The sequence below is a fragment of the Acomys russatus genome, chromosome 31, assembly GCF_903995435.1.
Source record: "Acomys russatus chromosome 31, mAcoRus1.1, whole genome shotgun sequence".
Classification (NCBI taxonomy): domain Eukaryota; kingdom Metazoa; phylum Chordata; class Mammalia; order Rodentia; family Muridae; genus Acomys; species Acomys russatus.
The window spans coordinates 8,261,657-8,333,334 of record NC_067167.1 but is presented as its reverse complement, the minus strand read 5'-3'; the positions used below and the strand labels follow the sequence as shown (position 1 = coordinate 8,333,334).

General features: G+C 47.8%; 1 protein-coding gene across 1 annotated transcript; it reads right to left on the bottom strand.

The window, feature by feature from the left end:
* Nucleotides 1-22,294: 22,294 nt before the first annotated feature.
* Ckap4 (cytoskeleton associated protein 4) lies at nt 22,295-29,777 on the bottom strand. The gene is made up of 2 exons (XM_051139683.1): nt 29,348-29,777; nt 22,295-23,758 (listed from the first exon to the last, which is right to left on the bottom strand). Exons 1-2 carry the CDS (start codon nt 29,762-29,764, stop codon nt 22,463-22,465), a joined length of 1,713 nt encoding a protein of 570 aa, XP_050995640.1. The 5' UTR covers nt 29,765-29,777; the 3' UTR covers nt 22,295-22,462.
* Between the last annotated feature and the right edge of the window lie 41,901 nt (nt 29,778-71,678).

Sequence of the window (71,678 nt, the reverse complement as noted above, 5' to 3'; positions counted from 1 at the left end):
GAGTCTCCTCGCCATCTTTCTCTACCTAGTCAATGCTGGTTAACTCAGCACACACTTACTCAGGTCATGCTGTGCCTCAGGCACCGGGAGGGATAGTTGCCCATAGTCAGACCAGGCGCTTCTGCACTCGGGGAAGATTACTGGAATCTTAGGGTTAGGAACTAAAAGTAAATTGCGAATGCAAAGAGACGCAAACCACGGTGTTCTTGGAGAGAGTAGCTATTATCACTGAGGAGCGGTATGGTGATTTTGGGTGGCCAGGGAGGCCTCCTGAGATGGTGGGGGGGGATGTCTGGGGTGAAGGACAAGAGATTGTCAGCAAGAAGCAGACAGCACATTCCTAGGCAAGGGTATAATGTATTCAACAGTCGCAGGAGAGGAAGAAAGGCCAGAACAGACCTAGCTAAAGGAAAGGAGATATGTTGTGAAGGCAGGTGCCATGTCAGCATGAGGACCTTGGGCCATAGGCAGGATGCTGGACTTTACCCTACTGTCCATCTGTTCATTTGACACCTCTATCCTCTGTATAAGAAAAGAGGTGGTCCTTCTAGCATCTTTTTCATGTACCAGCTTAATGACCAAGACTCCTGCTGGGGTCCCAACAGTTGGCTTTGCCTCGGGAACCTATCATTGCCCTTGATGCCCTTTGCCCTGTCCAACTGACTCTGCGGCATTAGTAAGGTGTTCAACTTCTCTATGGCCAGGATATCTCCATACATTTCTAATCTATCCTCAGAGTACTATTAGCTCAACCTTGCAGTTAAGTTAAGCAGCACAGCAAAATTTCCTCCTAGCAGAGTATGCAGAGCATGTACTCTGAATTTTCCTCTTGTGCCACAATCATTAAGAACATGGGCTTGCCAGGCGGTGGTGGCGCACGCCTTTAATCCCAGCACTTGGGAGTCAGAAGGCAAGTGGATCACTGTGAGTTCGAGGCCAGCCTGGTCTACAAAGTGAGTCCAGGATAGCCAAAGCTACACAGAGAAACCCTGTCTCAAAAAACCAAAAAAAAAAAAAAAAAAAAAAAAAGAACATGGGCTTTACATCCGGGTGTGCCTTTAATCTCAGTACTCGGGAGGCAGAGGCAGGCAGATCGCTTTGAGTTCGAGGTCAGCCTGGTCTACAAAAAGAGTCCAGGACAGCCAGAACCAAAAAAAAAAAAAAAAAAAAAAAAAAAAAAAAAGAACGTGGATTTTGAAATCAGACCAATTGTGCAACCTGTAGACTACTGTCATGGATAAACTATTTCCTCTCCCTTATCCTAGCTCTGCGTTGTTTTTACTACACAGTGTTCTGGGAACTGTTTTTGCAAAGCAAAGCCTTTGATTTTTTTTTTTTTTTCACCAGAAAGTAGATCTGAATGTATAGCTTCTGCAACACTTGAGTCAGTCCTTCCGACACCCTGCGGGCACAAGCCCGTCTCATCACTTCCACTGTACAAGCCTATGGTTTAAGTGGCGAGGATCCCAGCCACTCACCAAAGCTCACCCTCAAATCCCAGCACAGCAAAAGGGCAGAGGGTTCTAAGCCAGAGTTGAGATCCCATCTCAGCTGTGACTGTCTTTTCTGTTTAAAGCAAGTCTCTCCACTCCTCCTTCCTCTTGGCCTATGGCTTCTGGAGCTGTTAAGGGAATAAATTCATATCATCATGTGGCATTGAGTGTGTGTTGATTAGTAACAACAGCCAAAGAACTTGATTGTTAAACTTTAAATATCAGGTCTTGGCCGGGCGTGGTGGTGCACACTTTCATCCCAGCACTCAGGAGGCAGAGGCAGGTGAATCTTTAGGAGTTCGAAGCCATGCTGGTCTACAAAAGTGAGTTCAGGACATCCAAAACTACACAGAGAAACCCTGTCTTGAAAAACCAAAGGGGGGAAAAAAGAGAGAAAAAAAAATCAGGTCTGGTCCAGGCACAGCAGCACATGAGGCTCTTTATTATAACATTTGGGAGGCCAGAGGAAGGTTCTCTGTGAGTTCAAGGCCAACACAGTCTACATACTGAGTTCCAGGACAGCTATGGCTACATAGATCTTGTCTCAAACATACACACACACACACACACACACACACACACACATATATATGTATATATGTGTATATATGAGTGTGTGTATGTGTGTATATATATATATATATATATGAATGAGGGGCATAAGAGAAAGTTATCTATTATCTATAGCTCTTTTCTCCTTCTCTGGGACGGGCCCAATGTTGAACAGCACCATGGGGCTATTAGGAGCATTGCCTGTGGGCCAAGTAACATGAACACATTCAGGGGCAGGAAATGGGCACAGGCAGACCCTACTGGTGGGGTGAGGACCTGGAAAGCCAATCTGGGCCCAAGTGTGGTACACAAGTATTGTTCCTCCTGCTGCCGCTGAGCATGCTGCAAGCGGTATCATGTGGGGTTCTCCAGCCGAGTCTGAACATGTGAAATAAAAGACAAGGAGAGAAAGCATAAAAGAGCTCAGAGGAGTGGCTCGGGGCCCAGACTGACCTTGAAGACCTAGCTCAGTTGACACAGTCCTTACCTAGCATGGAGGAAGCTGAGGTTGGGTCCCCGGCACCACATAAGCCATGCACGGGGTGGTACATGCCTGTAACCCAAGTACAGAGGAGGGGGATTCAAAAGAATAAGAAGTTCAAGGCTATCCTCAGCTACATAGCTGCTTTGAGGCCAGCCTGGGCTACTACATGAGACCCTGTCTCAACAATAACAAAAATGTTGATTTCAAGCCCCTCTGGCCTATACACAGAGAGAGGGGGAGAGGGAGAGGGAGGGAGAGAGAGACAGACAGACAGACAGACAGACAGACAGACAGAGAGCGACAGAGAGACAGAGAGAGACAGACAGATAGACAGAGAGTGACAGAGAGACAGAGAGAGACAGACAGACAGACAGAGACACAGAGACAGACACACACACACACACACACACACAGAGAGAGAGACAGACAGACAGACAGAAACAGACAGACAGAGACACAGAGACAGACACACACACACACACACACACACACACACAGAAAGAGAGAGAGAGAGAGAGAGAGAGAGAGAGAGAGAGAGAGAGAGAGAGAGAGAGAGAGCGAGCCTTGTGAGCACTGCTAGTATTTAAGGTGATTGAGTGGGTCAGCAGAAAGTCCATGCTCTAGCTGAGGTGAGAAGGGTACACACAGGGCTTCAGGGCTGCATTACCCTGGGGTCAAGAGGTCCTGAACCTTCATTAGTCTAGAGCCATCTGTCACAGAAGCTGGAAGTCACAGTTTGCCCCTGGGAGACCCAGAACCTAAAGATGGCCAAGGAATGTATTATCCTCCCAACAAGCAAAAGATTTTGTTTCAACCTGGCACAAAATGGTCTCATTCTCTGGAATGTAGCTCCCTTGTGGCTATCTTGCCTCTGGCATGAAGAATACTAAGGGGAAAAAAAATACCCCCTCCCATTCATGCCTGGCAGCATCTCTCCCCTCCCTATGTGCTTGCTGGTTCCTTGGGTTTTGCATCCATGCCACCCCCATCCCCCCTCCACAGTACCATTCTTGCCTTTGCATTTATGAAAGTCTCTTGAAGCAAGTACAAAAGAAATAGCTTTACAGAATCCATGCCCACGGTGTCCAGCCCCTGGTGTCCCCCTTTCCACAGAAAACGTTCCCTGAACATTGTATCGTGATGGGGGCTCTCCCCTGGCACCAGGAACAGTATTCCTGGCAGCCATGAGGGTGGGCAGAAGCATACCTGCTAAAGGCGGCCTCTTGTGCCCACCCACGCTGGTGCTGGGTAAAGGGCTGGGTATAGCAAGCATGAGGCCAGGAAGGAGGGCCAGGAGGTTTTAATGAGGCCCATCTGTGGGGAACACTCTAAATGGCTGGATTCTTCATAAGACCATGACCTACTGTTGACTCACAGACCTAAACACTAGTGATGATGAAGAAGGGCAGGGTCTTGTGTGACGAGAAGAGAGAAGGAGGGTAGGTTCTGAAAGAACAAGAAAAAGGAACCCAGAGGAAGGAGGGGACCAAGGTGGAATAGGAGCCATTTGAGTGGAGGGAAGAGAGGCTTTAGGGGAAAGGGCCTCCTTTGACCCAGGAGCTTGCTATATAACCCGGTATGGACCTGACTCAAGATCCTTCTGCCTCAGCCTCCCAGGGGCCAGGGTTACAGGTGTGTGCCACCAAACCCAGCTCGTATGACTTTTTGTAAAAATCATATTGATTGATTGATTGATTTGTGGGGGACTCAAGCATCACAACTTGTATAAATCAGTGGATAGTTTACTGGCATTCAGTTCTCTCTTCTACCACATAGGTCCCAGGGTCCAACATACATTATCAGGCATGTCAGCAAGCATTCTGTGAGCCATATCATTGGGCCTAATACTGCTTTTTAAATGTGTGGCTAAAAGAAAGCTAGACACACACACACACAAACACACATGCACACGCATGCATGCACACATGCAACACACATGCACATACACAAGGACACATGCATATGCACATGCCCACACACATGTCTGCATGGAGTCTTGGCATATCTCAAGAGGCCAGTATTCTATGTGTTCACCACAGTTCAAGGTCATCTTTCTTCTGAGACCCTAGAGACATCAGATGGGAGAAAAAGAAAACAGCCCCCCAGTTTGATGGGAGACTTGGTGGAAAGCAAGTTGCTTGGCCTTATGCCTTTATTCTCCAGGGCCTGAAGTGGGCAGGGCTCGGGAGGCAGAGAACAGAGACACAAAGAGAGGAAGCTAAAGGATCCTAAGTGACTCCAAGGACTGTTTGTACCTCCTGGAACAGGCTCAGCAGACCACACACAGGAAGAGCAGCTCTGTTATCCACCCAGGAAAAGACGTCAGGCCTCAGCTACACTTTAGGTGATAGGAAGCCAGGAAGGGATTCAGGGGAAGGCAGTTGTTAGGACAGGTGATGCTGTTCAGTTGAGAGAGAGAGAGAGAGAGAGAGAGAGAGAGAGAGAGAGAGAGAGAGAGAGAGAGAGAAAGGGAAGAGTGCAAATAATGCAAATTTCATCATTTTCTCTAAAGGATATGCCCTAGTTAGGGTTTGCATTGCTGTCTAAAACAGCATAATCAAGAAGAAGAACAAGAAGAAGAAGAAGAAGAAGAAGAAGAAGAAGAAGAAGAAGAAGAAGAAGAAGAAGAAGAAGAAGAAGAAGAGAAAAGAAGAGAAAAACAGACAAGAAAATGATGTGATAAGGGTTTATTTTAGCTCACAGCTGTCCATCATGAAGAGAAGTCATGTCAGGAACATAGAAACAGGAACTCGGAGGCAGGAGCTGATGCAGAGGTCATGGAGGAACGCTGCTTGCTCGCTTACTCCCCATGGCTGGCTCAGACTCTTCCTTATACAACACAGGACCACCTGCCCAAGGGTAACACCACTCACAACGGGCTGGACCCTCCCACGTCATTTATTAATCAAGAAAATGCTCCCACAGGCTACTCTGGGAGGGGCATTTTCTCATTTTGAGAGCCCCTTTTCCCAAATGACCCCAGCTGTGTCCAGGTGACAGAAAGCAAGCGACACAAGAGGAAAGAGTTACAGAGGGAGCCGCCAGATGCTGCAGGGCACATATTGAAATGGGAGCAACTGACATTCTCTCTCTTAATTATTCTGGAAATAACACGGAAAAGGATAATGGTGACAAGGAAAGTGACCTCAAACCCCACCATCAAGAAGCTTCTTAGCGGGCTGGATGAAGTAGAAGGAGCCATGTCCTATGGTCACAGTACACGGTACAGTTGGTTTTGACCTATGGATACGCCCATGAGCCATGGCCCCAACAACATAATGGTCACACCCATCACTCCCTCCCCAAGTGCTCTTTAATCTTTTAGGCTTTTTTTTTTTTTTTAACAGTACTAGGGATTGAAGCTATAGTTTAAGGCATACAAGGAAAGCACCCTACCACTGAGCCACAGATATGACCCTTGGAGTCCTCTCCACCCTACATAAATGCCTTTAGCTTATTGTTTTTGTGGCTTTAGTGGACACTTAGGACTGCTAAGGGCCTTTTAAACTTTCTTTTTCTTTCTTTCTTTCTTTCTTTCTTTCTTTCTTTCTTTCTTCCTTCCTTCCTTTCTTTCTTAAGACAGAGCTTTACCATGTAGCCCTGGGATAGCCTAGAACTCACTATGTAGACCAGGCTAGCCTCAGACTCACAGAGGTCCACCTGCCACTGCCTCCTGAGTACTGAGATTAAAGGTGTGTGCCGTCACGCCCACACACTCAGAAACTCACAGGCTACTTTCAAGCATATGATATCACTTTTCACATTAGGACCTCATGTATAAGGTCATTTCACATTAGGGCCTCACAGCAAAATCCTCCCATACCCCGCTTCTTCCCCTCAATAAACACCACGATCCACTGTGGCTTTAAGCCAGGGCATAATAGAATTAGATTTGCCTTGTTAAAACCCACTGTGGCTCTGGGTGCACTATAGGCTAGGGCAAGGAAGACCATTGTTTCGGAGGCAAAAGCCCAAGCAAGAAAGTTGCTCATGGTCCAGGAGACCAGGGGTGGCTCTCAGGAAGCACTTGCCCATGGGATTTGGTCCCTGGGTGTGGACAGTGAAGGAGAGAAAAGTTTCTGGCATAAGATGCTGGCAGATGAGAAATATCTTTGCTCCCATCTGGTTCACTGGAGAAGGTTTTGGGGAGGAAATATTGAGCTCACACGGAATGTGGTGAATTTCATAAGCTTGCCCCATGTGTCAGTCTTAAGGTTCAGCCAGAGTCAAACCCTCTGAGGGAAGAAGACCGCATAGATTTCCAAGGGGGTGTGGCCTAGGAAGTAAGCCAAGCAGGAGCAGAGGAGACAGAGGGTGCAGGCACCTGGAGTAAGAGGATAAGAGGTTAAGAGAGATGAGGATGGCATGATGCTAAGTCTTTGGAAATTCTGGTGACCTGGAGGAACCATCTTGGTAGCGGAGAAGGGAGCTGAGGTGAGGCCTCACCTTTAAGATGGGCACTGGAGGTTATTTTCAACACCCCTACCTGCTCCAGCAAGGGAAGAGAGATGTGCATGTTTAAGATAGGTTGGGGTAGAGCCATGAGGAAAAACAACAACAACAAAAGAATAAACAAATTAATAAAAGAACACAAGAGACGGCAGGATATGCCACTTCTAACATATCAAGACTCCATCTCAACAAACAACAAAATATAAACAGAAAAAAAAAAAATGATGTCCAGATCTTTACCTCTAACTAGCTAAGTGACCTTGCCAAGTTACATAAGCCTCCCCAAACCTTGTCTTCCTTGTCCGTAAATGGGATTAATAATTAAAGTCCTGTTTCTATTTTGTTCCCATCAGAATAGTTAAGATCGAAAACTCAAGTGACAGCTCGTGTAGGAGCAAGGGGAACACTCCTCCATTGCTGGTGGGAGTGCAAAGTTGTACAACCACTTTGGAAATCAAGCTGGCAGTTTCTCAGAAAAGTGGAAACAGTTCTACCTCAAACCCCAGGTATCCCACTCCTAGGCATACCCCAAAGGATGCTACACCACACCACTAGAACCCTTGCAGAATTACGCTCACGGAAGCTTTATTTATAATAGCCAGAAACTGGAAACAACCTAGATCTCCTTGAACCGAAGAATGGATAAAGAAAATGTGCTATATTTACACAATGGAGTATTATTCAGCTATTAATGACATCATGGTACTTACAGGCAAATAGATAGAACTAGAAAATATCATCCTAAATGAGGTAACCTAGTGCCAGAAAGACACACATCATATGCACTCACTTAATTTTTTAAATTTTATTAATTTATTCAGATTACAACTCAATTGCCATCCCATCACTTGTATCCTCCCATTCCTCCCTTATGTACTCGCTTGTATGTTGGGGATTAGCCATAAAGTAAAGGCTAACCATGCTACACTCCACAGACCCAAAAAGATGCCAAAGTAACAAGGAGGCCTTAAGGTAGAGGAGGACTTATGAATCTGACCGAGAAGAGAGAATAGAATAGACATTGTGAGTGGACAAGGGGTGGGCAGGAAGGGACTGGGCAGGTTTGGGGGTGGGAATGGGGACAAGAGACATCAGCCTGGGGAGGACAGAGGGAGAGAGTACTAGGAGACAGAACTGGAATGGAGGGGGTAGCCCTGGGACAAGGTAGAAACTTAGGGCAATGGAAACTCCCAGGAATTTATGAGGGTGACCCTAGCAAAGACGCCTAGCAATGGGGGATACAGAGCCTGAACCAGCCATCTCCTGTAACCAGGCAAGACTTCCAACGGAGGGATTGGAACACCAAACCAGCCACAAAACCCTCAACCTACAATTTGTCCTGCCTACAAGATGTGCAGAGGTAGTTAATGATATTTTTTGCTATACCTGCAGACAGGCAGACGCCTAGCATAACTGTCATCAGAGAGGCTTCACCCAAAAGCTGATGGAAACAGATACAGAGACCCACAGCCAAGCATTAGGCGGAGCCTGGGGAATCCTGTGAAAGAGGTGCCAGAGGGATCAGAGACATCACAAGAAAACCTATAGAGTCAACTGATCTGGAACCATAGGAAGGTTACAGAGACCAAACCGCCAACCAGGGAGAATGCGTGGGATGAACCTAGGCCCCCTGCATATATGTAACAGCTGAGTTGCTTGGTCTTCATGTGGGGACTCCTAACAGCTGGAACAGGGGCTGTCTCTGACTCTGTTGCCTGCCTTTGGGACCTTTTCCTCCTACGGTGCTGCCTCTTCTAGCCTCAATAGAAGAGGTTCCTGCCTTGCTGCAACTTGACATGCCAAGGCTGGTTGATACCCATGGGGGCAGGCGGGCCAGCAGCTCTCCTTTTCTGAAAAGAAAGGGAGGAGGAATGAAAGGAGGGAAGGTGGGGTGAGAGAGGACTGGGAGGAGAGGAGGGAGGGGAAACTACAGTCTGGATGTAAAGTAAATAAATCTTAAAATATAATAATAACAGTGACAATAACAACAACAATAATAGTTGTTGTTGTTGTTATTATTATTATTATTATTATTATTATTATTATTATTATTATTATTATTATTATTGAACTCGGTTCTTGCTGTCTCCATACCCACAGACATCAGCCAGTGGCCTGGTCACTGAGCCTGAAGGAGGTGGACAAGTGGCCCCAGCATGAGTTGCCTACGCCTGGATGAAGGTGGATGAGCTGAGCAAACCACCCAGGTTAAGAGTAGGCCAAGCAGCATTTCATGGGATGGCCTTAGTTCAAGGAAACGTTCCACCCTGGTCCTCACAGACCCAGATGCTCCTAGCAGGAAGGACCCAAATTTAGGGAGCGGCACCAACTTCTGGTGGTCAACACAAAGGGCAGTGACATCAGCAGTTGTTGCAGACCGTGTTAGTCAGGTATAGGTTTTGGGGAACCGGGGTTTTTGAACTGTCGATGGGCAAAATATACAAACTTCCCCTGAATTGGTCTGTTTGTCACTTCGCCTATCTTCTGCCCACCGACGCTTCGAGAACTCCTGACCCCAAGAATCTATACCTGACTGAGACAGTCCACGACAAGCAGTGGCACAGTCCCCTCAGCGACACAGGCTTCCACTGCTACTTCTGGCTGGTGTACAAGCAGGACAAGCCACTGGACTGTGACTAGCGGATCCTTGGCAACAGGTCTGGACACCGCCATGGCAAGGTGGCTGCCTTCTGCAAGAAGTATCTCGTGGGAGCCCCGAAGGTGGGCACATGTTACCAAGGCAGAGTGGGGTGACTATGTGCCCAAGCTGTACGAGCAACTGTCCCTGAAATAGGGGTGCTGCAGAGGCCAGCAGTCCTGGGGCCGCCCCACACCCAACAGTATTGTCAGGTTGTACAAAGCATGCTGTTTCTCCCCCTTCCTAGCCCTCACAGGGAGTCCAGAGCTGTGCTAGGATAGCAGTTCAGGGAGCGTTTTCCTGCTGCGCATCCTTATTCTAGATTCTCACACCCCAGTTTATGTTTGAGTAGGCTCCATTTGGGGCGGGGGCGTTTGGTCTTCTGATGGAGTCCTTACAGTGCTGACTTAAGAAGAGCAACTCTGAAGCCACGCGTGGTGGCGCATGCATTTAATCCCAGCCCTTGCGAAGCAGAGTCAAGTGGATCACCGTGAGTTCAAGGCCAGCCTGGTCTACAAAGTGAGTCTAGGATAGCCAAGGCTACACAGAGAAACCCTGTCTCGGAAAAAAAAAAAAAAAAAAGAGCAACTCTGAAAAAGAAGACATTCTATCAAGACCAGGGCCACAGGAAGAGAGCCAGTCAAAACAATCTTAGGACCAGGTGCGGTGGCGCACGCTTTTAATCCCACTCGGGAGGCAGAAACAGGCAGATCTCTGAGCTCAAGGCTAGCCTGGTCTAGAAAGAGAGTTCCAGGCTAGCCAGGGATGTTACACAGAGAAACCCTGTCTCAAAACAACAACAACAGAAACAAACACATGAAAAACAATCTTAGTGTCTTAGGCCCTAGGGGCCTACTGCTATTCCTTAACTAAATTAATGACACCCAGCTGCCACCTAAATATTCTGTTTCTACCCATTGACAGATGCTGCTCTCAACCTTGAGGAGAGAAGAGTCTCTTTACAATGAACAGCAGTGAATTCAGAGAGCCATAGATGCACAAGGCCCTAAGAAGAATGTGAGAGGCGAGCATGGTGGCTTATGGCTTTAACTCCGACACTCAGGAGGCAGAGGCAGGCTAATTAATTAGTTAGTTCATTAATGTGATGGTTAAATGCTCAGCCTTAAGCAGGGCGTTTATCTCACCCACTCCAGGGCGCAGAGGGTATTAAGGAAGAGATGGAGGGAAAAAATATAAGGGTCAAAAAGCGGGAGTGTGGACTGGGAGATAATTCTCTTCTGCGCAGGACTTGGCCAATCAGCATCTCAGAGCAGTTTCAGCTGGGCCTCCTGCACTGGGCTGCACAAGACTGGGCCTGTTAACAGTCAATCATGAAGTGAGGAAGGGGAGACTCATAGGCCCCTGCTCCTTGCTGCTTAGTGAACTCCTCCTGGATATTAGACAGTTCTGGGGGGGTAGGGAAGGGTAGGGTGGTGGTTTGCATAATAATGCCCCCCCCATAGGATCATAGATTTGAATGCTTGGTCACCAGGGAGTGGCACTGTTAGGAGTGTGGCCTTAAACTGGGTGTGGTGGCCCATGCTTGTAATCCCAGCACTCAGGAGACAGAAGTAGGAAGATCATTGTGAGTTTGAGGCCGACCTGATCTACAAGTGAGTTCAGGACAGCCAAGGCTACACAGAGAAACCTTGTCTTGAAAGACGGGGAAAAAAAAAAAAAAAAAAAGGAGTTATGTCTTTGTTATCACGAGGGGTGGGTTTTGAGGTTTCAAATGCTCAAACCAGGCCTAGTCTCTTTCTGTGTTTCTTCTTTCTCTCTCTATCTCTGCCTCTGTCTCTCCCTGCTGCCTGCTGACCCAGATGTAGAACTCTCAGCTGCCTCTCCAGCATGTCTGCCTATGTACCACCATGATGATAATAGACTAAACCCCCAAACCTGTAAAGGCAGCCCCAAATGAGATGTTTTCCTTTATAGGCGTTGCTATGGTGTCTCTTCACGGCAATAGAAACCCTAACTAAGACGGGTGCTCATTGTCTCCAGTTGTGTACCCACTGATGACTATAGCCACAGATCACGCTGGATAAGCTCAGCAGGTCACAAAATAAGACAAAAGGACACGAAGGTCGGAAAGGGAATAAGAAGAGAAAGAAAGGAAAAAAGAAGGAAGGGGGTGACAGATTCTATACAAGAACAAGTTTAAATGGGGATTTTCCAAGCACAGCCAAACATACTCTGTGGCTGTCTCGGCTAAGGCTGGAAGGCCTTCCCTGCTGACTTCACTTTCCATCTCTGCCAAGGGACACCCCAAAGCCACCACAGGCTCAGCAGCAAGCCACTTCTGGAAGGAATCTCCATCTCCAAAGAAAACCAGCCCTACTATTACACACTGCAGAGATGGGGAGCCACCCGTGTGTGGTGTTTGCATCTTTCACAGTGTCTTTGGGTTTAGTCATTCGCCCCAAGAAAGGTCAGGTCACACTCTCTTGTTGCTGGAGTCACAACAACTTGGGGCGCCTCGAGAAGCCTCCTAAGTGGAACATGTGACTCTGGGGGAGCCCACTGAAGGCTTTTTTTTTCCTCCCCTGCTGGATTCACTTGTAGAGATTTGTGCCCCCACAAAAAAAAATTTCCCAGCCACGCCCACCTTTACTGCCTGGCCTTGTTTCATGTCTCCTTGGAATTCTTGACTGATTCTCTTTTGTTCCCTTCTGTCTGGGCTATGAAATGCTCCACTCCAGGAGAGTATGAGGAGAATCTGGGCTAAGCTCTGTATCTACCTTACAGGTCGCAAAGATTTCCCAACAGTATGATCAAGACCAGCAGCCTGGCCCCACCCTTTCGTCTGCACTACACTGCCCTCTCCTGGAAATACCTGGAATCAGCAGCTGGGAGGCATTGGATTTTTAGGAATTCTGCCTGATATGGGCTTCCTTGGTGGACTGTAAGGCTTGTCTCCAAGCTTTCTCTTTGCAGACTGCACTCTCTCTTGTACCCCTTCATGCCTACTGGAGCCCCAGTTTCCCCTTTGAAGGGTGTGAGAAAGATAAACAATATGGAAGCTGGTAAGAAAAAAACATAGAGCTCAGGTTGGGCCAAGGGAGGCCCTGCCTGTGCCTGAACTCTTAGCTGGTAGAGCCCAACCTTGGCAGGAGAAACCACACAGCGCAACAAGAAAACCCAAAGTTCTTTGATGTACAAAGCTGTGACATCACAGGCCTTAAAAGAGTCCCACAAAAGCTCAAAGCTTCCATTTCTTCGGTCACAATTTCCATGCATTCATCTCAGAAACTGCAAGGATTAAAAAACTCCAAGTGCCTTCAGGAGCCAGAGACCTAAGTCGATGTGAGTGAGTGGTGGGAATTGTGAGACTCTAGGGGCCTTGAGTGGGCTGACTCAAAACCTAAACACACAGCTAGCTGACGTATGGCAGGCAGGTTTTTTTTTTCCACAAACTTTGTATTCCCAGCTCCCTGTACCATGGTCAACTGTTAAGTACCATTTACCAAGTATATTATGTCCTAAGCAAAGAGATTTAGAAACTTCTTCAAACCTTATAGAAAAACGCCATGAAATAAGTAGGTGCTATAGGCGGCACGTCCATTTGTAAGTGGGGAGACTGAGGCACAGACTACATGAAACTTTCTTACCGGCAGATGGATTGACATGGATATGGCTGGGGTTGGAACCCAGAACGCAGTTCCTCAGCTACCGATATGGGGTACACAGGGCGAGCTTGCGGGCTTACATCCTGGGTGTATTAGGAAGCAGATTTTTATTTTTTAAATCAGAGACACCCATTCCCCAGGATGATCATTTGAGCTGTGCAAGATAGTACATATGTCTCACCCAGGGTGTGGCATGTAAGACATTGACAATCATGGGAAGTTAGCATGGAAGTATCACTGCCTGCCCTTCCAGGCTAGGTAGATGTGGAAAGAAAGGTCCTAAGAGCCAGTGTTCCAAACATTCATATGAACAAGCCCATTTATCATTAAGTTTCCAAAGGGAATTAGTGAGGGGGACCGTACATGTGTTGTAAAAGCGTTTGTGTCACAGAAAAGTGCACATGTAAGTCTCTTTAAATAGTAGGCTTGGAGGTGTCGGTTATCTTACAAGGAGCTGAAGATCCCATTCCTGTGATCCCAGGATCGAACAGTAGATGGCGCCACATTCTCCCCTGATGCTGACCGTCATACTCCCTAAAACAGAAAAAAAAAAATATTCAAGAGCTAGCGCACCATTAAAATTTTAACTGATGTATCGTCAGGCATCGTCTCAAAGTGAACAGACTTCCCCCACTTCACCCCGAAGAGGAAGAAGGTGTTTGCTGAGTACTGTGTGTCAGTCTCTGGTGGCAATAGGGCCTTGGTTCAGACAAAAGCCATTCAACCCTGTAGGGATGCGGCCAATCTCCACCCTTCCAGCCCTCCTCCCTAGCCCTTCACCCCTCCTCCCTAGCCCTTCTCTATCCTCCCAGGCCCTCCAATTCCTCCCCAGCCCTCCACTAACACCCCCCCCATTGTAATGATTAAAAATGAGATGCCAGGCAACGGATATGATATGGAGAAGTGGGGATGATCAGGAAAGGGGGAGGGGTGCCCCAAGGGAGAGGTTGGGAGAGAGAGTGAGGTGGGGGGGGGGGGAAGAACAGAAGAGAGGAAGAGGAAGCAAAGAGGAAGAGGAAAAGGAAGAAAGAGGGAGACGAGGTAGGTTTGTTCCTTTTGTATCCTGGGCAGCTGGCACACCTAATGGGGAGCAGGTGATGATGTCATAGGTTGTTGGGCAGCTGGGGGGAGGGCAGGTATGCTAACACCCAGCCCTCCACCTCCTCCCCAGCTACTTACCATCCTCCCCACCCCTTCACCCCTCCTTCCCTTCCACCCGTCCTCCTCAGCCTTCCACCAACCTACCCAGTCTTCACCATCCTCCCCAGAAAACTTCCACCCCTCCTCCTCAGTCCTGTCATCCTCAGAAAGTGCCAGAAGAATTGGGACAGGTGACAAAGTCAAGGAGAATTGGGACTGAGAAAGACTGTGGATGTCATATTTTTTCTCTCTCTCTTTGCTTTGCAGGGAGAAATACTGATGGGGACCCAGAAAGCAGGCTAATTACCCAGAGCAGCTCAGCCTGGCAGACCAGGACCCTTACCCAGCTTCCACCATGCTGCTCACTTGGGAACTCCCCTTCCCCATGACAGCCAACCAAGCCAATGAGAGGTCGGAGAAAGTTCTAAGACAGACTCCCGTAAGAGCACACATCCCATACAGGGGAAGCTGCCCAGTGTGCAACATGAATTTCCACAGACCATTAGCAAGAGTTCCATCGAGCACAGGTGGCTTGTGCTTTCACCACAGGCCCATTGCCCAACAGGTCTTGCTCACGGAATCAGGAACCCGACACACTGGTCTTGCACAGCCCAGGGGGAAGTGCCCCACCTTTCCCAGATGCTCTGAGCAGGCCTGCTCTCAGGCATTTCCAATCTTTGCTTAGGCTGAGATGGGCCCAAAACAAGGGATCAGGAAGGAGGAACTAAGCCCTCTGTCTCCTGAACCAGTTGGTTTGGCAGTTTGGGTGAACAACTTCCTCTCTCTGGGGTTGCCTCCCCATCTGGAAAGGGGGGAGGGTTAAATTCGAGCCCCTTTAATCTTAACTGTACAAGTTGCATGGTTTGTAGCGTGTAATCATGGGACTGACATGACTTGGCCGTCATGGGTTTTCTCATCTACACTTTTGTATTAAAAGTGTGAGTTGTCTTTGTTTCTTCCCCTTTAAAAAACTGACTGGAAGGCCAAATGTCTTGACGTACAGCTGAAAGCCTAAAACTTGCCTGAAGCAGGAGGACTACTGTTAGTTCAAGACCAGCCTGAAGCTGCATAGTAAGACCCCCACACCCCCTAGACACACATGTGCATGTATATACACACATGCGCGCATGCGTGCGCACATGCGCACGCACACACACATTTTAATTAGGAAATGTTTTCACATACAGAAAGGATCATGGGGGTAATTAAGGGCTGAAGAGCTGCCTCAGCTGTTAAGAGCACTTGCTGTTCTTGCAGGGACCTGAGTTCAGTCCCTAGTACCCACCTTGGCCAGCTCACAAGCACCCATAACTCCAGGGAACCTGACACCTTCTTCTTCTAGTCTCTGAAGGCACTTGGACATGTGTCATGCACACACACACACACACACACACACACACACACACACACACACACACACACACCCCTAAGTAAACATAAAGTGTTCCTTTTTTGTTTTGTTTTGTTTTTTGTTTTTTCGAGACAGGGTTTCTCTATGTAGCCTTGGCTGTCCTGAACTCACTTTGTAGACCAGGCTGGCCTCAAACTCACAGAGCACTCCGGAGTGCTGGGATTAAAGGTGGGCACCACCACACCTGGCACCAAGTGTTCCTTTTAAAAGATGGCATGGACATTGATATATATGGTAACTAAATAGTCTTCAACTTTTCATTTTTATAATAAAACATTGAGTGAGGAACTTGGCTTACCAGTTACTATAACCAGGAAGTATTTTGAACAAATTAGTTAACCTCTTTGGCAAAGGGCATGTGTGTGTGTATGTGTGTGCTAATCATAGTGCCTTCCTGAATGGCTGTTGTAAAGCCTTTAGAAGAATAACTGTGCATAACTAGTACTCAGGAAGTGTTAACTTGGTACTACTTCTGGGACCAAGCATGGTGACTTGTCTGCGGATACAGACAGGAAAGCCAGGCCTACCCAAACGTGGAGGGTGCCATTCAGCAAGAAAGCAGCCATGCAAGTCCTGTAATGCAGAAAGGAGTGGCCTTCTGACCAGCAGCCTGGGGTGTGGGATCCTAGGTGGAGCATTCAAGTCAGCTTAGGGTTTTAGGGCTGACTAGAAAAGAATGGGGGTGTCACACAGCAAGGGGTGCGGGAAGACAGCTTCAAGCTGAGATTCCAAAAGAGCGGGAAGCTTGTTTTTAAGCCACACCAGAGTCTGGTCATGCATGCAGCCAAAGGCAGGCGTAGATGATTTTGTGGGAAGGGGAGACAGACAGACTTATACCTGGGAAAGGCTGTGCTGGTCATGATGTTCTGTGACATCCCCAAGGACAAAGGCAGGAAGGCCAATGTGGAGGCTACCCCTGATCCTGCAGCACACACCATGTCTTCACTTCTATCTAGCCATTTCTTCATTTAATGCCAGTCTCTCTCCTGAACCAAGATCACGGTGAAGGTCTCCTGAAATCTCCACCGTGTCCAGCAGAGTGGTGTCCCCCAGCCACCCACCCCCACCCACCCACTATCGTAAAGCATAAACCAAGTTTCTCTCTTAATTTGGGTCAGCTTGATCAACAGAAGGCTAAGTGGGGGGCAGCTGCTGGAGCTTAAACCCGCCCCCGGATTAAGGGAGTTAAGGGGAGACAGGGTAAAGAGGTGTGTTGGGGCTTCAACCCTCAGGATGCGCAAAGGATGTGTGTGTGTCCCAGCTAGGGTTATCACTGCTGTCATGAAACAACTTAGGGAGGAACGGCTTTTATTTCACTCCCAGTTCCATGTAACAAACAGTTCGTCATCAAAAAGCAGTGAGGGCAGGAACTTAAGCAGGGCAGGACCCTGGAGGCAGGAGCTGATGTAGAAGCCATGGAGGGGTGCTGCTTCCTTGCTTGCTCTTTAGAGCTTGCTCATTCTTCTTTCTTATAGAAATCAGGGCCACTTGACCAGGGATAGGCTGGGCCCTCCTCCATCCATCACTAAGAAAATGACCTACAGACTTGTCAGTCTTATCGACTCTAGTTTGTGTCCGGTTGAAATAAAACCACCCAGCACAGGAAGAGAAGAGTCGGGAAGCAAGTAACTCCTGAGATGTGACTAGAATGATGCGGGGACTCTGGTTCCCCATGTATATGTGGGGGATGAGACCCTGGGTCTGCAACCAAGTGAGATAGATGGAGAGAGAAGTCTCTAGGTATTAGTTGAAAACCAGATTGGTATCATAGCGGTCTGGCCTGGCATAGAGATTTAAGAAATAATGCTATGCAGATAGCAAATGGCACAGATAGATATGCATTTAAAAGGGCTGGAGAGATGGCTCAGCAGTTAGGAGCACATGTTGCTCTTGCAGAGGACATAGGTTCAATTCCCAGTGCCCACACAGCAGCACAGCCACCCTCAACGCCAAACCCAGGGTATCCAAAGGTCTCTTTTGACTTCCATTAGCACCGGGCACCTATGTGGTGTACATAAATGCATACAGGCAAAAGATTTATATATATATATATATATATATATATATATATATATATATATATATATATATATATATATATATTTAAAAATATAAATAAATTTCCAAAAAGAAAAAAGGAAATGACTTTGCACTATTTATATTGACCATAAAAAGGTGCTTAGTATATTTATTTATTCATCATATTCTTGTGAAAAAATACTGAGTTTGGACTTACAAACTACAAACTTTGTGTCTTTTAACCTATAGCTACCTCCTTCCATACCCAGTTTCATAGGTGGAAATAAATGCTTAGCACCATACAAGTTTAGTTTTGCCCTCAGACTGGAAACTTAGGAACTATCTGATCCGGTGCTTCTCAGACTGTGAGTCCCAGACCATCAGCAGAAGAGATGACAGAGGCCTGTTAGAAATGGAAATCTGAGCCAGGCGTGGTGGCGCACACCTTTAATCCCAGCACTTGGGAGGCAGAGGCAGGCGGACTGCTGTGAGTTCAAGGCCAGCCTGGTCTACAAAACGAGTCCAGGATAGCCAAGGTTACACAGAGAAACCCTGTCTCGAAAAACCCAAAAACAAAAATGAAATGGAAATCTGTCAGAGACAACCCCCATTCCACTTGCTAGGGCACCCACATGAAGACTGAGCTGCCCATTGGTTACATATGTGTAGAGGTTCTGGGTCCAGTCCACGCATGCTCTTTGACTGGTGCTTCTGTCTCTGTGAGCCTCCATGGGTCTAAGTTAGTTGATTCTGTTGGTCTTCTTGTGGAGCTACTGTTTCCTCCAGGTCCTTCTGTCTTTCCCATGGCTCTTCCCCCGCAAGACTCCCCGAGCTCTGCCTAATGTTTGGCTGTGGGTCTCAGCATCTGTTTCGATCCACTGCTCAATGAAGCCTCTCCTAGTACAGTTACGCTAGGTTCCTGTCTGCAAGCATAGCAGAGTATCATTACTAATGTCAGGGGTTGGCTCTCTCCCATGGGGTGGGTCTCAGGCTGGGACAGGCATTGGTTGGCCATTCCCTCAATCTCTGCTCCATCTTTATCCCTGCACGTCTTGTAGGCAGGGTAAATTTCGGGTTGAAGATTCTGCATTTGGATCACTTTCCCCTAGCTTGGCTGCCTTGTCCCGATGTGACTTTACGTGCTGGGATGAGAAGAAGCGGGGGGGGGGGGGAGTGGGAGGGTAGGACCAGAAGGAGAGGAGGGAGGGAGGGGGTTGTGATAGGGATGTAAAGTGAATAAATAAATACATTCAATTTTTAAAAAAAAGAAATTGAGATCTGTGATCCTCACCCCTCATCACACACAGACCTACAAGACTAGAGTCTCAGAAAGGATCCATCAACCTGAGTGGTGTGTGTGTGTGTGTGTGTGTGTGTGTGTGTGTGTGTGTGTACACATACTAACAGATGCATGTGCACATGTACATATAGAGGCTAGAAGTTGATGCCAGGTATCCTCCTCAATTCCTCCCGTTAATTTTTGGGACAGGGTCTCTCAGTGAGCCAAGATTCAGCTGGTCTGGGCAGCCAGTGAGCCTCCAGCATCATCCTATCTCTCTGCTTCCTCAGCACTAGGATTATAGGGCACGCCGCCATGCCCAGCGTTTTGGTGGGTGCTGGGGATCCAAATCCAGGTCCTCCTGCGTAGGCAGCAAGCTGTTATTTACCGAGCCATCATTCCAGCTCCGCAATCTATGTTAACATGGTTTCCTGGGGACACTGATTCATGTTACAATGGGAGCGCTACTGGTCCGAACTGTGCTGGCCGTGGTGAGGATTTCGGTTCCTTTAAAATCCCAGCTATGTTATGTGAATATGTTTTTTGGTTTGTATGTTTTTTTGTTCTGTTTTGCTTTTTGTTTTTTGAGACAGGGTTTCTCTGTGTGGCCTTGGGTGTCCTTGGACTCACTTTGTAGACCAGGCTGACCTTGAACTCACAGAGATCCACCTGCCTCTGCCTCTAGAGTGCTGGGATTAAAGACGTGCACCACCACCGCTCGGCTTTTATGCTTTAGTTTGAATCCCAGATATGGGATAAGAGGCTGCTTCATATTGCTCACAGCAGCTGACGATGGATGACTTGTCTCGGGCTCTGGCAGAGGTGATAGTTCACATTTGGAATTCTGCAGACTCTTGAGAGGGTATAAAGTTGCCAGAGCCCCAAGAGAGGCGGTGGCTGTTACTGCCCCATGCCCCACCCCCACTGCTGTCACTGTTGCTGCTGGATTACTGTTGCTGCTGGTTGCTGGTTGGAGATATCCTGAAGACGAAGACTGGACTTGCCCCTAGGAACTAGATGCCCCTAATCAGCAGCAAGTAGTCTAAAAGAGATCTATGGCCCCTTCCCCTCTGACCCTCTTCCTCACCTACTTAGTGTTGGGGGTTGGCTGGGATTGGGATGGAGAAGGGTGGTAGGTAAAAGAACCCAATAAAGTAGCCAAAAAGTACGGCTACAGTTATCTTTTGCTGAGGAAAACGGGATCGGGAGGAAACAAAAGATAGACTCGACTGGCATCATGGTCACAGATGAGGTTTTAAGAGGAAGTGCACCACAGAGATGAAGTCTGCCGAGTTCCCCCAAGACATCTCCTAGGTCGCCACTCCAGGATGGCGCAGACCTCATGGGAAGTCACCAGGGACAGCCTGTTTTCTATGTCTCAAGGGGCTTTACAAACCGCAGTGCTCCTGTGTGAGTTACAGCTCAGTCAGGAAAGAGATTCAACGAGCAAGATGATGAGGGGAGTCCTAAGACAAATTGCTCCTCGAAAGATGTTCGATGACCAAAAATACATCGCTTGTGACCCCTAGCTGGTTTCTCCAGGTTTCTTTACCGTTAACCACCTGCCCCCCCGTTACTTTTCTTCTTCCACTTCTAATTATCCTTTTGAGCATCCCTGACCACAAGCTAGAACCAGGGAGGGAGTCTCTCAAAGGCTGGGGCCGGTCTCTTAGCCTCACCCATATCCCTGAGGAAGGAACTAACAGGTAGTCAGGCTGAGACCTTAAACAAGTACTAGGAACTGATAATAGACCTGCTAGTGGTGCGCACACCTGTGAAACCTGCCTTGGAAAACCAAAATAATAATAATAATAATAATAATAATAATAATAATAATAATAATAATAATAGAAGACCAACAAAAGTCTGTAACTGCAGGAATGGAGTCTGACAACCCGCCTTAGATCCCTGACCTCCCCGCGTGTACTGTAACACACACTACCTCCCCCGGATAATAAACACTTTAAAACTTTTTTACATTTTAGAATGTCTTAAAAATGGAAAACTTAACCAATTTTCTTAATCCCAAATGCTTCATGCTAGTGAAATATACCGTTATTAATACATTGTCAGAATCCATCAGCTCTGAAAACGTCATAACAAAGCTCAAGTGTTTATTAAGAATTAAAAATACTGTAAATAAGCCATACAGTTCATTTCACAGTAAACTAACCTCATTTTTTCTTTTCAGCTTTTTATGTTTTGTCTTGTTTTTAAATTTTTTTTTCTTTCCCTTTTTGGGGTGGGTGGGGGGGGGAGGGGAGGAGAAGTGGAGAGGGCAAGGCAACCATGAAAGGCAAGACAGCTCAAAGGGCAAAGTTAAACAGTGACAGCAATATAGTGCACAAAACCGTCACTGAAAGACGGGGCCAGACTTCTTCAGGAGTCCTGTGATAAGACAGAAAGATCTGGCCTACACCTCCCAGGGAGACGCCCAAATCGTGACATCACAACCCCAAGACCTCCCTTCCTCCCCTCTAGATTCCAGAGGTACCTGGTGACCCCTCCTAATGTGGTGCCGCGGGTGGGTCACCAGGAACAGAAGAGCACTGGGCCTCAGGGGGCTGTGCCTTTGCACTCAGGGCCTCCTGAGTTTGCATAGTTACCTTCCATAGCACTAGATTGGGGAACAGAAAGACACCACACCTCTGAAAGTGACCCTCAAACAGAAGGTTCTGGAGTGCCGGAAGAGGGCTTTTCTCCTCTGCCCATTCAAAGGTTTTTTGTTTTTTGTTTTTACACCACTTCTAAATGGAAGACAACAAGTAAAAGACAGCTCATAGAAACTCTGGCCAGGAGTATTTTTTTTTTTAAGTAAAAATAATTTTCCTTTAAGACAATTAAAAAGAAAAGTGCCACCCCAGCCCTACCATTTGTTTTTTTGTTGTTGTATTTTACTATAAATCTGTCAGCCAGACAGGATTTTTTCTTTCTTTCTTTCTTTTTTGGTTGTTTTTGTTTTATTTTGTTTTGTTTTTAAGTTAATCTACTTTTCTGATAGTCCCCAGTTACGGCCACTGTCATCTTCCTCACAGGAGACACATCCCTTCTAAAACCCACCTTTTTCTGCACAGGGCTGGGCCTTCTGGAAGCCAAACCAAAAGCAGAAACAGGGTTTTTTGTTTGTTTGTTTAAAGAAACCAAAGGTGTGTGGGAATAACTGAAAAAAAAAAAAAAATTTAACCCAGGCAGAGAACACCCTGCGGTGGTGGTGCTCCTGCTGCTGCTGCTGCTTTCCGTGGAGGGAGGGACAGGAAGGGGGAGAGGGCACCTGGGAGAAAACAATGGGGTTTTGTCTGTCTGTCTGTTTGGATTTTTTGGTCGTAAGAAACCGGACTATAAACTTGTACCCTGCGCGCGCAGTTCATTTAGATCCTCTCGTGGATCTTTTCCACCTTCACAAACAACCTATCCAAGTCACTCCTCAGGTCATCCAGCAGGCCCTTGGCGGACTCCAAGTTGTTCTCGTTGGTTTCGATTTTGACGGAGTAGGCGACCAAACTGTCCACGGCAGTCCTGAGCATTTTCAAGTCTGATTCCACCTGGCTCACTGAGGATTTCAGGTTGTCGAGGGAGGACAGTCTGTCCAGGAAGTCCTGAGGAGGCAGGGCTCGGTCCTGGCTGAGCAGTGAGCGCACCTGCCCTCGCAGTGACTCCACAGTATTGGGGAGCTCACCCACGCTTTGCTTCAGCTCCCGCAGGTCGCTGGACAGCGTCAGCTGGGCGTCCCCCAGGCTCCTCACTGTGCTGGCCAGGTCGGATGTAGACCCCGGGCTCTCCAGATGTTCCTGCAGCACAGCCAGGCGCTGCTCATACTCCTGGCTCTTGGACAGGAGCGACTCCAGGCTCTCAGTGTGGCGCGCAGAAGCCACCTGCATGGAGTACACTCCATCCTCCACGTACTGAAGCCGGGCACCCAGGCCCTCCACCTGCCTCTGTAGCTCGTCTAAGGCTTTGGAGTCTTTGAAGACGGTGCCCTCCTCTGGCCCACGGGCCTCGGCCTTCAGCTGCTGCAGCTCTTCCTCCAGCTTCCTGATGTCCTCTGGGAGGCGAGAGGAGGACTCCTCAGACCGCAGCAGCTTCTCTGTGAGGGCCTGCAAAGCCAGGCGCTCCGAATCGGCCGCCTCTTTGAACGCCTGCTGCTCCTGTTTGAGGCTCACTAGCTCCCGGACCTCTGTGTAGACGTCAGACTCCATGGCTTGAAGGGAACTCTTCAAGGCCTCAATGTCCCTCTCCCTGGACGTCACAGAGGCCTGCACCTCCTTCACGGCTTCCTCCAGAACCTTCAGGTCCTGATGGCGATCCCCGTTGGATTCTTCCAGAGAGGAAACTTTCGCCTTGACGTCGTCTATTTCCTTCTGGCTCCTCTTCTGCACGTCGGTGAAGATGGCGACGTTGTCGTTGATGGACTTGGTGAGCTCCGTCAGGCGCTCCTCTACCGTGTTCTCCAGCGACGTGAAGTCCCGCTCCCGAGCATCCTTCACCACGTGGATCCCGTCCGACAGGTCCTTGAGGATCTCATCCTGCAGCTTCTGCAGAACTTCACTGATGCGGTTGATCTCGGTCTCGCCTTGCTTCACGGCTCTCTCCGTGAGATCCTGCTTATGCTGGGAGCTCCTCAGGATGGACTCGAAAGTCTCAAAGGTGGCTTGCAGAGACTGTACCTAAAACCCCAAAAATCCAGACGTTAGCCACAGGGAACCAACAGTTGGCGTGATTGACTGCATACGCTACCACTGTTTTCTGCCTTGCCGGCAATCGCCTTCCAAAGGTGGCTATTCGACGGTTGTGATGACCACCAACTGCAGGGCCCCTCCGGGTACTCCAGGGTCGGCTCGCTAACCACACCTGACCAGTCAGCATGGTCCATCTGCCTCTCTCAACCACTATTATCTCTCAGCCAAAACAACTAGCCATGGATGGACAAGTGACCGGCAGGCCGATGAGGTGGGCAAAAGGGTGAGGGAGGCCTGGAGCTGCTCAGACCAGCACAGGACCAACAGCCATTCATCAGTCAAGACAGCACATAGGGAGACAGAGCTGACACAAGGCGAGGACACACGGTGAGGACGTAGCTCAGCCCCTGAGAATAGGTACACCCAAGTGGGTCTACTAGTGAACTTTGTAGTTAGGGCCAATCAGGACGGTCTCATTCTCATAGCGTCTTTTCTCTCTCTTCCCTCCCTGCCCACCTCCCTCCCTCTATCACTCTGGGCTGGCTTTCTAGCTCTTGCTGCTGTGTGTCATATCACACATTTTCTCAGGAAAGAGCCTGAAGCACATGGAGACGCTAGGCACAAAGTTGAGACGACCAAGTCTCCAGGTCTGGGCCTGTCCCTTCCAGCTGTGTGGTCTTTGGCAAGTCACTGCCTGCCCTGGACATATGCGCATTGGGCCACGTGACTCTTTAGGGACACTCTGGCTTTTGTGAACACGCCGTGACTTTCTTTGTTGCTACAACACTCTGAACTAAGTTCAGCATGGACACACTGGGGGACAGAGGCCTTGCTGGTCAGGAACCTAGGCCTTGTCCTCATGTGACACCTGTAGCGTGTGGTGAAGTAAATAAATAAATAAATAAAATTAAATAAATAAAGGAAAGAAGAAAAGGAGTCCCAGAGTGTAGACTTGAACCTATAAGCCCTTAGGTCCAGCTATCCATTTCTGGAACATATAGAGGAGACCTGCTATGATGCTATGGGGTTGTTACCAGCTAAATCCAGTGTGGAGGGCTCTGTGGGATAAACGATGCCATTAACAGTAACAACTAAATGTATTTCAAAAAAAGGAGGAAGACCGAGATGCTGATTTAAACTAAGTTTAAGAGTTTTCAGGGGCAGGAGAGATAGCTCAGTGGTTAAGAGAACTGGCTGCTCTTCCAGAGATCCTGGGTTTCAATTCCCAGCAACCACGTGGCTGTTCACAACGTCTGTAACGCTAGTTCCATAGGATCTGATGACCTTTTCTAGCTTCCTCAGGCACCAAGCATGCACACAGTACCTAAATGCAGGCACAACACACAAACACATAAAATAAAAGTAAATATTGAGGGGGGGTCAGTGTTCTCTCAAGGGAAAAACAGTACAAGGGTATGAAACAGATTGCTTATCTAGCATTCATAAGGTCCTGGGTTCAAGCCCTAGCGCGTAATAAATTGGGTCTGGTAGAGGTAGAGAGATCAGAAGTTCAAGGGCATTCTAGGCTACACAGTGAGTCTGAGCCTGTCCTGGGGTACATGGAACACCATCTTACACCCCCGCCCCTAAGTGAGAACAATAAATAAAACAAGGGCTCTGGATCCAGACCTAGGTAGACAAATCTTAGATTAATGCTTTGCTGCTGTTTGATCCTGGACAAGTTACATAGTCTGTCTGCGTCTCAGTTTCCTCGGCTATGAGGCAGGACAAAAATAGTACCTGACTCACACTGATTGTCACCGTAAGAACTAAGTGAGTTTAAACACGAGGGCTTAGCTGTGTCTACCACTCAGTGGCCACGCAGCGCACAGCAGCTAGTGTCTCCATCACGGGAGAGCTTTATCCTAAGTTCCTCAGAGACTCGGGGATCCATGGCAGCATCTTCTACTCGACTCAACAGGCAAGAAACTGAGAACACAGTGGGTCTGCAGACAGGCTACGGTGGCCAAAAGGTGAGAAACTGAGAACACAGTGGGGCCGCAGCACATGCCCACCAAGTAACTGCCCTAGGAAGTCCGAAATCATAATCACTTCCCGAGTCCCAGGTCGTTAGCAAATGGGGGTCTGCGTCTCACGTCTCTTCTGTCTCCATGCAGCTGTCATTTTTAAGGTAGATGAGAATGGGGTTCTCGAGGGGAGGGGGCACCAGAAAGTAGATAATTTCCCTCCCCCGAATACAATCTGAGACAGACAGACGAGACTACTGAGAAGGTGCTAGAGAGAGATGACCTCTAAAACTGGGTTAGGAAATCTCAATGTCTGCCTGTTCTAAGCACAGCACTTAAAATAGAAGCAGGAGTGGGCGAGCCCGGCACCTGCAGCACGACAGGTTACTTTCAGCGTTTTCTCAATGGACCAAAAGAATGAAGGAATTCAGAGCAACGCCTGATAAAGCTTGGGCGGGCCCAGCTTCTACTGAATCCCAGGTTGGCTCTCTACAAGTGGCCTGGAAGTGATTTCGATCAGAGCACTATTACCAACCCCCCAAAGGAACCCAGGGTCTCCCTACGAAGGGCGCTGCCGTTGTTCGGCGTTACGCACAAAGAGCTCATGACAATTAATTTGCACTGAATGTTTGTTCTTCTGGTACATGCGGGATGTCCACTGTGTGGGAGGTGATAGGTAAAACAGCAGAGATAAAAGTTATGGCTAGAACTCCATCCCAGCCTTCACAGAGCTTTGCTGGGGTAAGGATGGACAGGCTAGTGCTACTGATTAAGGGCCAACAGTCAATAGAGGCATTTACTGTGCATCAATGCACTACCAGGGTGTTAGTGGTGGAGCCAAGCATCAAAATCCAAGAATTTTTGAGTTTTGGGTTTTTTTTGTTTTTTGGTTTTTTTTTGTTTTTTGGTTTTTTTTTTTTTTTTTTGGTTGGTTGGTTGGTTTTCGGTTTTTCGAGACAGGGTTTCTCTGTGTAGCCTTGGCTGTCCTGGACTCGCCTTGTAGACCAGGCTGGCCTCGAACTCACAGGGATCCATCTGCCTCTGCCTCCCGAGTGCTGGGATTAAAGACGTCATGCATGCTAGAACAGAGGTTGCCAACCACCTAAAGAAAAGCCCCAGCTCCCCTTCACAGAACCAAGCCGCAAGAAGCCGTACAGAACTCGCTCTCACAAGCTGCCCCTACCAGCCTCAACTAGTCCTGCTATAGCATTACGTGGCCTTGAGACGGACCAGGAACAGGAGAGGCTTATCTAGCGACTGGCTGGCCGATGAACTGCACCCTGGCCCCATTCTGAAGCCCTGGACCTGGTCACACCATTAAATCTTTTTAAGGGTGGTTACTATATCAACAGCTTTAGAGGCACGAGGATTCTTGGAAAGCCTGTGCACGGGTGTGCGGAGTACGCGTTCCTGTGAACGTGAGATGTGGCGTTGGCTATGCATACATGTGAAGGCCAGACGTTGACACGGCTCTTCCCAGAGGTGGAGCTCACAGATCTGGCTTAGACCAGCTGGCCAGTAAACTCCAGAGGTGTCTTCCTGTCTTGTTCCTCCCCAACCCTGGGTGTGGACTAGCAGGCCTAGCTTTTCACATGGGCCCTAGGAATCTGAACTCACATCTTAATGTTTTCACAGCAAGCCCTCTACTGATTGGGCAATCTCCATCTTCCTGCCCTCCTCCCCACCCCCACAATTCTTACAGATCATGATGGTACCTTCCTCTAGCTGGGGGAGAAAAAAAGAGAAACTGAGGCTCAGAGAGGAAAGTGATTTGCATACAACTGTGACAGGGAAGGGGTGAAACCCACAGAGAGGTGGGAAGGCGGTACAGGAAAACACCATCCAATTTCTTCAATCCGGATTCAAGACACCCCGATTTGGGCCTCAGTCTCCAACTTCCCCTGCACTTCCTGAATGTCAGTCACTCTGTCGCAGGAAGGCTAGCTGCCTTTCTGTCCTTCAGGAATATTCGAGACTGCCGGGTTAGCCATACCCCAATGCTCTTCACATTCCTTCTCCCAGCAGCTCTAGTGGCTGGCACCATCCCAACTGCCCAGACACAGCCGCAGGGGAATTTAACAAGCCCTTTCTTCCCGAAGTGTGCGTGTAAGTTACCCACCGCCGAAAGCTACTTAGTGTAGTTGTTTCACAGGCTTGATTCATGCCTTCTTCTCCTCCATATCCTCCACAGGGCCCACACAGAGCCACCCAACTACCGGGCTTCAATAAATATTATGACTGATTACCAAGTGTGTGGATGGAAGAGAGGAAACAGGGGCCAGCGATCAGCCTCCTCCACGCGGGGGTGGGGGATGGGGGTGGGGTGCAGGAGTGGGGTGGGGGAGGTCTTATGTTTTTAGGATTTATCAGGCAGAGCAGGACTGCTTACTTGATTCCGAGACATAAGTCACCTCCCTTGGCTTAAACCATTGGTGGGCTGACTCACTCCAGTTGCTCTTCCAGTCTTGGGAAGAAATTCCTAGTAGCTGCACACTCAACAGAAGTACAGACTTGGCCTGGCAAGCGGCATGCTGGGAAAAAGGAGGTTCCAGGCTCAGAAAGTGGCGGGATTTTTTTTTGTTGTTGTTGTTTGTTTGTTTTGTTTTGTTTCCGTCCAGCAACTGAGTTTCATTGAGCAAGGGCCGTGGGTGCAGGATGGAGAAGACACGCGGCCACAATTCTGCCTGGAAGGGCGGAAACTAAACCATTTTTATCTTGGGAGCTGGGTCCAGTCACTCCTGCCTGAAACAGCTCAATGGGGGAATCCTTCATCACGAAGTGGCCCAGACTTTTTCATACAAGATTCAACTTAGGCAGCTGTGGGGGCGGGGGGAGGTGTCTTCGTCAACTAATTTTTACGTCTCTAAACCTCAATAATTCTGTCCTGGAAAATGGGGTCAAAATTTGTCAGCCCTCCCTCTTCCTCCCTCCAGGGTTAACTCTTCGGATGAGAAAATAAAACACACGAGTAAGCCGTCTACACACCTCGAACACGTGACCTAATCATCTTTGGCCTTATGTTTCCTCTAAAGCTGGATGGAGTAGGCTACTTCAAAGGCCCACATGGGCTCACTGGTCCAGCTAAGGACAAGGGACCTAAAGATAGACACCATTTCATCTGAACTTAGTAAATGACTAAGCTCCCTAGCTTTTCCTCTTCCCCCTCCCCGCCCCCCCAAAAGCTCTGGGTCTATTAAAAACTGGCTCGGATGACTCCCACTGGCAAGAGCCAAGGTAAAGCCTTAACCAAAGGCTTTCAGGGATGCTCCGGTTTCCCTTCCAGCCTCCTTTTCAGGCAACGCTGCCCATTCAGCGGTCCCTAATGCAAAAAGAATGGGCTCCGTAGAGCCTGCCCGGCTCCCTTACAGGTCACCGCTAATGTCCTGTGACAGGCTCTTGGCCCACCCTTCCCCGATGGTCTGACCATCCTCACACCCTGCCCTGCTCTATCCCTCTCCACGACCATTAACAAAGCGGGTCTGGGACCGGCCTGGCTACTACGAAGCTGGGGTCTCCAGCTCTTGCCACAGGGCCTGGGCAGGAAAGGACAAGGTTCCCTTCAGGGAGGGCAGGAGTGGGGTACCGACCCAGTCAAAGCTGGGGTACCCACCTTCTGCTCGACGCCCTGCAAGCTCTGGCCCAGCTCATCCCTCTGACGGGAGAAGTCTTGGTGCCCGCGCCGGACCTGCTGGACCTCCTCCAGGACGTGATGGACACACCAGCCAGAGAAGGCGGCCGCCGCAACCAGGGCGAGGTAGAAGAGAAAGTTGAGCAGCCGGCCGAGCCTGCGCGAGCAGGACGCCGAGGACGCGGCGGCGGCAGCCGAGGACCTGCCGCGGTGGCCGCCCCGGTGCGCCTGATTCTGCGGGTGCTGGGGCTGGTGTGGCGCCGGCGGCTGCGGCTGGTGCGGCGCCGGCGGCGGCTTCTTCGCCACGTCATCCGCGCCGCCCGACGGGTGGGCGCCCTTGTCCGAGGGGCTCGCGGCGCCGTGGCCGCCCTTGGAGCCCCTTTGTTTGGCCGAGGGCATGGCGGCGGCGGCGGCTGCGCGGCGGGATGGGCAAGCCGGGGGCGCGCGGCCCGGGACGCTGGCTCGGGCTCCCGCGGAGGGCTGCGCGGGCGGCACGCGGGAGCGGCGTCGTCGTCGGAGCGGCCGGGAGCGTGGGGCGACCAGGAAGGAGGCCGGCCGCGGAAGGAGGAGGGGGCCTGGCTCCTCCGCCGCCGCGGCGCCGACCCCGCCTCCCGGGAAGGGAGGCCGAGCCCAGCCGGAGCGCCTGCCACGCAAGCTGGCCGCCGCCCCTCCTCCCTTCGCCGCGACCCCGCGGAGGGCGGGCGGAGCCGGGCAGGGCGAGGCTCGGGCGCGGCTGTCGGGGTGGCGGAGCTTCCTAATGCCTCGGCTACCCTCGAGTGGAGTCAGCAGGCGGGTGACCCTGAGCACTGTGCTGAGCGCCAGCCCCACCTGGGCGGAGAAGGAGCATAGGGGAGCGCGGGGAGACGACTCTGGAGCGTGGGGATCGGATGCCCTTCTCGCCCAATGCGAACCCAGGGACACCCCAACCACCCCTACCCCAAGGCCGCCGTGCAATCCCTCAGCTGAGCCAGACCTTGTCTCTTCCCCATGGTTTTTAGGCTAGAAGGACTCTGCACCTAAGCACCTTGGATATGGACTGCGACTTGTCCTAGTAACTGAGTTACTGTGAGGCCTCTTGGCCTGGCTAGTTGGTTGTAGACAACCTCCCTCTGTTTTCTTTCAGGGTGTCACACAGTCTCATCACAGCTCCTGTCCCTCACAGGCTTGGGGTTGAGTGTAGGGAAACCACCAGCACCCACACTTAAGAGGGACACGGGTCAAGGTTGTCACTCCCACGTTTGTAAGAAGAAATATAACAATACCAGGGCTTATCAATTGATATGGGTTCTGAAACCTTCGCAAAAACCTTGAAAGGTTGGGATTATATTTGCCCGTTTTATAGGAAAGACACAGGCTGAGCTTCAGGTGATCGGGAATGCCTCAAGGTCACACACAGCCATGATGGCTGCTGCTTCTGAAGCCCCATGGGACTTCACTTCTGTCTGGGCGGGGAAACTAGGGGCCCACTATCAGCTCAGATCCCGTGGCACCTGGCTCCGGGTGCCATCCTAGTGTGTGCCTGGCAGAAGTCGGGATGCTATTTCTTCTGTCTGTAACCTCCTCCCAGTCTGCTTAAGACGGAAAGCATTCAAAACAAAACTGCAATCTTGCCATCTCGAAAGGCAGGTTCAAATACCTCCACTCCCATACACATGGCTGTCACATGACTGTTACCTCTCTTGGGATCCGTTATCTCGAGGAGACAGTGCGCAGGCGCCTTTCCAAGGGCAAGTCTTTGCTTACGGCCCACTGTGTGCCACTGAGATGTCTGTGCACTGTTAAGAGTCAGTTTCCTTGAGGACAATCATTGCTTCTTGTTCTTTTCGTAGCTCGCCTTTAAAACCTGGATGGGCACCTTGGTGCATGCTACCACCACAGGATCTGCCTTACACCTGGGGGGGGGGGGGCAGGGGCGAGGCATGAGAATGAAGTACTATATATAATAAACCTAAAAAAACTTGGAGAGCAAACCTTGAGCTGTACATAGGGCAGCGGATGAAGAATAATTTGGAGAATGGATTTGCATACTGGGGGAACAAGAAGGTTATTTCTGAGGCGGAAGATGGGTGAGCCCAGGACAGCTGTCTTGGCTGGAGTGGAGTGCAGATTGCAGAAGGCCACAAAGAAGGTATCGAAGCAAGCGGGAGAGTCGCTGTAGTTGTGGGGGAAGTAGCACAGAGTAAATTAAATTTGGACTAGAACCTGCTCTAGTGAAAGCATCTGCTCTAGCCAGAATAGAATACCACTCTATGAGCTGAATAGTAGACCCTATAGCAGAAAGCCTCCTAGTTCAACAAAACACAGGATTTCTCAGCCTGAAGGACAAAGAGACAGGAGATGATTGTCCTACAATGGCCAGGACTACCTTGCTTTAAAAAATCCACCTAAATTCAGGATGTGCTGAAGATTACTGGTGTGCACAGACCCTTCTCCTCCATCATCTGTCTTGGGGGGTGGGGAGGGGGCCAGTATTTCAGGGCAGCCTGCTGGAACCCAGCCAAGCTCTGTCCTGGAGGCACCAGCCCTGTCTGCCCTTTGAGCCATGGCTTTGCCACCGATTTCCGTGACCTTGAGGAGTGGACTTAACCTCCCTCTCCGGATTTCAGGGCCACCCTCTCTTTAAAGCACACCTCTAGCACTCTTTCTTGGTATGACATTAATCTGTTCCTTAGAGAAAACAGTTGTTTAATTGTTAGTAAAAAACAATCAATGATGTTTAGTTTCTTTTTTTTTTTTTTTTTTTTTCTGCTGCTGCTGCTGTTGCTGTTGTTGCTGCTGCTGCTGCTGTTTTTAAGGAGTTACATGTGCAGGGCAGAGATGGGAATGGAAGGTTTCTCAGCTTTTTGCCTGGTGGATGCTGGAAGCATAGAGAGTGATGGGCTCAGTGAATAAAGTACCTTTTTCTTTTCTTCTTTTTTTTAATACAGGGTTTCTCTGTGTAGCCCTGGCTGTCCTGGACTCACTTTGTGAACCAAGCTGGCCTCAAACTCCCAGAGATCCGCCTGCCTCTGCCTCCCAAGTGCTGGGATTAAAGGCGCGCACCGCCACCACCCGCCTGCCTTTCAAAGGCACAGTTTGGTTCCCCAGAACCCTTGTTAAAGGCCATACCAAGCCTGGGAAGATGCCTTGGTGGATAAGAGCATTTGCTGTACAAGCATGAGGACCTGAGTTCAAATCTCGGGACCTACACAAAAAGCCAGGCTTGGCTGCAAGGGAGTGTAAGCCAAGCGCTGGGGAGGTGGGGAGAAAGGCGGGAAAGTGGTAAGGAGCCCAAATGGTCGCTGGGGCATGCTGACTGCCAGGCCAGCTCCAGGTTCAGTGATAGGGCAGACACTTGAAATCTTCTGGCACATGGATTTGTGCACTGGTACACACACACACACACACACACACACACACACACACACACAGTGGTGGGTGGGAGTAACCAGTGGATATAAACTGACCTGGGGGGGAGGGTCACATTCAGTTCCAGAACCTTCTGTGGAACATGATATCCCTGAACTTCAGTGACGTCATCTATCAAATGGAATGATAAGAGTGGGTTCACCAGTGACTGAGGATTGCAGGAATGACACCATACGACGCCAGCTTTATAGCAAGGTTCTGTGAAGGAAAGGTAGTTAATGCCGTTTGCACAGCCACCGGGAACAAGCAGAGCTCCACAGAGCTCCTGTGTCCAGATTTCAAGGATTTTCTTTCATCATCATCATTTCCGGGAGCTCCCCCCTCCACACTGTATGTGGCTCACAGACCACAGGCTGTGATTGATGTGTTTAACTTTAAAAGGCAGTCAGTGTTTTCTGAAGTAGGGTGTTTGGTCACACCCATAGGAGGAGGGGACCTACCCAGAAGCAGGGACTGGAATTTCTGGAGAGTTCCCTCCTGCTCTGCTGTCTTCTGTATGAGCACAGCACACATTCAGGGGACTTTCCCCTATCTGCTTCCTCATCTCAAGTCCTCCGTCCCTGTCTCCTTCACTGGCACCCTGAAGTGGGTAGCGTGGGATGAGGAATATGGATGAGAAACCAGACATGTCTTTTCCAGGAACCCTGCTGTGTCAGGACGCCTCCAGGCACCCTCATATTGCATGGACTAAATTATAAGGTGGGGTTCTGAGATTCTGAAGCCTTCTTGGTTTCCCACATTTCAGCCGGGAGTGCCTGGATAAAAAGACACCCCGGGAATGCCAATTGCTTCCTCTTTGTTCTGAGATGATAAGGTCCCCCGCCCAGAAGTCAAGCCACAAGTCCCCAGTGCTTTACAGAACCATCATTTTTCCTTGGAGACCCAGGACCACCCATCTCTCAATGCAGTGTATTAGCAAACCATTGTTAGCTTCTCCTTCAAATTATACCAAGCCTCTCCCTATTCCCCTGAGCTGTACCACGGATGCCCTCACACTTAGGTCACCGGAATGACCTCCAGCCTGACCTTTCTGTTTAAGGAATCCATGTCTTACTGTCAGTGGTCAGGACAAAGATTATCACGTGTCTATCAAAATACAAGTCATACTGTGTCACAGTTCTTTCCCATCCCCTTCTAGGACTTTCCAAGAGGTTCCTGCTCGCTGCCAGGCAGCCACACTGGCCTCTGCATCCTCAGCATGCTAGGCATCTTACTACCTAGGGACTTTTGTTCCCTGGCTCCCTTTTCTCTTGCCTGGTTAACCTTATCTCTTTGATTTTCTTCTTTTAAAGGCCACTTAGGCCTGTGTAAGCCTTTCCCCACACTCTCTCTCTTTGTGTTTCTTTGTTCTTTGTTGGTTTGTTTGTTTTTTGTTTCTAAAGTCAGGGTCTCTCTGTGAAGCCTTGGTTGTCCTGGACTCACTTTGTAGACCAGGCTGGCCTCGAACTCACAGTGATCCGCCTGCCTCTGCCTCCCGAGGGCTGGGATTAAAGGTGTGCACCACCATGCCAGGCTTGTTTGTTTGTTCTTATCTGTTTCTTCTCACAGATTTAAGCTCTGAGCTCGGTGAACAAAATGCTCCTCAACTTTCTATCCCTAGTGTCTGGAATGATGGCAGGCATAGAGTAGATGCTCAGCAAATGTTATGACTATCACATCACTAAAACCCCTTTATGTAAGAGCCAGAGGATGGGAGGAGTGCTGTAAAAATGTTATCTACACGACATGTCACGGCCATTGCACTCGTGAACTCATAGCAGCTAGGGTTACCTGCACAGGATCAAGCCTGCCTAAATCGGGGCGTAGATGGGGGAGGTACTCTCCAAGCCCTACCCTTTAGTGAGGAGTTATTGGCAGTTGATAGCAGGTTGGGGATAGTTCCCAGGATCTGTGAATGGCCCCACCCCTATGCACATATGGACAACACTAATTTGGCTCAGTGGGGTTCTGGTTTTTTTTTTTTTTAAGACCATGAAATTTGGATGGGGGAATGGGGGTGGTTGCAGGTTATAAAATCAAAATGCTTTTTATACATGTATAACATTCTCAAAGAATAAATAAATATATATTTTTCCAAAGAAGAAAGCTCTGTGAACACCAGCATTCATCTCTCTCTCTCTCTCTCTCTCTCTCTCTCTCTCTCTCTCTCTCTCTCTCTCTGCTTCCTGACTGTGAGTACAATGTGACAAACTGCCACCATGACTTCCCTACCTTCATGCACTATATAGACCCTTGAACTACAGACCAGAATGAACTCTTTCTACCTTAAGGCACTCCTGTCAGATGTGTGGGCAACAACAACAAAAACCCCTAATTAATATAAAGGGTATTCCCCTGGGAAACACTGGGCTAGATAACTAAACACACGTGGTCCGAGATCAGTACACACAAATCTGGGGAATCGCAGACGTGCCTGGGCAACAGCAGCACACACTGCTCCTGCAGAGGATCTGAGCTCAGCTCCCAGCACTCCAGGCAGATCCAAGTGCCTCTGGCCTGTAAGAGCACCTGCACGCCTGTGCACGCAGCCTCACACAGAATACATGCAATTTAAAATAATAAAAAGGAATCTTCAAGGACCCAGAGAGATGGCCCAGGGGTTAAGAGCACTTGTCGCTCTTGCAGAGGACCCAGGTCTGCTACTCACAACGTAGCTTTCAACCAGCTGGAACACCAGTTCCATGGGATCTGATTGACCTCTTCGGGCACCAGGCGTAGATGTGGTGTGCATGCATACATTCAGGCAAAACGCTCATACACAGAAAATAAATAAATAAATCTAAAATCTTCTGTAAATCTTTTTTAAAAAATCAACTGTACGTAAATGCGCCGGCAGTGAAGAATAAATTTTTCAAAACCAATCAACAAATAAAATCCCTCTAAGGTCATTCCTTCGATAGGATATCACATTACTAAAATCCACCCATCCAGGGTCTTTTCTTTCATAAGACAATCATACGGAGGAGCAATGGAGGAAGGATGCAAGGCAATTTCCCAGACCTTCCATATGATGATGGTGATGCTGGCAAGGGTGCTGATGGGAGTGGAATGGTTGATGACGGTGGGTATGGGATGGGATGCTGCTGCTCATGCTAACTGCCATGATGGTGACGCCAAGAGGCTGGAGGCTGACACGGTAGGGCTGCACGGAGCCTGTAGTAACCAATACATGACCTTGTGAGCTCAGCTCAGCCTGCCAGTGGAAAGTCACTTCCACGTTGCTCCTTCTTATGACACTGTAGTGGGTGTGTCATAGACAGAGAAAGAAGCTCAGAGAATCAATGGTTGAGCATGGCAGGTCTAATTCCTTCACAGCTAGTTCCTGCTCTTTTCCTTTCTTCCTTTAACCCCTTCGTACTTTTTATACAGGAAACTGTGCTTCCCCGATGTTGACATTCCTTCTGGAATTGATCTTGTTGATGTTCTTCTTGCCTCTGCCTCCAACCATACCTCCAGCATTCATCACGGGCTGACACAATTCCTAGTTACTCACTGCTAGCCAGTCCAGAACAGGGCAAAGACTGTGGCCTCTTCCTTCCTTTTTTCTCCAGAGCGAGGCAGCTGTTTTAGTTGGGGCTTCTAGTGCTGCCACTGAACCACTGAGACTAAAAAGCAAGTTGGGGAGGGAAAGGTTTATTTGGCTTACACTTCCACATCCCTGTTCAACATCGGAGGAAGTCAGGGCAGGAACCTGAAAACAGGAGCTGATGCAGAGGCCACGGAGGAGTACTGCTTGCTGGTTTGCTTCCCGCGGCTTGCTCAGCCTGCTTTCTTGTAGCACCCAGAACCACCTGCCCAGGATGGGCTGATCCCTCCCCATCAATCACTAACTAAGAAAACGCCTCACAGACTTGCCTACATCCCAATCTTATGGAGACATTTTTCTTAATCGATGTTCCCTCCTCTCAGATGACTTTAGCTTGTGTCAAGCTGACACAACACTACCCAGCACAGTGGCTCACTTGGCTAATGAGAGACACCCAACGCAGGATGGATGGACAGACGAGTGAATGGGTGGCATATAAGTTTGTCCAATTTCTAGAAACCACAGCACAGACTGGCTTGGATGATGGATATTTGTTTTCTCAGGGTTCTCGGGGCTAGAAATAAGAAATGAAGGTGTCAGGAGGTTCGGTTTCTTTTGAGGCCTCTTTTCTTGGCTGGTAGATAGTTACTTTTACTGTGTCCTCTTCCAATCTTTGCTTTGTGCGTAACTGCCTCTTAGGTCCCTCTGTCCTCTTTTGGTAAGGACACGAATCGGGTTAAATCAGGACTCGCTCTAAGGACCCCATTTTAACTTAACCCTTTAAAAACAGTCTCCAATGCAGACACATTGGTGTCTACTCTTTGTAAAGCTGCAGCTTAGGCACTAACGGTATACTAGAGTTACTAGAGGGCTTTCACATATGAATGTCGGAAGACAGCTCGGCCCATGATTGATGGGTGGATGGGTGTGACGGTGTATGATCTAGAATGCTAGCTTAGTTTTCTTTCTTTCTTCTTCCTTCATTTCTTTTTTGTTTGTTTGTTTGTTTGTTTGTTTTTCCAAGACATGGTTTCTCTGTGTAGCCCTGGCTGTCCTGGGCTCACTTTGTAGACCAAGCTGGCTTGGAACTCACAGAGATCCACCAGCCTCTGCCTCCCTGAGTGCTGGGATTAAAGGTGTGCCCGGCTTGCTAACCTAGTTTTCAATATTCTCCCTTGTCAGGTGGGCACTCACCCTTTAGACGAGGGGAATATCAGGAAAGTTTAGTGGAAGTAGGGTATTATATGTAAATGCGATGATTTATAAGAGGTTCGAACACCACGTTGTAAATATGTGTTGTTAATTTAGCAAAAATTGAATAGAAGGTGTAAGTGGCCATGACAGATTCCTAGGAAATTGAGACAGAGTAAAATAAAAACCCTACTCCCAGCTAAGTGCGGTGGTCCACGCCTGTAATCCTAGCACTGGGGAGGCAGAGGCAGGCAGATCTTTGTAGGTCTGGTCGGCAAAGAGAGTCCAGGACAGCCAAGGCTACACAGAGAAACCCCCTTAGGGGGAAAGATAAAAAAAAAAAAAAAAAAAAAAAAAAAAACCAGAAAGAAAGCAAACAAAAAAACCTACTACACAAGAATTTTATCCTGCCATGCCCCATCCAAGTATCTCCTACAGCTTCTTATTGTAACCAAACCACATAGCAGGAGGGAAGGAGGAAGGGAGGGAGGGAGGGAGGGAGGGAAGGAAGGTGTGGCGATCCTGCCTCCACAGCCTACCATTTCTGGGGGTGGGATGAGGGGAACAAAAAACAAAAGGAAAGCAAACAAAAAAACTAACACACAAGAATTTTATCCTGCCCTGTCTCATCCAAGTCTCTCCTACATCTCTTTTTTGTAACCAAACCACATAGCAGGAGGGAGGGAGGGAGGGAGGGAGGGAGAGAGGGAGGGAGGGAGGGAGGGTAGGTGGGCGTGGCTCTACGCAGTCTGCCAGCCCTTGCCCTCCAGTTTTTGTTCTTTGTTCAGGTTCTTCTACCCAGCCATCCAGCCTGGAAATCCCACTGCCCCCTTCTCCGGGGGAGATTTGGTCCCCAGTGCCCTTCTTTTTCCTCAAGCTGCACCTCCCTAGCCGCTACCACGTGGGCCTGAGCAAAAGTGCCTGGTCCTGTCTGGGAAGACACAGCACATGGTTCTGGTTGGCTGCCAAACTTCTCTAAGCCTCAGCTTTCCTCATTTTCCCTGGACCTATTAAAATGCCCATTGCATACACATATATTATACACATATGTGTGTCATATATAAATCTTTCATTGAGGTGTGCCAACTAAGTAAGATCAGGTCTCTATCACTCAGAAACTCCCGGGTATCTTCAGCTATGTAAGACAAATATCCAATATGCACGCCCCCTACACTGGCATTCACAATCCCTAAGGCCTAAGGTACTAGTGGGGTCTTAGTGAAGTATTTGTGAAGCACCCAGCATGCTTTGCTTCAAGAGGATGTCTATTATGGAAGAGTTAGTTTATTGCCTGATCTCTCCTCAGCACAGGCCTCTTGTGCACACCGTTAGCAGAACCGTCCTGTTGCTAATCACTGGGTAGGGAACGCACATTCCGAGGAAGCATTTCTTCCATTCAATTCACATGCTGACTGAACAATTCTGATTATGTGACCCAGGTGCTGACTGAACAATTCCGATTATGTGACCCAGGTGAGCAGATGATAGGGGTGAACAAAAAGGTCCAAAGTTCCTGTCTTCTGGGCTTTTCGGGCTAGCAGCTGAGATCAGGCAATAGCATACCCATCAAATATGGGGTCCTAGGCAGCACTAAGTGCTAATCAGGGCAAGAAGAGTGAAAAGGGAAGACTGGGTGGGGGATGGGATTTATGACGTTAGATTATGTGGTCAGATAGACCCCACTGAGAAGGCAACTTCTGCCGGATGTGGTGGCACACCCCTTTAATCCCAGCACTCAGGAGGCAGGTGGATTGCTGTGAGTTTGAGGACAGCCTGGTCTACAAAGCAGTCCAGGACAGCCAAGGCTACACAGAGAAACCCTGTCGAGAGAGAGAGAGAGAGAGAGAGAGAGAGAGAGAGAGAGAGAGAGAGAGAGAGGCAACTTCTGAGGAAACCAAACAAACAAACAAAAAATAAAAATAAAGACGTGTGAGGTCCGGCCAAAAAATTATTGAGGTGGGGGGAGGGGAAAGGGAGCAGGGGCTTTTGGGTAGAATGAGTACAAAATGCTAAGATCGTGTGGTGCATCCAGGAAATGGAAGAGACCAGTCTAGACAGTTTGTGTGACCAATTCATTCCATAATATTTTACTGTTTATCAAATACAAGGGAACCGAGGCTGGCACACAGCTCTCTGCACATTCTTAACATTGTCTTTATGGATCACTGCCACGGGCTCTCTCCCAGTACCGTGGACCCCATTGACCACATCAGTACCTGGTACCTACCAGGAGTTCAGAACCCTGGGGAACTGAGTCTCACCAGCTGAACCCATCCTCCTAGACCACCCATGCCTGTTGCACTGGAGACTTCTTGGGTCCTTACCTGGGCCTTTTGTTGTGAAGATTCTTAGATCTTAATTCCAGAACTGTTAGAAATGCAATGTGACATCCCCTTGGCCAAGTTCCTTTCTACTCTTCCAAAGAGATAAAGGGAGTGCTTTATACGTTACCGGTCCATGGCTAGCAGGTGCCTGAGCCTTGGGCCGGTGGCATCCATGTCAGTGCTGATGACTGGCAGCCAGCACTAGGAGAGGGCTGTTTGAGGCTTAGCTATGCCTTCCAGCTTTGAAGGTGACTGACAAAGCAATGAAATGGACTCACAACAACAACAAAAAAATTTCACCACTGATGAGCATTCCAGTAACCTGGGAACCTTTCCAGTACATAGAAGAGACAGGGAGCCACTTAATGTCTCTTCGAGTTTCTTAGAGGACTTGGTGACTTGAGATAAGCCTTATTCTTTCCTCACAATGAAGAGTCCATGTTACAATTTAGCTTAAGCCGGTCTTGTTTCAATAAACCCAGCTCAATCCCCTTACGCTTGCTTCAAGGGCATAAAATACCGTTCATCTTTTGACCTATTTCTTTGATGCCCAGGAAAGGAGAATTGGACATGAACTTCCCTGATAGGAGGCTCTCATTCGTCCCCTGCAGCTCAAGTTCACCCACCAGCATCCAGGGATTTTTTTAAATTATTTTTAATATTTATTTATTTATTTATTTATTTATTTATTTATTTTGGTTTATCTGTGTAGTCTTGGCTGTCCTGGACTCACCTTGTAGACCAGGATGGCCTTGAACTCACAGCGATCCACCTGCCTCTACCCCGCCCCCTACCCCCCCACCCCCGCCCCCCGAGTGCTGGGATTAAAAGTGTGCACCACCACACCCGACTCCAGGGATTTCTAAGTCCCCATCTGAAGCCTAGGCTTTGGGGTGCAATCAGTGTGACAGGCAGAAGAGCATTTCTCCAACTGCCCCAATGTTATCTCCCTAGTTTCCTAAAAGACCTCCAGGCATCATGCCTCTTCCTAACCCGTACCCCCTTCCCTGTTTTCCCTCCCCCTCTGTCACTGGCACCTCACCAGCAGCTGTCTCTACCCAACCAAAAAGCTGCTCTCTGAGGAAGAAACTGCTAGGTTTAGAGTGAGAAAAGGCAATCTCATTTAGAAGAAAAGTAAGCTGAGGCCCACCACTGGGTCCAATCGAGAGTCGAGGAGCGCATGTATCTGATTTCCGGGTCCCTACTCCTTTCTGTTAGCCGTGCAGCTTTTTGAATGGGTGACCTCCAAGGAATCCTCATCTGCTGTTAATCTCAACATCAATATTTGGCATTAACTTAGAATACCAGGCAGCACAAAAAGTCATTTTTAAATGACTACTGCGCAGAGGTGAGTTCTCAAGTACTTGCTGAACAGAAGAGCTGTCGATAAATATTTGTCAAACCGTAGAATGAATATCAATGCCATAAGAGCAAAGGTTGGTGGCTCCTGGGAGAAGGAAGAAGGTATTTTCCATCCTCCAGAAATGAATCTTGACTCTGAAAAGAGTCTTGAGATGAGGACCTTTTCTCTAGAAGAATAACTGGGTTGCTTTCCTAACAGTGAACCTGGGTTCACAGGCCAAGCTGCCCAGGGCTGAGATCAGGTTCGTGACTGGGCTAAGGTGCCCTGCCACGGAGCCAGGCTTATGAAGCTGTGGAGCTATGCAGCCAAAGAATTATGAATTTGTGAAGCTGAGGCCTGTGTGGAGTTCTTGTTTCTCTTTGGTCCTCTGAGACAGAAGTTTATCTTCTGTAAAAAGAGAGCCTTCAGTACCACAGGGCCTCTCACAATGCCTTCCCTTGCTCATCTGAAGGTGTGTTTGCATGTTTTCTCTGGAAATACCTTATATTTCTTCATCCTGAAGTTAGTAACCAGGCCAGTCTAGCAAGGGTCAAAGGTTCAGCCGACAGGAAGAGGAAAGAATGCACACAGCTGTCAAGAGCTGAGCTCTGCTTTGAGTTGCCACTGACTCATCCCAAGCCTAGTAGATAAATTTGTGGAGAGAGAGAGAGAGAGAGAGAGAGAGAGAGAGAGAGAGAGAGAGAGAGAGAGAGAGAGAGAGAGAAAGAGAAAGAGAAAGAGAAAGAGAAAGAGAGCAACCAAGCCATCTAACAGCTTGCCAGTGTGGATAAGATTGAAGCCCGCCACTACCCAAGTTCACAACTAGACTTTGTGGGTTCTCTGCCCCTTGGGTTCTCTGCCCCCTTGAGGTCATTTCTGCATCTTTCCTCTTCCTACACTGTGACAAAAGTGAGCCTTTGCTTTGCTGCCCTCTCGCTTGGCCAGGGTGGGTTTCCTCTGCTGTGCAAGAGCCTGTGGCTAACCTCTTGTCAGGAACTGTGTAAACTGTTTGACACCAGCCCTGGTGGACATATTTAGCCTATGGGAATCTAAAAACACTACAAATCCGATATTTTCTTTCTTTCTTTTTTCTTCCTTCCTTCCTTCCTTCCTTTCAGAATAGCCTGTTGTTATAACATAAACCAGCTGTTCGACATCTCCCAATTTTGCTGAAGGAACCCCAGGCTGGATTTTTTTTGTCCCCAACAATCCAGAGAATTGAGACTCTGGCAGCCATCCACGCTGAGCCCACCCAACAAATCCCACTAGGGACGTTTCATGCCGCATCAGTTTCCAAAAGAAGAGAGCCACCTCGAGGCAGCTTCCCTGTCAGAGGGCTTTTCAGCACCACTCTCAAAACAACATTCTGCCCCCCCCCGCCCCCCGCAAAACATTCGGCCTGCTTGCTGCTAGATGCCGGGGGGGGGGGGGGGGGGCACCTCCTCTGTGCACCTCTACCTGGGGGGCTTTTAGCAGGGTAAGACAGTGAAGTCGTGTGTGTGTGTGTGTGTGTGTGTGTGTGTGTGTGTGTGTGTGTGTGTGTGTGTGTGTCGGCACTGGATGAGACAGAGCATGCCTCCCAAAAAAATATTCAGCCTACTTGCTGCTCGACCCCGTAGGGCCACCTCCCCCGTACACCTCTACCTGGGGGGCTTTTAGCAGAGTAAGACAGCTGTGTGTGTGTGTGTGTGTGTGTGTGTGTGTGTGTGTGTGTGTGTGTGTTTGTCAGCACTGGATGAGACAGAGCGCCGCAGAAAGCAGGCTTGCCTCTGAGTCGATCCAGGCGCTCAGGCAGAGGCAAAGAGGAAGCTTGCCTGCCACATGGAAGAAGAAAGAGAAAAAGACGTGCCCAGACTTCCTGCAGATGTCATGTTCCGAGCCAGTTCTTCTCGTAGGCTGTTTCCTAGAGCTAGGCAGGAAGAAAGGCATCTTCCCGCCCCGTCATTCTGCCCCCTGGCAGAGGGGACCCAAGAGTGCCCCCAGCCTCTGCTCAATGCCTTCTCTTCCTCCTGTTGGAAAAGAAGCAAGACTAAGGGGTGGGGGGAGGGGATGCGCAGAATCCGACCACGTAGGCCTCTGCAGCTGTCTTCGGAGTTATTTTTGATGACAAACAGGACCACAAGAACTATTCATACTGACTGCATCTATGTTCTCGTTTTTGGAAGCTGTTTCTAACGGAAAATATAAAAAAAAAAAACATTTGTATACCGGCCTGTTTATTGCCGAGCAGCTAGAACTCACACACAAAAAGTCTAACAGGCAGGAATGGCAGAGTGAATTTAATTGAAATCGGCAAGCGGATTTAATACACTGCTGCGGTCATAAGACGGAAACCCGCCTATGTTACCCAACCGGAAACTCAGGGACTTGCGAGATGGCTCAGCAGATAGAGGCGCTTGCAACCAAGCCCCCGGGATTGACACTGTTGGGAGAAGAGCACGGACAACTCCTGACAATTGTCACCTGACTGCCAGTGTGCACCCTGCACATGTGCTCTCATTGCCGCCCCCCCCCCACACACACACAGTAAATATGTGAATAAAATATGAGATTTGAATTTTATAATCAGAATGACAGACAGTGCAAAAAGGAGGAAGCAAACTAAGCCATGCCCTGGCTGAAAACTAGAAAGACAGCCTGAGTGTCCACTGTGGTTTTCTTTATGTGGTGAAGCTCTTACAGGTTTTACCTCTGCTTTTCTCTGTATTTTCCAAGTTGTGGCCGATAAACTTAAATACAAATGGATATTGTTTATTAAGCATTTCTCTGCACCAGGCTCATGTCCAGCACTTTCACAGACCATTTTAGTTGAATTTCCAGAAACCCTTTAAGATACTGGATACTTCCATTAGCTCTAATTTTACCAGTGGTGACCCTGAAACTCAGAGAGCCTATGTAACTTGCCCAAAGTCACACAAACTGGTACATAGAGGAGAGCGAAGATTTGGAGCCTAATCTCTTTGAGTTTAGAGCCTACGTCCCCTCCCACCCCCACTCTCCCAATAAGAAAAGAAATTAGATAAATAATTTATATAAAATTATACGTGTAAAGAGTTACTTATTGAAAGAAAATAAATGTTTGAGTAATAGCCCCACCCTTCAAGGCTAGGTCAGGGCTTAGCTCCTTTCTGAGAACTTGTGCACTTGTCTCTCATACTGTCCCGTGTTGGCTGCCCTTCCTCACATACAGGGTTCACATAGGCAATACCTCAGACATTGCAGACGAAAGCAACAAACACCCTAGCACACTAAATCAAGAGGCGGTGGTGGCGCATGCCTTTAATCCCAGCACTCGGGGAGGCAGAGGCAGGTGGATCGCTATGAGTTCGAGGCCAGCCTGGTCTACAAAGTCAGTCCAGGACAGCCAAGGCTACACAGAGAAACCCTGTCTCGAAACACACAAACAACAACAACAACAAAAAAAGAAATATTGTTCATCCATAAAGAAGAGTGTCCGTAACTAGATGATTAGACCCTAGTGTTGCAAACACTACACACTGCGGTTTTAGGGCATAAAGAAACCAAACTGGACCTGAGCTGGAATCCTTTTTTCTGGCTTGCTCGCTTCCATAGTGCTGGGAAGTGATAAGCAGGTTGCTGGAGATGACGGTCACCAACGGTCTTAGGTAAGTATGTGCACTACATGCTGTTACTGTTAATCTGCCAGGCAAGATGTGCCTACGGGTGCAATAGTGGTCCAGTTGCTATGGGGGGGGGGGGGTTAACAGCTGGTCTCTGATTGGATCTGAGGTCTGCCCCATAGGAGGGACTTCATTCTGATACTGCAAACTAGGCTAAAAGCCCATGGCCGGGGAGGTCATAGGCCCTAGAGGAAAAGCTACTACTGTTGTTTTCTTAAATGCACTGGAATCCCTCAGAGCAAGCTGGCTGGCAAGGTTAGCCACCAGTAAGCTCAGGGTTTGAGTAAGAGCCCTTGCCTCAATGAATAAAGTGAAAGAATGACCCAGGATGATTCCAGAATCCAGATATCAGCCTTAAGCCTCCACATGCATGCATACAAATGTGCATGTACCCACATATGTGCTTCCACATACATGCAAATACCCGTACACACATAAAACACACACACATACATGGAAAAATGACAGGCCAGACAGAGGTTGAAGGGGTTATGAATAGGAGGTTGGATTTCATTACTGTACACTGCCTGCATGCACAGAAATGCCACACGGAGTGTCATTAATGTCTATAATTAATGCGTGTTAGTAAAAACAAAACAATTTTTTTGAAAAGTTGATTGTCTTAAGAGTACATAAAGTGAAGTGTAATAAACAAGGTGTGCCCAGACCCGCTCTCAGAGCCTAGGGAGAGGAAAGGACCATCTTCTCTTTCTTCTCTCCTTCCTCGTTTCCTTCTTTCTCTCCTTCCTGTTGCAACCTAGCTATCAGCCGCAGTCTCTCCACATCACAAGATAAGACACACTAGAAGTTTCAAACTCAGTGTCCTGAGGAAACTTAAGGCCTTGCCCAAGATCCCCCACGAGTTGCTCGGGAACATGTTTTCTGATGTTTACTATTCTGGCCACTTCAGACTCCATGAACTTGTGCACTGAGATGGTCCACCTTCTTGTCTCTGGTCCAAAGAGAACAGCAACCTTTCCTCATTTTCTATGGAAACATCCCCCAGGCCCACTTAGAAGGCAGTCTGAGTATGCAGATATCGCCAGAGGTGTTGGGGGACTGAGGTGAACTCAGAAAGCTTGAGTGTACTTAGGCATCCTTGTGAAAACCAAACAGAAGCAAACGCTGTGGCAAGGATACTGGGAAATGTGTTCTCATTGGCTGCTTTGTTTGATGGGTCCTCCTACCCGCTCCTGCTCCCTCCCATGGCTTTTTGTTTGGTTGGTTGGGTTTTGCTTTTTGATTTTTCGAGACAGGGTTTCTCTGTGTAACAGCCTTGGCTGTCCTGGACTTTCTTTGTAGACCAGGCTGGCTTTGAACTCACAAAGATCTGCCTGTTCTACCTGCCAAGTGCTGGGATTAATCGTGTGCCACCATGACCGGCTCCCCACATGGCTTTACACACACACACACACACACACACACACACGCCTGAAGTCTGCATCCTCTCTACTCTTAAGTCCTTCAGCTCACACTGGTCCCAGCCTCCAGAGTCAACCAGTGCCCAGCCGGACAAAAGGGTCATTCACTGCAGCAGGACTCTCTCCTCCTTTGAGGTCCTTGTGATTATGGAGAACAAACCTTTTTTTCTGTCTCTAGTCATTAATTTTGTGTTGCTATAATGAAATACCTACAGCAACCAATTTAATAAAGAGAAGTTGTTTGCTTAGCTTCTGAGGTTTAACTCTGAAGTCATTGTCCCTGGCCTCTGGTGAGGGCTTTGGGTGACAATAGTAGTATATATATAGCAGAAAGTGGCCACATCCCTAGCCAGGAAATAGAGAGTGAGAAAGAAGGGGGCGAGTCCTCCCGTCCCTTTTAACTGCATGTCCCAATGACCTAAAGACCTGCTACCAAATTTCAATATTTTGAACCACTTCCCCATAGTGCCACCTTTGGGGACAAAGCCCTTATATGTGAACCTTTAGTAAACAGTCGACATCCAAACCACAGTGTTTTTATTTTCTGGTACACTTATTTGGAACATTTAATTGGGAATTTGCTAAACAGGAAGCCAGAGGAAAAAAGAAGCAGCAAACTTCAATGCCTTAATCTTTAAGTCCCTTGGAGATGCTACAGTTTATGAAAGAGGTAATCCACAGAAAGGTAGAGACAAAAGGCATTGGGGCTCCAGGGGATGAAGCAACCTATAGATTGAGGCCTTTTCCAGCTTCATTTCTGTGGCTGCGATAAAATACCAGATGTGACCAAAATGCAACTTAGAAGAGAAAGGGTTTACTTAGATCGCAATTCGAGCTTGCTGTCCATCACAGCAGAGACGTCAAGGTGGTAGGAACTTTAAGGAGCTTGTGACACCACATCCATAGTCAAGATCAGAGAGAAATGGGTGCAGGCATGCACAGACGCTTGCTTGCTTGCTTGCTTGCTTGCTTGCTTGTGTTCAGTTCCATTTCTCCACTCTTACACAATTCAGTTGCCTCTGCCTAGGGAATGGTGCTGCCCACACTGGGCTGGATCTTTCCACATCAATTGGCTTAATAAAGACAATGCCCTACAGACATGCCCATGGGCCAATTTGGAATAGACCGCCCCTCATTAAAATCTCTCCCCAGGTGATTCTAGGACATGTCAAGGTGACACCAGAGGCCCTTTAGGAAATTAAGGGCATCAGAGTTACTTGATCTACATGGTCATCTGACATCTCTCATACCTTCCTTCCAAAGCTTCTCTTTGGGGAGCAGATGCCAAGATTCTTCTCATTGTTTTGCACAATACACAGAATTTGTTGACTGACACTAACCTCACAACCCTCATTTGGCGATAGCCCCAGTGTGAAAGGTATAAGGCATTAGGTCTACGCTAACCGTGCACCAACCTTCAGGGTACCTGGCCTCCGCAAGGCTCAGTGGGCCGAGCAGCAAAGAACCCTGAGCGTTTTGCAGAGAAAGTATGTGCTGAGGTACAGTCTGTGTTCAATTCACGTTTCCTGTTCCTGTTTTTTTTTTTTTTTTTTTTTTCTCCTTTCAACATCAAATGTGAAGAGCCCTTTCGTAAGATTCTTTAAAAAGAAGGCGTTGGGGCATTCTGACCTTGATTGTCACAAAGAATGTCACCTGGCTTGAGGTCAGTTTTGACAATTTTTTTTTTTTTTTTTTTTTTTTTTTTTTTTAACAGAAGAACTTTGTGGCTGTGCTTGGCTTCACTGCCATTTGAATTTTGGTCATGAAGCCATTGGCTTCCAGGACAAACTGCTTTATCGTGGGAGTTCTAATGCCTATGGAGCATACGCTACATGCTAGTTATTGCAGTGACTGGTTAAATAGACCAAGTTGAGGCTTTCAAAATAAGCTAGTAAGATAAACAGTGTGTCAGATTTCCAAAAGAGATAGAGAGACAGAGAGATGGAGAACAGAGAGAAGGTGAGAGATTGAAGAGGGAGAGAGGGTTCAATTGGTAAAGCACTAGGACCTGAGATTAACGCCTGAAACCCATTTTAATTTTTTTTAAATTAAATAAGTAGGTTAAGCCAGGCATGTTTATCATGCCAGCATTGGGGAAGAGGAGACAAGTAGACCCATGGGGCTCACTAGCTAGTGAGCGACCCTGTCTCAGCAAAACAAGGGCAATGAAAGCTAAAGTTGACCTCTGACCTTCACATGTGTACACACACACACCAGAGGAATGCACAGCTTTACACACATGCACATAGCCAAGATTGAAGCTTTGAGAGTTTCCCCAAGATCATGAAGCAGATCCATTTACATCTAGACTCATGTTCTTTCGGATGCAACAATTTAAGGGACTGAAAATATCAACGTTCTTTTAAGGTGATTTCTAGTCATATGAGGTTGAGTATTAAAATAAAAAAAATCAAACACTTCAGCTGGGAGTGGTGGCACACGCCTTTAATCCTAGTACTCAGGAGGCAGAGGCAGGCGAATCACTGTGAGTTCGAGGCCAGCCTGGTCTACAAAGTGAGTCTAGGACAGCCAAGGCTACACAGAGAAACCCTGTCTCAAAAAAACCAAAACCAAACAAAACAAAAAACCCAAACACTTCATTGGCCTCCCCAACCCCGGATATTATAGGGACATGCTTTTACCTTTGTGTAATATACATTAAGTTTGAAGTTTAAAATACCGTTATCATTAAGTTGAGATATTTTAAATCCACTATTACTATAAAGAGAGATTCTCATCGTAATGTTTAAAGCTTCACGGCAGTATAAGGTGAACTATGAATGCCAACAGCTCACGCCCACAAAATTTTGAGTAGAGTCATTATCAAATTTCCACACATGGCGAGCCAGCAAAGGCGCTCTTAAAGAAATGGAAACATGGACCCCGTGTGGGTGCTAGCATCGAACTTGGGACCTGTGGGAGAGCAGCATGTGCTCTTAGCCTCCGAGCCATCTCTCCAGCTCCCCAGGCTTTTCTCTGTGTAGTGTAAGTGGCCTATCTCAGTATCTGTTACAGCGATGAGAAACTAATATGGCAGCCTTATTACAGAGGCTCAGACATAGGACGTGCCCCGCCTTATGGGAAGACACAGGAAAGAGGCATTCCCTATAAGCCAGAAAACAGACCTCTATATTGCACACAAAATCAGTTGACAGCTTGATTTTGGGCTTTTCAGATTCAAGGACTATGAGAAGTGAATTTCTGTTGTTTATAAGCCACCTAGTCTAAGGCATTTTGTTACAGTATCTCAAATGGACAAAATAAATGTATATAACAGAATCAACAGCTCACAAAATCTTCAATAGCACTGCACCCCCCAAATCCTCCCTTGCAGCCCCCACCAATATATAATGTATTCACCTTACTGGCCAGTTACTTAGCAGGGGTCACAACATACAGACTATTCTACAGCTTGCTTTTTTATTTTAATTGATTAATTAATTAATTAATTAATTATTTCAAGACAAGGTTTCTCTGCATAGCCTTGGTTATCCTGGACTCGCTTTGTAGACCAGGCTGGCCTCGAACTCATAGCAATCCGCCTGCCTCTGCCTCCCGAGTGCTGGGATTAAAGGCATGTGCCACCACCACCCGGCCAGCTTCCTTTTAAAAACTTGGACATTTTTGGATGTGCACAAATACAGATCGACACCAGCACTTCTGTGTAGCGTGGATGCCTTCTGATTACCAAGCTAGTCCTCTGCTCATGGCATTTCCCAGCCTGTGTTAGAAAAGTGTGAGTTATGAAAATGCGCGCGCCCATGTGAAGGAGGCCCATAGTTGATATGAGGTATTCATCTCCATCACTCTGAACCTTCATTTGTTGAGACAGAAGGCACTTAGAGAAGAAAGGCTTTGTTTTGACTTATGGTTCCATATGGATCAGAGTCCACCATGGCAGCAAAAGCAGGACGCCGAGAGCTCACATGTTCGACTGCAAGCATGAAGCAGGGACAAAGAGCTGGAAGTGGGGGTGACACTATGAAATCTCAAGGCCCACCTTAAGCAGTGTACTTCCTCCACCTAAATTTCCCTAAATAGCACCGTGGCCTGGGGGCCAAGTGTTCAAATACTATGGTGGCCTATGGTGGACATTTCTCATTCAACTACCACACAGGGTCTCTCATTGAACCTATCCAGCTAGGCTGCCTGGGCCATGAACTCCAGGAATCTACATGTCTCTGTCTCTCTTTTCCAACAGTGCAGAGGTTGTGGGGCATCTGCCTCTAAGCCTGTCTTTTTACATGGATCCCAGAAAGTGGAACTCCATCTTTACTCTTACGCATGCCCGTCAGTGACTGCTGCGCCATCTAACACATTCTGGCCTTGTGTTAGGAGATTTTAAGAACCATCACTTGTTCTTTCCAGAGTTTTGAACACCTGTCTGAGGAGCTGGTGATAACAGTGGCTGGCTGGGCTTTCCCCTCCTTTGTTGGGTCAACAAGCAACCAACAACCAAGCTGCCTTGGCACACTTGCTCCGCCTGGTGGTCACTGCAGGGTACCGCCTTAGACTCAGCATTTTCCAAGCAAAGATAGTTTTGTTTCCTTTTTCAAGTCTGCCTTTTTCAAGTCTGCCCAGCTCCTGGTTTGCCAGAGCAATGGATAAACCTCATTGTCATGATGAAAACTCATCACCCAAACAAGAGCGGGCCTCTTACCAGACACAGTTTTAGCTTTCCAGGCTCAGTTTGTAAACTCCCTAACAGTCTGCTCTCAGGGACACAATGCCAGTCTAAAGGCCACTCATTGTCTTTTGATCATGACTTTTTCCCCTGATAACTTCCACAGTGCCCAGAAGGCTAGGAACCAAAAGCAAATGAGCAGACACGAGGATGCGCTGTACTGGCAGCACCCATAGCCTCATGGGAAAGTAGCCGTCCACATTCTCCTTCCCCGAGATATGAGGGATGCCAGGGAGGACTGCTGGTGACCAAGTCACAGTCGGAGGCTCATGCTAGTGAGTGGGACCACACAATCCAACTTTCAGCCAACACACTGCTTGATCAAGTCTAGACATCACTTGACTATACGAACCTGCCCCTCATCGGCAAACATCTGAGGAGCAAATTGTGAGACTTGGGTTGTGGTTCACACGAACACTCCTGACTTCTTACTTGTGGGGCTGGGACAGTTGGCCTCATTTGGAAAGGAAGCTACTACTTGCGCTTTTAGTACGTGCCTGCTAAGGAGTTGGACAGGGCAGAGAGTTCTCCTACAAAGCTGTCTGTACCAAACTGTGTGAGCAAGCAGAAGGCCAAGGGATTTCCTGCTCTTTGCTGTATAAGCTAGTGTGTGTTGGGTGCCTGTCTCTTGAGCTCGAGGCACCTGCCTGCACCAAGGCATCCATCTGGGCATGCCTCCCTTCATCTGCTGGTGCACCTGTTGCCTTGGCATGGAGTAGATACAGGGATGCCAGAGTCTCTGGTTTCTTCCACAGGTTTTCCTGGTGGCCTTTGATGACCCTGCGTTCTTCTTCCTGTACCGTTCAGTTCTGTCCAACGTTTTCATCATCAAGCATCGGAGGCAGGAGGTTGCATCTCAAAGTAAAACCAGGACCGGACTTAAAGGAAGCAACATGCTCTGACCTCAGGGACAGGGCCAACAGCATGGCCACTATTTATTATTATTATTATTATCATCATCATCATCATCATCATCATTGCCATGACCATTATAGCTATTATATGTGTGGTGTAGTACATGTATGTTCATGGTGTGTATGTGTGTGTGTGTGTGTGTGTGTGTGTGTGTGTGTGTGTGTGTGTGTGTGCGTGTGTAGACTAGAGGTTGGTGTGGGGTGTCCTCCTCTGTCACTCATGACCTTATTTTTTTGGAGCCAGAGTCTCTCACTAAATCAGCAACTCATGATTAGTTAGACTGATGGCCAGTGAGGTCCAGGGGTCCACTGTCTGTATGCCCCCTGCCCTTCAGTGCTCTGGGTACAGATATGCATCACCATGCCCAGTTTTCACGTGGGTGTTGGGAATGAAAAGCCAGGTCCCATACGCTTGCATGGCAGTCACTTTACTGACTGAGCCATCATGCCTGCTCATTAAGCTTGCCAGTATCCTTCCACTCAAGCTCTTGGCACTTATACCCTCAGCATGAGGAGATTTCCGTGATGGATTAAGTGACCGCGCTGGATTAAGTGACCCTTAAACTGAGGCCTTGCCTGACCAGGCTATCTCAAGGAGCCCCATACACCCTCTACCAGTGGAGTCACATTCCAGCCCTCACTGATACTTTTTGAGTAAGGACATACCATAAAGGTGATGCCTAAAATCACTTTCCCATATTTTTGTGAGCATAGCTATGTTTCTTTTCTTTTTTTTTTTTTTTTCTTTTGTCATTGGGTAAGGGCAGGGGAAGGCTCACACTCTGAAGTTTGTGACCCAGAAGAGTCTAGAAGCAGACATACCCATCCCTGTGGATCCCTCTTACTTGCTTGGAAAGACATGGAAAGAGCAACATGGTGGGTGGGAATACTTGAAATTTATCACTGTGTAAAATAGCCAATGCTTTGGGGTATACCTATTAGACTATTTCTCTCATTCCTATAGAATAAAAAAAATGTGGATTGGTAAGTCCTTTATGAACAGAAATTAACAGAATGGTGTGAAATGCAGCTGTCAACCTTCTTTTTTTGTTTGTTTGTTTTTGTTTTTTCGAGACAGGGTTTTTCTGTGTAGTCTTGGTTGGTATGGACTCAACTCTCTCTTTGTAGACCAGGCTCGCCTCAAACTCACAGAGATTTGCCTATCTCTGCCTTCCCAGTGCTGGGATTAAAGGTGTGTATCACCACACCCAGAGTCAACCTTCTTTTTAAAAACTTAATTGGTTCTTTGTGAGTTTCATGTCATGTACTCCAATCCCACTCATTTCCCCATCTTTTTTTTTTTTAAGTATCATCTGCTTTTGCAATGTCCCCTCAAAAGAAAATAAAAATAAAAATAAAAACAAGCAAAACAAAGCATAGAAAACATCTCGCTGTGGAAGCTGTGTTGTGTCACAGACTGTCACACAGTACACCCTTTTGTCCACAAGTCTTCACTTGCAAACGCTCATTGCAAATGAGTCATTGGTCTGGTTTGAGGCCTCTGGCTTCTGCGACACACCGTCAATACTAGATCTTCATGGAGACTCCCCTCAGCTATTCTGCTGTTGCCTTATGTCGTGGCGGCCCTGCAGCGTTGGATCGTAGCACCAGCCCTTTCAGATACTCTAATAGTTCATGGATGAGGTAGATTTTCGGTGGGCCAACTCAAAGCCCTGGATCTGGGCCTGGGTGGGAGCTGAGTTGGCTAACTCACCAGCTCTTCCACACCCACGCCACCAGGGCAAGCTCTCCAGCACTGCCCTGGCTAGCTCATCCAATGCTGCAGCCAGCAAGGGTCAGGGTCAGCTCTTCTGCTCTCATGCCATTGGAGCCAGCTCACCAGCACCTAAACCATCAGAGCCCAACTCTACTCTGCTGCCCTGTGGAGGAACAGGCTCCTTTCTTCTGAGTGCTACAGCGGGCAAAGGGCTGGGCCAGCTCTCCTGCTCTCACATCCGCGGAGTTGGCTCTCTGTGCCAGCTCTACTGTATTGTCAAGGCGAGGTTCAGGGCCTGCTCTCCTGAATGCTGCAGCTGGTGAGGGGCCAGCTCTCCCACTCTCGTGACTTTAGGGTCAGCTCTCTTGACCACCTCAGGTGGCGATGAGGGGAAGGGGAGGGCGTTTCCCTCTTGCCCACACCACCTCATGGCAGGTAAGCGGTGGGGCCAGCTCTCCCATGCTCATGACCTTGGAGCCAGCTCACCTGCATCCCCACCACCAGGCCTAGCTCTGTTTTGCTCAGGAGAGGTGCAGGACCTGTTATCCCTAATGCTGCAGCTGGTGAGGGTCAGGGACAGCTCTCCTGCTCTCTTGACCCTGAGGCCATCTATCCCAACTGCTATAGGTATTGAGGGGCAAGGAAGTGGAAGCATCACTCCTATGCCCACATCTCCTCACAACAGACAAGTAGCAGTAACAAAAAAGATTTGGGATCCAGCCCTGCATTTAGCAACAGAAAGGTTTTCCAGAAGCTTCCTCGTAGTTCTCAAATTAGCCAAAATATACTTCTTCCACAGTCTCTGAGTGCTTAAGCCTTTAAAACCATACTCCAATGAAACCAGCTCTTTGTGTGTTAACTCTGGCTACTTAAATGCAAATATTTAATTAAAATGAGATTGAAGCCAACATTGTGTTCCTCAGTTTCACTTGGCCACGTTTCTAGTATCAACAGGTGTATGTGTGTTCAGCCTATGGGAAGCACGGATTGCGGACCATCTCCACAGCCAGGTAAAGTCCCAGCACATAATGCTGCTCTGTCAGTCTGAGACAACATCTGTGCAAGGCAGGAAGTACACACACCAAGCAGCCCGTTCTTAGATAACTATTCCCGTCCTTGCTCTCCTTCTACCATCTCCATTCCAACAAATTTTCATTGCTAGGGCAGTTTAAGCCCCGTTGCCTTGGCCTGCACAGCAGACATCAGACAGCAAGCATGGCTGGCTATGCAGAGTGCTTACTAAAAGGCATAAGAAGGCTGGCTGGGGAAGGCCAAAGGAAGGGGTAATGGAACTGTTATGATAGTGGGTTACTGCTGCAGAGCAGCTCCTTCTACTGTCTGGCCCTGACGGCTCCCTCTAGCAGGACACCTTTGGCAAGGGAGAAATACAAATAGTGAAGTCTCAGCATCTCAGCAACAGAACAAACCATGGGGAGGGTAGCAGTAAAAAAAAAAAAAAAAAAAGCAATCGTTTTATAACCAGCTGACCACTTAGAGGACTCCGCACCTGCCCACCTCCTTCACTGCACTCAGTCCCTCTTTCCATAGCACCCAACAGCCACCTAGAGCCATTATGTTCACTTATTTATAAGGTGACCTGTTTTCCCTTCCTAAACTGTAAAAGTCACTGGAGCCAAAGCCCTTGACTATCTTAACTCCTTACTGCCTAGGACAGTGCCTGCTCAATAAAAATGCATTCTGGTGGCTGGCGCTAGGGAGATGCTCAGTGGGTGCACTGCTTCCTGCACAAGCAGGAGGACCTGAGTTCCCATCCACAGCACCCCGTGGGAATCCAGGCATGGCAGCATATGGCTGCAACCCCAGCACTGGGAAGGTAGATGCAGACCCTGGGACTCACTGGGAGCCAGGTTTCTTCTGTCTCCTGGCTTTCTTTCTCTAGGGCCCCTATGACTAGAGGGAGTGATGCCTGAGGAGCAGGAAGTAGTGCCTGCCACCTCCTTCCCACTCATCTGGACAGAATCCAGCAATTCATAAATCACTCACCACCAAGCTGTGCCAAGAGGAAACAGTAGTGGATCTGTTGACACATGTTCCTATGTACACACACACACACACACACACACACACACACACACACACACACCATATTTAATTTCCAGTCAAACATCTGCCAGTCCGTTTTTCAGATTGGTTAACGGAGGCTTCGAAAGTTTATGCAGTTTGTGACCAGACATTGTGGTACACACCTGTAATCCCAGCACTCTGAGAGGCAGAGGCAGGTAGAGCTCTGTGAGTTCCAGGCCATCCTGGTCTACAGAGTGAGTCCAGAACAGCCAAGGCTGCACAGAGAAACCCTATATCAAAAAAACCAGGGGCTGGAGAGGTGTGGTTCAGTGGTTAAGAGCCACCTGCTCTTCCAGAGCTCCTGAGTTCAATTCCCAGCAACCACATGGTGGCTCATAACCGTCTGTAATGTGATATGGCGCCCTCTTCTGGCTTGCAGAAGTACATGCAAGCAGAGCACTGTATACATAATAATAAATAAATTAATCTTTAAAAAAAATCAAAAGGAAGAGGAGGAGAAGGAAGAAAGAATAAACAAAAGAAAGAAAGAAAGAAAGAAAGAAAGAAAGAAAGAAAGAAAAGTGGCAGCAGGCCAGGTTAAAGTGAGTATATTTCCTTTTTCCCTTCTCATTTATGCTCACATCTCTCAACTGTCTAACTACCTCCTGAAGGAGATGCCTAGATTGCTGTGTCTTTACAAGTAACCATAACCATTTGAGCCATTGCTCAATCAAACTCCGGGCTTTACTAAATTCTGGGGAATTGTAAGTAATCCCTCATTTATTTGGCTCTGCCTGGCACGTGTTGCAGCTTATCCTAGCTCTGTACGATCTATCTAGAGTTTCTTCATAAACCTTTTATTCTAAGCTTCTAGGTAGCTTTTGATCTTTAAAAGCAGATGAGCAATTCTTCTACAGTTAAAGAAGACATAAAAGAAGGAATTTCCCTCTCAATCTTCATGGCTAGTGTGCTGGTTACTGTATTTCCTGTTTTAAGACAAAGCAAGAAGAAAGAAAAGAAAAGAAAAGAAATCAAGCAAGCTGGTTCAGTTAATTCCCCTCCCTGCCTATTGGCTCTATGTACTCCCCCAACTAGTACTTGTAAATTTCCCTGGGACCATCAAAGCATTCATCTCCATGGTGATGAAGATGAATTACTTAGTCCTCGAACCCTGGGAACTCAGAGCCTAAATGAGCAGCTTCTATGTGATTCCAACACCACGGGGGCCGTGTGTGCTGCATGCTCCACACTTAGCAGCCGCCTCAGGTGTACAGTCTACTGATCCATACAGTGTACCTGGGACTCCAATCATCTCCTTTAACCCTCTGACAAAAGGCAGGGTGTTTCTTGTAGTCAAGGCTCTTCGCGCCGATAATAAACATCTATTCTGAACAGACCAAAAGGCTCTTTGTAGCTAACGTAGCTAATTTGAAATGACAGTCTTGGTAGCTCATGGACATAGGTGTGTGCACATAACATCTTTGGGGCTTGAAGAAAAGCTAAAGGGAGCCAAGTATAGCTGAGATTGCTAAGGATGCTCTATCTGGTACCATCCTTTGGTACCATCCTTTGGTACCATCCTTTGGTACCATCCTTTGGTACCATCCTTTGGTACCATCCTTTGGTACCATCCTTTGCAGGCTCTGTAAGACTCATCTCTGCCTTCCTGTGCTGGTCAGCTTCTAATGGCACCTGCTTAGGGTTTGTGCCCATACTGCCTTTGTCAGAATCTATGAAGAAAGAGCCATCCCATCTCCAACAATATCAGCGGGCTTACCATGTCATACTCATTTTGGTTCCTATATTAAAAGAACAATACAAATACTGTGTGCAATGCTACTGTTTAACTTTATGGGATTTAGAATCACCATGGAAACAAATCTCTGAGCAAGTTCGTTAACTGAAGTGGGAAGACCCGCCTGTAATGTGGGTAGCACTAGTCTGTGGCCCGAACTGAAGGAAAAGAGGATAGCAAGCTGAAAGCAAGTCCTCCTGAAACTTTGTCTGTCATGAGCCCTGCCACTTCTTATTCCTGTCATCACACCTTCCCCCTGCCCCGCCATGGTGGACTGTATCCCCCTAAAACTGCAAGCCAGAATAAATCCTTTCTGCCTTAAGTTGCGTTTGTCAGGTATTTTTGGCACAGTGCTGTGGCAAAGTAACTATTCACTTTGGGAAGCTGGATAAAGTCTCTGGTTTGAATATGACTTAAGCATATCCCTGAAGGTGAAGCAGACTAGATAGAAAAAGTAGAATAGATAGAAGTAGCTAGAAAAGATCAATGGTTAGATACCGACTTGTTCATTTATTTAATGATTTAAAGCACTGCTTTACTGCTCATTTCCAAGTGTGACCTCACCTGCTACGTGCAACAGACCGATCTGGGGAAACAGCTCAAACAACGAGTCGATGCCCTGAACAACCAGACCACAAAAGCTTACACCCGTCAACTACAATATGTGCCTTTAAACACAGAAGGATGACCGCCAGTTTTTGCTTCTGGAAAAAACGTCGCCTGCTTGTTCACCCTGCTTTGTAGTCTTAGCGTATGAAATGAGAATGCTAACCAGACCCGGGACCAACGCCTTTGTTCAGGGGCTGCCCCAGCTTCGTTTGGTCCACCAGCGACATCTCCTCTCTTCCACTCTCATCGATGTTGGAGTGATTATTCCAGAAAGATTGCTGTGACAAATGTTTTGCACATGGGACCATGATCCCCAGATGCTTAAGAACCTGGAAACGTAATCAGACCAGGTGCTTGGGGGGGGGGTGAGGGCTTTGGGGGGGGGGTGGTAATTAAGATTAAAGTCACTAGGGTGGAGCCTTCATGAGTGAGTTGGGATGGCGGAAAGAGATCCACAGTCACGGACATTTTGTCTGTTTGACCTTGCACTTGAAGAGCTGTGAGCTAAAATAAGCCTCCTTTGTAACCCATCTGGTCTGTGGTGTGGCGTTACTGGAAACAGAAAATGAGCTAAAGTAGTAAATAGTGCCCTGAGGCCATCCTCAATGCCACCTGACACCTGTGACGGTAAGGTTTCATGTACAGTGAACGGTGAAGCCAGGAAGCCTGAATGCCAAACGCCACCTCAGCCCTCCGTAGGACACTTCCTGATGGTTGGTTTGCTCATTGAAAAAAAAAAAAAGGGTTTTTTTTATTATAAAGTTTAGAAAGTTGTTCATAAATATACACGAATCCTTTCTTCCAATAAAGAATTGGGCTTGGACTTTAGAATGTGCTTGTAACTGAGCCCCATGGCGTAGGTCTAGAACCGCCCCCTGCTCAGGGGAGCTCAGGCTGCAGGCACCTGTCTGAGTTTGCTATGAAAATACTGACCAACACTGATTCCCCGAAAGAAGGGTTTATTTGGCTTACATACTTGGATCACAGTCTGCCATTTGGGAGAAGTCAGGGCAGGAGTTCATAGCAGGAACCTAGAGGCAGGAACTGAGCAGACACAGTGAAGAAGCTGTTTATTGGCTTCTTTCCCAGCTCACTGTCAGTTACCTTCCTTTTATTTTATTTTATTTTATTTTTTAAAGTTATTATAATTTATTCAGATTACATTCAGATTGTTATCTACTTGGTTGAATCTTCCCATTCCCACCCTCCCTCCCTCTTCTGCCCTATTCCCCCTCCCCTAGACCTCTGACACAAAGGAACCTCTTCCCCCACCAAATGACCACAAACTGGCAGATCTGGACCTGGGAGGGGGGGCTCAGCAAAAACTGTTGCACCAACCACAGACAATGCATGCAGTAAACCTAGACCCCCCTCTGTTCAGATCTAGTCAATGGACAGCTCATTCTCCATGGTTGTGGGGCAGTGGGGACTGCCTCTGACATGAACTCTGGTGCCCCTGATTTGATCACTTCCCTGTGGTGGGGAAGCACCAAGGTGAGAAAGAGGAAGCAGGCTATGCAGTTTCCTTCCTTATATCTCCCAGGACACCTACTCATGGCCCACAAAGGGCTGGGCCCTCCCACATCAACCATCAATCAAGAAAAGGCTTCCACAGACTTGTGTACAGGCAAAGCTGATAAAGGCATTTTCTCAATTGAAATTCCCTCTTCTGCCTGGTGGTGGTAGTGGCGCAGCATGCCTTTAATCCCAGCACTCGGGAGGCAGAGGCAGGCAGATCTCTGTGAGTTCGAGGCCAGCCTGGTCTATAAAGAGAGTCTAGGACAGCCAAGGCTACACAGAGAGACCCTGTCTCTGAAAAAGAAAAAAGAAAAAGAAATTTCCTCTTTTGCTTTGAAAAATTCAAGAGTAGATGGCCATGGTGGTGCATGCCTTTAATCCCAGCACTTGGGAGACAAGTACTTGGGAGACCAAGATAACTCTGGTCTGTGATTATTTGGTTAAAAAAAAAATTAACCAGCACAAAACTCAAGTGCAAGGCTAGCCTGAGTTCCAGAATGAGTTCAAGGTCAGTATGAACAATTTAGTGACCCTCTGTCTCAAAATAGAAAATGAAGAGAGCCAGGTACACGTCAGCTGTACCAGACAAGCCTAGAAGATATGAGGCCTTGATTTTATTTTACTTTTTAAAAGATTTATTTATTTATTACATATACAATATTCTGCCTGCATGTGTGCCTGCACACTAGAAGGGGGCACGAGATCTCATTATAGATGGTTGTGAGCCACCATGTGGTTGCTGGGAATTGAACTCAGGACTTCTGGAAGAGCAGCCAGTGCTCTTAACCGTTGAGCCATCTCTCCAGCCCCAGAGGCCTTGATTTTAATCCCCACTACTGGGAGAGAGAAAAAAAAAAAAAAGAAGGAAAGAAGAAAGGAAAGGGAAAGAAAAGAAAAAGGACATCATTTGTATAATTGCGTTGTGGCTTGTTGCATGAACCATATTAAGACCTAAAATCTTACTCCAAGAACCATTCAGAAATGCCTTGTATGGCTATTTACTCTTGAGTTTCTATCTCCTTTTCCTTTTTCGTTTTGGTTTTTTGAGACAGGGTTTCTCTATGTAGCCTTGGCTATCCTAGACTCCCTTTGTAGACCAGGCTGGCCTCCAACTCATACTGATCTCCCTGCCTCTGCCTCCCAAGTGCTGGGATTAAAAGCGTGTGCCACGGCAGCCAGCTACTCTTGAGTTTTTCGATGCAAAAGTTAATTCTTTTTTTTTTTTTTCTTTTTCTACTTCATACATACACATACCCGCCTAATACATACGTACATACATCTGTATATAGGTACGTTATGTGTATATGTGGCTGTTTGAGAGAAGCATAGGCAGCCTCATATTGTAGGATAGTTAAGAGCACTCCACTCGCATTGCTTTCTTGGAAGGCCTGGCCACTCAGGTACCTGGGCCAGGCAGGCACTCTATTAAGTAATGGAATGTGGTCACAAATATTTCAAGCACTCAGTTGGTATCGAGGAGGCTGCGCACTGTTTTCATATAACTATGGAAATGTGATGGTCACGAGGTAAAGCTCTCTGCACGTGTGTGTTTATGTGTGAGTTCTTCTGGTTTCTGAGTTTGACGTGCCAGTTCGGTGAGTCACTGCCCAGCTTGTTTTTGTTCAGTCATAAGTCCTCACTGTCCTAGTGTGATCGCTCCTCTAGAGGGCCAGGAGCCCTGAGAAGAACCACTGTGAAAGAGGGGCCCAAGGGTCAGGGCTCTGACTTTGTCCCCCTCAAAAACTGGTAGAATTACTGAAGTCGTGTAACTGTTGAACCAGCTCCGGACAACCTGCAATTGTGTTCCAAATGCTCTCTGCCACCTTGGGGAGGGACACTTGTCATATTTATCATCAAAGACGTGAGGGCGAAAGCCGCTTGCAATGAAAGAAAACTCCATGTACTAAGATAGACTATTAACACAACAGTCTAAAGGAGTAAGGAGCGATAGCCCCGCAACATGTATAAAGAATTTCAACATGCCACAAGGGACCACCTTTGTCAAATCCCTTTCCTTTATACAGAAAGCTCCACTTGTTAACACGGCGTTCTAAATTAGGAATAAAGAGATGGGAAAGCCCTTTTTTGTACCGTGTATTAATAACCTGTCTGTAGTCGGGCAGTTTGAGGATTTACAACGATAAGAGCGGTGTAGTTGGGTGGCGCTGTGGATGAACATGTGCCACGTGCTCGTTGAAAACAAGCATGAGCTGTCTAAACGTGTAGCAGAGCTACTTGGCGTTCTCGGCCACCCCCGCCCTGACCACGGTACCTCCTCATCCGTCAGGTTTACTCCAGTCTTTTTGGATGTGTTTTCATAAGCAAAGCACGCATGCAGGCTGTCCCCAGCGTAAACCCTCTCTGGCATACGCGGCAACGCCTTGCAATTGCTGCTCTGTGACTTACATTTGGTAGCTGAATGCTATTGGGTGAGTCACAGTTCTCAATGGTTCCTCTTCCGTCTTCCAAGTTTTACATCTTATTTTAGAAGCTCTTGGGTACCATTTGATTTAAAGAGTGAGGACTACACGTTGACTCACAAAAGCATTTATAAAAACAACTGCCCGCGGGAGAGGAATATCCTGGTGAGGAAACCGAGCCAAGCATCTCTTCGACCTCCTCTTGGTGTTCCTTGGCCCCGCCCACTTCCCACCTTGCTGGCCGCCCACTCTGTCCACTTTGCTTCTCACTCTTTTGAGTCCCACAGGAGAGCAGCATCGTCCTGGTAAGTGGAGAGGTGGTGAGGGCATCATGAAACCGCTGGAGCTGTTGGTGGTTTTAGTGTTTGCCAGGGTCAGGATCGGGCTGTGTCTAAGTGTGAGGGGAGATGGATTTGGCGTGAAAAATGACTTTATACGCATTCGGTTCAGTGGACTCCAGTGAAAACTGGTTTTGGTGATCCACAAAACCGTACAAGCATCAGTCCACAGTCAAACTGGTTGGCAACTTAAACCTACCTAATCTTAAAAGCCAAAGGAAAAATACAGAGGAACGTAGTGATAAGGTGAGGGTCGTTATTTTTTAATAGACTATTTTTTTTAAAGAGTAGCTTTAGCTTCATGACGAATTTGAACAGAAGGCATGTGGCTGTGGGTTGAACCCCCAATGTCTTATGTTCTAGTGTTTGTGTTAGTCGAATTCTTTTCCTTTCCTCCACTTTCAGTTGCATTGTCCCCTCAGCTACTGACTTGTTTACAGTCCCTTCTCTAGTACCTTAAGATGAAAAAGGGACAGATCTGAGTCCATTTAGTTCTTCCTCTTCTTTTTAATGGAATCATATCTTATGTAAGTCTATAAAAGGGAGGACACAAAGCCAAAATTATATATATATATGTATACACACACACACACACACACACACATATATATATATGTATATATATATATATACATATATATATATTGAAAATTTTTCTTTGAACTTGCTTAACTGAGCAATAAGACCTGCCATACATAGTTGGGTTTTTGTTTGTTGTTTTATTTTGTTGTTGTTGTTGTTGTTTGGTCTTTTGAGACGGGGTTTCTCTATGTAGCCTTTGCTGTCCTGAACTCACTTTGTACACCAGGTGGGCCTCAAACTCACAAAAATCCGCCTGCCTCTGCCTCCTGAGTGCTGGGATTAAAGGTGTGTGCCACCATGCCTGGCCAGTTGTTGGGGTCTTGTTTGTTTTATTTTTTCCTCCAGTATTGAAAAAGATAGTGATTTCTTCACCTGGCTGCAGGATGAAATAATAGATTTTCGTTAGGGATCGGGTTAAGGGGGCGGGGTCATTTAAACACTAGACTCTGAGGCAGGAGGACGACAAGTTCAAGGTCTGCCTGGACCACAGAGCAAGTTCAATTGCAAGCCTAGAAAGCCTAGGAAGACACTGTATCAAAAATAAAATATAAATGAAATTCTGGAAATGCGGATCAGTGGCAGAACGGTTGCCTAGCACGCACAAAAGACCCTAGGCTCACTCCACAGGACTGGAAAGCTAAACAAAGCCTAGACTCCTATTCCTTGTGGTGAGACCAGAAGCAGTTACATGATTTGTGGGGTTCAGTGCCAAATGAAAATACAGGAACCCCTTGTTCAGAAAGCACTAAGAATGTCTAGACTACAACAATGGGACATTAAGCCAAGCAGAGGTAGTGGCAGTGATGATGGTGATGGTACTGGTGGTGATGACGTCGGTGACGGTGCTGGTGTTTAGTCTTTAAGAGTAGAGTCTTGTGCAAAATGCATAGGTAGCAGCCTCAAGAAACTGAGAAAAAACGAGAACCTTGGAGGTCAGATCAGACCAGGAAGAGGAGCTTCCCCAACAGAGGAAAACAGAGGGCTAAATCACTGGCAGTGTTTCCTCATTCCTTGGGCTTCTATCCCCCCCACCCCCACCCCCACCCCCCCACCCCCCCACCCCCCACCCCCACCCCACTGCAGCCCTCACCAGCCGTGACTGTGTTGTAGCTGACCTGGGGTTCCATTTAGTTAACCCACGATGTAACTCCAGCAGCAAATCGGTTGAGAGAGTTGCAGGTCTCTGTTACAGTGCTGGGTTTTTTTTGTTTGTTTGTTTGTTTTTGTTCTTTTGTTCCCTGCCACCCACCCACCCCTGAATTTATTGTCATTTAGAACTCAGATTTCAGGGCTTCAGGGTTTAGCCAGTGATTTGTTCATGGCAACTGGGCCTTTAGCAGTATTAAAAAAAACAAGGAAACAAACAAAAAAAAACAACTCACAAAAAGGACACTACTGCTACCACCAAAAAGGGTGCAGAGACTGAAATTTTTCAGAGGTGTAAAATAGAAAGTATGAGCATTCACGCAAAAATTCTGATCTGCCCTTAGTTGATGCTTTTGCTCATTTTGCCAAGGATATAGACAAAATGTGTAATTTCTAAAACAAATTGTAGTTTGAGGGACAGCAAAGCTATTGCGACAAGGCTTCCCAATTGTTCAAGCTGGTAATTTGCAAGTATTAGGCACAAAGCTGGGTGTAAGGGCACATGCTTGTAAACACAGCCCTCTGGAGGCTGAGGGAAAAAGATCAGAAGTTTTTGGCCAGCCCAGGATACATAATGAAGCCCTGTCTCAGGTTCAAACACAAAATTAAATACAATAGCAAGACCTCTTGAAATAAAATTTTAATTATTTTACTTACTAAAGTGGTTGGCCTTTTCAGATATATTTGCCCCCCCAAGAAAGTCATAAACATTTACCCAAGTAGTGAAGACTTCATCTTATGGTTTGACTTGTGTGGCAAGGATGGGATACAAGGCTTCCGGGGGGGGGGGGGGGGGGGGGGTGGGTTAGGAGCACAGCACAGCACAGGCAGAGAGCAGCTGGTCAGAAATTCTCCAATGGGCTTTCGAATAACAAGTTATTTAAGTGAAAGCAGTAGATTTTCTTGCCTGTATCTTTTCTCTTCCTGGCGTGGCTTTCTGATGTTAGCCTCTACCCAACTCCACTCCACTTTAAGTTCTTACCCCGCAACAGGCCCATTTGCTTTCACAAAAATTGCTCCCTTGTGTCTATGAGAGCCACACATTCGAGCTGTAGAAGAAGTGTCAAAGTCAGTTGGTCACCCAGGTAGCCCGGAAAACTGACTCATGCTCACCTGCTCCTAGTTAATGACAACACTTAGCAAGTTAATACAAAGCTTGCACAGCACACGGCTGTTTTCATGTGTCATTGTTACGCGGTTACCAGGAACTTAGGAGATATTTTTGGTTAATTTTTTTTTTTTTTATTGCGGAGTTTTGTAAGGCTGTTGTGTGGTGGTGGTGATTTGGCAAGCCTTGAGACTGGAGGCTTCTGACATCTGTGTACCCCAAACAAGTGATAGAAATAATGACGGGTTTATAGGAAAAAGCCTGGGTGCCAACAGCATTTTCCCTTTAATCTCTTGGTCTGTATCGGGTTATATATTTTATTATTTATGTGTATGTCTCTTTGTGTGAGAGAGTGTGCGTGTGCTTACGAGTGTATGTGCATGCGTGTGTGCAGGTATTTGAGTAGTCCAGAAGATAGCACTGCATCACGGTAGAGCTGGAGTTACAAGTGTTTGTGAGCCACCCAGTTTGAATGCTCAGCTCCAAACTACCTGTGATCCTTATGATAAAGCAGCAAGGGCTCTTACCGGCCACGGGGCCAGCTTTAGAAGAGTGACAGATACAAATGTATACAAAGGGAAAAAAAAAAAAAATCGCTAGGTAGCTTTGTTCACAATGGCTTGCCAACCTGGTCACTTTGTAGACCAGGCTAGCCTTGAACTCAGAGATCCGCCTGCCTCTGACTCCCAAGTGCTGGGATTAAAGGCGTGCGCCACCACACCCGGCTATACAACTGTATTTCTATCTTGCTTTAAAACTATTGTCTGCTTTTTGTGGTTTGTTTTTCTTGTTTCTAAAATAATGGTGACCAATTTAGATACGATTTTAGACCTAAACAGAAACATCTCAGCTTATATGAAATGCATTTACTTTTTTTGTCTGAAGCTACCCACAGGAATATTAATCTTCACGTAGAACCTTCTTTTTATGTTGAAGAGTAGGCTGTTTCTTTACATCAGCTCACAAGAAGTTATGCTTAGTAACCCTGACCACACAGAGCCCCTCCCAGAACTTATTTACATTAACCCAGGTCGAAACTTCTCCCCTAGATAAGCTTTGCCAAAGAACCTCTAGTCAGAAGAAGCAAACCACTATCTTTGCAGACAGGCGATGCCTTCGGAGAGCTTGGGTAGGCGTGGCCTCCAGAAGCCAATCAACCGATTCAAGGCGCAAATCAGGACCCGTGTTTACAAGAAACGTAGACACGTGTGGGTGACTGGGTTGGTCACAGATGTGCGTGGGACGGCAGGTTTGGAACGTTGCCGGATCGCTTGGCCCTGCGTGTGTGGGTAGCGTGAATGTGGACCTCCAGTTTTCATATCATTGCAGCGGGCACCAAAAGTCCGCTCCGTCGGACTCAGCTTCACCCCAGCAGGCAAAGGAAAAGAAACAAGATTATGGGGGGTGGGGTGGGGAACGGGGGGCCTTAGGCCCCGCCCCCGAATGCTTTAAGTCTCACAGCACAACTCAGGCGCTCCGCCCAGTAGGCTGCCCCAGTTCCGTGTACACTCCCCGCCCCGCCCCTGGCAGGCTCGGACGGTACCACCACTGAGCAGGGGGGGAATCTACCGCATCCAAACGGCTTTCAATCCGCACCGTCCTCGCCCTCCACGATAGAAATATGAGCAAATTTGTTTTTCTATAGACAAAAATCCGTGAGAGTTTAGCGATCTCCGTCCGAACTGCCCCGGATCCCGGCGCCGCGGGTCCATCGTCCCCCTCCAGTTCTTTCACGCGTGGTCTCGCCCATGGTGTACCTCTGGGGCCCTTTAAATACCGCGTGGGGTTGACGGGAGGGCTCTAGAGTTGACAAGCTGGTGAAGCTTTGAGTGTGTGCGACGACGCTGGGTGAGGGGGTACGCAGAGCCCCGCGACCCGGGTCACCCAGCTTTCCTCGTCGTCTCTGCGCGGGATCCTGGGGTGCGTACCCATCCCAGGGGAAGGGCCGTGGAGGGGGGTGGGATCTGAAGGGACCGCCTCTCCTCAGAGTCCCGAGGGCTCCTTGGCGCTCTCGGAGCTCAGGGCATTTGACCCCCGAGTGGAGGTCTGAAGTGGGGGCGCGAAGGCGGTGGTGCCTAGGCTCCGCTGGGGCAGCTCGGCGGCGATGGCATCCCTTTGGGTGCGTGCCAGCGACTACACTCCCGGAGCGAGACGCTGCCAGCTCCCAGTGAGGCCGGGTCCCCCCTCCCACGGCTCTAGAGGGTTGAGTCGCGGTGGCCTCGGGTCCGCGGCCTGTGTTTGGGGCTTTGTTGCCGGGTTTCTCCGGAGCTGGGCTCTGTCCCGGCTGTCCCCTCCCCCAGACGTTTGTTTTGACAGGAAACGTGGTGCTGCTGGAGGGAGGGGCGAGCGGAGAACGTGGGCGAGCGGGCGGGGACTCCTGAGGCTTCCGTTGGTCTTGAAGGTCCTGGAGGCCAGCTCAGGTCACCTATGGGTCAGACCCTTGGCTTCTCAAGGATGGCTGTGTGCTCGGCTTGGCACCACAAAACGTAGCAGCGAGATTTGGTTGGTGGCACGTGGATGACACAGTTACGTGTTTACGTTAGGATGGGAGGAAAAACTTCCATTAAAATGATCGATTTCGCTATGGCGTGACGTTTCCTTTTAAAGTGCGTATATTAGGCTGGGGCTGTAGTTTTTGTGGTAGAGCGCTTCTCCGGCATGTACAGGACTATAGGTTTTGTCCACCGCCAACCACAAGAAGCGCAAATCATGTGATTAAATACAAAAATCTAGTCAACAAAGAAGTGTTTGTCAAACTAAGTGCAAGCAGAGGAGTGGAAACACTTAAGAGTGGTTCCCACGTGACTAAAGTGAACTACACTCCCTTTCGTCGTCTTCGTAGTTAACCGTGAAGAAACCAGGCAACTTGTCCTTGTCCCTAGTGGGCCCCTCAGCACTCACCGGTGTTCAGCTCCCGCATCGCATCGTGGTTTTTCTACTTTCCAACTGACAGTGAGGGTCTTAAGCTGATTGCTGCGCTAGGAGGCTCCTGCTCCACCGTTTCTTCCTGCCCCCATACACTTGAAGTGACCCAGGGCTGAAGGGACCCAGTCGTGTGTACCAGGCAGCTAGTATGAGGACCGCGTGGGAGTGTGAAGCAGACAAGGGAGGAGAGAGCTGTCCAGGATGAAAAAAAAAAAAAAAAAAAAAAGTGCCTAGAAAGCCTCCCAGTGCTGTAATGACTCGGGGAGCATGGACATCTGCCTTTGAGACAGTGGCTGGCTTGTTGGCTCTTTTTTTTTTTTTTAAATGTAGCATTTATATTTTATTAGCCATTGTAAAGCATTGAGAATTGATTTGTGGTATAAATAGAAGTGATTAGGTGGCAAGCGAATTCTTTTTTTTTTTTTTTTTTTTTTTCCTAAGCATTTTTTTTAAGGGGAAGGGAATAGGGTGAAAATGGGAGGGAGGGAAGAATGAGAGGATACAAGTGATGCGATAACAATTTATTTGTAACCTGAATTAATTAATTAAAAAAAAAAGAGGCCTGTTGGCTCTTGCCTAGCTTTCCTTTAGATGAGGACCAGCATTGTTGCATGGACTTTGCCTCAGCCCTGTGGGGTTTGCTTTGCTCCAGGCTGGTGCTAAAACAGCATTTGGTAGAAGATGGAAATTTTTCTAGCATCTGCAATTTTTTTTCCCCATCAGAGTTCAGTCTTGCCTTTGACACTCCTATCCTATGGGTGCCATGTGCTTGACTTTGGTACAGTCTTAAAGGAGGGTACCCACTAACATCTCTCTCTTGACATCTCTCTTTTTTCCCCCACAACCTAGTCTTAACTGGATCAGTTGCATTCCTCAGGGCCCTGTTGGATAACCTGAACAATATACTTGGAAATGTTTGTTTATTTGTTTGTTTTTTGACTTGCTACCTGTAAGCAGTTTAGCCCTTTGGATAATACCTGGGATTTTAGTGAGGGATTTTGCAGTGCACAAGGACTGGTGCTCTGATCGAGGCCTTTCGTCACTATCGCGGGGTGGTTGAATGTTATTTTGTTGAGTGATCTCTTTCAGGGATGCCCTTCATGGTATAGTGCTTGAACAGCTGTGCCAGGGTAAGGTCATCGTGCTTCCACATGGTCAAGCATCCATGTGATGATAGATCAATCTGGCAGGGAGGGACTGCAAAGAGTGAGCACACACTGATTTCCCCCTGCTTTCCTGGGGCTGTAGAATGCAGGGGCTTCAGAGCTCCAGCCTGCCACCTCTGTACAGCTGTAAACCTGTAAACGCTGTCTGTCCCAGCCACAGGTTCTTACTTTAAGCAAGAATAACATTCACATTTATTTGAGGAAATAAATTATCTTAAATTGACACATACATATTGTATTACTGAGATCATGATAAACTCTCCGTAACTGTTAGTTCTTCTGTTTGTTACTTTTTTGTATCAGTGAGTTGTCAGAAGCGCTCAGTGGTACAATGGACAGTGTTCTTTAAGCTCCTAGGCCTTGAGGCTTTGCTAGCCTTGGGATTGTGTTGAGACAGGCACTGGAGAAGGGAAGACTTCCTTACTGCATGCATTTTTTTTTTCCTTCCGAGACAGGGTCTCTCTGTGTAGCCTTGGCTGTCCTGGACTTGCTTTGTAGACCAGGCTGTCCTCGAACTCACAGCAATCAGCCTGCCTCTGTCTCCTGAGTGCTGGGATTAAAGGCGTGTGCCACCACACCCAGCTGTTTTTAAGAGTTACTGGGAAAGCAGAGGCACAATTAAACTACTTTGTGGGGTGACTGCTTAATGAGCAATGTGACCCAGGCAGGACAGATTGGAAACTCTAGTTGCTTTGTAAGTAAACATGGGGCCAAATTTGTTCTGTCTATCCTGGACGGTGGTCTCAACTCTGGATGACTAATTTACATCAGGCAGGTGGGGCCTCAGGCAAGAGTATCTTGAGATTGTGACATTAAATTCCAACTGTAAATGACAAGGTGAGATGGCTCTGGCATGGCTGCCAATCCCGCCAAAGTCTGCTGTGCATAGAGCCTGAAGGATGTCAGTGAGGATAAGAGCAGAAAATGAAATCCCACTCCTCCATAATTGTCACTGATTGGTTCTTGAGTTCTTTCCTTGAGTCTCATTTTCCAATACTGTCAAAGTAGGGGTGAAGGGCCTGGGTCCCCTACAAGAGCAGCAAGTGTTCCTAATTGATGAACATTAATATCTAGGGTAGGAATTAAGCCTCTTAGGTCTCTGTGTGAAGCTCCCCCCTGTCACCCAGCTAACACTTTCACAGATTGGATGCTTACACTGATAACCCCCTTTGGAGGCATGTCATCCAGTGGCTCTAATCCTTAACTCCATAGTTCCACTAAGCTTTGGCTCTTCACAGTAGCTCTATGCCTTCTACAACTCTGTCTGCATCCCCGGGTCTCCTCAGTACATTCTTTGAAGTCAAGACAGTGAAGGTCACTGTGGGCTTAAACAGCTCTTGCGTTCTGTGTGGCTGCAGAATTAACATCGCCTGGACACAGCCAACAGTTACAGTTTGTATCTGTCGTGTGACAAGACAAAACACCCCAGAATAGGGAGCCCTCAACAGACCAAAGTATGGGCACCTTCAAAGTCCGACTTGGTGACTCTTGAGTTTTATTGATGTTATTTATATGAATATGGTGTTACTTAGAGGAGCAGAGATGACTCAAAAAGACAGCTGCATCACCAAAGCCCACCCCAGCATGGGTGATGGCGCACAAAGCTGGGGACCTGGAACAGGGCTCAGCTCCTGTAGGCACCTCAGCAGGTTGAAGAGTGTTGTGTCCTTTCCAAAAAACTTTGTGGTCTAAACCTTTTCTAGACAGCTTGGCTGGTTTCTCCTTCTTCCAGGCTGCTGGTTTGGTCTCACAGTCTTTGCCCCTTGGTTTGTTTAGCAGGAAGGAAGGACCTAGTGAATGTGGTCAGTTTTAGGGACTTCCTGAAACTACTTTGTGTTGTTTCCCTTCTTCTTCTTCTCCTCCTCCTCCTCCTCCTCCTCCTCCTCCTTTTCTTTTCTTTTCTTTTTTTTTTTTTTTTTTTTTTGTTGTTGTTGTTGTTTTTTTTTTTTTTGTTTTTTCAAGAGAGGGTCTTTATGTGTAGCCTTGGCAGTTCTGGACTCGCTTTGTAGACCACGCTGGCCTCGAACTCACAGCGATCCGCCTGCCTTTGCCTTCCAAGTGCTGGGATTACAGGCATGCGCCACCGCACCCAGTCTTTCCCTTCTTTCTTAAGGAGCTTCCCAGCAGGATGGAATGTTTCAATCTGGGTGGAACCTGCTACACACCATCTTATACAGTGGTTCTCAGCCTTCCTAATGCTGCTACACTTTAATACGATTCCTCGTAGTGTGGTGACCCCCAACTATCCAATTATTTTGGTTGCTGCTTCCTAACGCAATTTTCCTACTGTTATGAATTGGAATGTATATATCTGGTATGCAATATATCGGGTATGTGGCTCCTGTGAAAGGGTTGTTGCCATCCCCCAAAATGGGTAGTTGAGAACCAGTGATTTTCATAGGTCTGTTATCTGTGTGAGTCAGAAAGGATTTCTGAATCAAGAGTTCAAGTAGATTCCTAAGGTAGCAGTGGGCAGTAGATTTTGATGGCCTCTGCGTCTAGAAACCCTCTTC

Coding starts and splice junctions, on each gene's coding strand:
- Ckap4 (XM_051139683.1), bottom strand. CDS start 29,764: ATGCCCTCGGCCAAACAAAGGGGCTCCAAGGGCGGCCACGGCGCCGCG. Junction 23,759..29,347: donor TGCAGGGCGTCGAGCAGAAG/GTGGGTACCCCA, acceptor TTGGGGTTTTAG/GTACAGTCTCTGCAAGCCAC.